At 36.5% G+C, this 72,089-nt stretch overlaps 4 protein-coding genes across 5 annotated transcripts; 1 reads left to right on the plus strand and 3 right to left on the minus strand.

The window, feature by feature from the left end:
- Positions 1-7,077: 7,077 nt before the first annotated feature.
- On the plus strand, positions 7,078-12,920 carry adra1bb (adrenoceptor alpha 1Bb). The gene is made up of 2 exons (XM_067388579.1): positions 7,078-8,032; positions 12,146-12,920. Exons 1-2 carry the CDS (start codon positions 7,078-7,080, stop codon positions 12,643-12,645), a joined length of 1,455 nt encoding a protein of 484 aa, XP_067244680.1. The 3' UTR covers positions 12,646-12,920.
- On the minus strand, positions 12,919-17,062 carry eif4ea (eukaryotic translation initiation factor 4ea). 2 transcript variants are annotated; one of them, XM_067388592.1, is made up of 8 exons: positions 17,010-17,062; positions 15,865-15,968; positions 15,622-15,717; positions 15,435-15,498; positions 15,247-15,360; positions 15,001-15,140; positions 14,123-14,252; positions 12,919-14,029 (listed from the first exon to the last, which is right to left on the minus strand). In XM_067388592.1, the coding sequence occupies exons 1-7, from the start codon at positions 17,025-17,027 to the stop codon at positions 14,138-14,140; spliced, it is 651 nt and encodes a 216-aa protein (XP_067244693.1). In that variant the 5' UTR covers positions 17,028-17,062; the 3' UTR covers positions 12,919-14,029; positions 14,123-14,137. The 2 variants fall into 2 exon arrangements, with proteins under 2 accessions (XP_067244693.1, XP_067244702.1); XM_067388601.1 differs by lacking the exon at positions 17,010-17,062 and adding an exon at positions 16,599-17,003 and having other exon boundaries at positions 12,920-14,029; positions 15,622-15,968.
- A 1,827-nt stretch (positions 17,063-18,889) lies between these two features.
- Positions 18,890-23,912, minus strand: adh5 (alcohol dehydrogenase 5). The gene is made up of 9 exons (XM_067381094.1): positions 23,842-23,912; positions 23,160-23,261; positions 22,250-22,391; positions 22,052-22,139; positions 20,337-20,556; positions 19,974-20,234; positions 19,577-19,712; positions 19,198-19,336; positions 18,890-19,070 (listed from the first exon to the last, which is right to left on the minus strand). The coding sequence occupies exons 1-9, from the start codon at positions 23,857-23,859 to the stop codon at positions 19,046-19,048; spliced, it is 1,131 nt and encodes a 376-aa protein (XP_067237195.1). The 5' UTR covers positions 23,860-23,912; the 3' UTR covers positions 18,890-19,045.
- Positions 23,913-24,640: 728 nt separating this feature from the next.
- On the minus strand, positions 24,641-30,187 carry gar1 (GAR1 homolog, ribonucleoprotein). Its single transcript, XM_067381105.1, has 7 exons — positions 30,093-30,187; positions 29,504-29,727; positions 29,234-29,388; positions 28,492-28,551; positions 26,089-26,200; positions 25,870-25,986; positions 24,641-25,174 (listed from the first exon to the last, which is right to left on the minus strand). The coding sequence occupies exons 2-7, from the start codon at positions 29,715-29,717 to the stop codon at positions 25,164-25,166; spliced, it is 669 nt and encodes a 222-aa protein (XP_067237206.1). The 5' UTR covers positions 29,718-29,727; positions 30,093-30,187; the 3' UTR covers positions 24,641-25,163.
- Positions 30,188-72,089: the final 41,902 nt, after the last annotated feature.

The following is a 72,089-nucleotide window of genomic DNA, read 5'->3' on the forward strand; positions in this document are numbered from 1 at the left end:
AACAGCCTTATTTCAAACACTGCTTCGGAGCTTTACGAATCGGATCAGTGATTCTGAGCGCCAAAGTCACATGATTTGAGCAGTTTAGCCGTTTGATAGGATATCCAAATCACTGATCCGATTTGTAAATCTCCAAAGCAGTGTTTTGAAATCGGACCATCACTATATTGCTGAAAAGTTATAATTTTGGGGTTTTTTTGGCGCACAAAAAGTATTCTCGTCACTTTATAATATTAAGGTAGAACCACTGAACTCAAATGAACTGTTTTAAATATGTTTTTTGTACCTTTATGGATCTTGAGAGTTACAATGGCATTGCTGTCTAGAGGCCACTGAGCCATTGGATTTAATCAAAAATACATGAGGGTGAGTAATAAATGACATTGTTTTTATTTTTGGATGAACTAGCCGTTTAATATATAATAAATTAATTATATTTAATAATATTTTAAGATTATAGTCTGGTTTGGGACAAGAGTAAAACTATACAATTCAAATATACATTAAATGGCATTTGAAAAGAAGCCAAAATAAATGAAATATCTCCATGATAGTTTTAAGGTTGAAATATGTTCGTTTTAATAAAAATCAACCCTCGGGACATAAAAGTGCCTGACATTGATGAAATATTTGAGACTAATTAACCAGAACGGACTGGGTATCTCTACCCAGTCCTATAGTAAATCATTCATCAAGACCAAGACGGTCAGGAAAATATTTTAAACATCATATGTATAGTAAACTGAACATCATGGGAAATGTCAAATCCTCATGCTAATAAGGCATTTAAGCTTAAATCTCAGTCCAGAGGTATAAGGCACATCCTCTTTCTCAGCTCCGGTACTTTCCCCATGGCGTAGAGAAGGTGATGTGTTCTTAGTTCCCACAGTCTGATGATTTGGGTATCAAAAACTCCCTAGCATCAGTAAAAAACTGACTTCTCATCTGTGCTCAAGCCTAACATGCTTGCATATTTCAAAACCAAAGCACGTAGACTATTGAAGTCAAATATAGCTGACTTGCTGTAAACAAGCAATCACATAGTTTACTCTAAGTGATGATGGAAAAGTGGTGCATTTGTTGATATATTCTGTGGAAGAGCACAGAAGGTTGTTTTATATCAAACATAAAACCCTTTTTTGTTGTTGTTTTATTTTGTCCTTTATGTTTTTTATATCCCTTTGTCAGTATGAACTGTCATTAAAGATTAAATGTTTTTTTTTATTATTATTTTTTTTTATTATTGTTTTATTTTTTTGTCCTATGGAAAAGTCACATGGCATAAAAGTGAGTAAATAAGGACAGAAATTCATTTTTGGATAAACTTTCCCATGAAGAGTCCATGAACTACTATGATTTGACCAAAGTTTATTCTGTCCGTGCTGACGTTCTCCTCCGGGCTTTCAAGTCAGTCAGTCTATTTCCATTTAAAGCCACTCAATACCACCTGAACTCTATATAAGACTATGTTATTTGAGCAATGTTTAGAAAAAAGATTATTTTCAGAGTTATCTCAAGGCATCGTAAACTGATTTTAAGTGGATGGATTTGTGTTCTTATTTCGGGGCACCAGAAGATGCCATGGGTTTGATTAATAACCAGGAAGGTCAGGAGGTTGTAACGTTCCCTTGCCAAACAAAACCCCTTCCAGGTGCTTGGACAACCAGAAATATCTCTATCTGAATATGTTCTCTGAAAAAGGACACAGGAGGTACTTCCCTCAAGCCAAGCATCAAATGTACCTGATAGTGTCTGACTACACAGTTTATAGTCAGTAATACTCTTATCAGGACTCAGATGCGTCATGTACATTGAAACCCCCTAATCAAAATAAAAGCTCTCTGACATGAAGAACAACGGGAGATTAATTAACATGTATGGGCAAGTTTCCTGGAAAAAGATTAACCCTCAGCGTGAATTATATAATGCTGTCAAAAGATATTCTAGACCGAAAACACCTCAGACTAGGATTAATCTGTATTAGAGAAACCGCTCTATGTTTTATTCATCTCATTCCCATATGTTGAAAAACAGATTAGAAGAAGCAGATTCTCATCTGTCAAATTAGTCTCAATGGTGAGCTAATATTTTTGTTCTAGAATTTACAACACAGCAGACATAAATGGAGAATTTTTTAACATTTCAAAAGACTGATAAGATTTAGCTAATGCTAAAGAAAGAAACCAGAAATATATACATACACTGTAAAAAGTGAAACGCTCTATTGACTCAATAAAATTGTAGCAACTGATTACAAGCAATACTATTAATTAAATTCAACATATAAGAATTGAGTTAGAATTAATCAAATGAATTCCTTAAAAGTCAACCATTTAACATATGTGTAAAATTAGCAGCATTACAAAAACCACAAATTGACATAAAAAGCAAATAATCAAACTGACCAACTAAACGAAATACTGATAACCATAATGGTGACCAGATATTTTCAATAAAATCAACATCTAATCCTCTGTTAATTCATGTGGTTCTGCTTGTTATCATCAGGTGTCTTCAATGCGGTCTGTTATTCAGATATTTTTGTTTAAATTTTATTTAAATCTTACTCGTTTTAAATGGTTGACATTTAAGGAATTTAATAATTCCAACTCAATTCTATTTGTTGAATTAAATTAATGATATTTCTTGTAATCTGTTGCCAAAATTTTATAGAGAATATATAGCGTATTACTTTTTACAGTGTAAGCTCTGACAAATAAACCTGAAACTTGAAAATGCATAAACAATGTTTATAGGCCTACATTTGTCATGTTATTTCAATGTAGGAAAATCATTATAAAATTTCATACAATCTGACATACTTTTTATATTAACATTACTACGTTTAGCAGCTTGCTTTTCGTTTCTTTCTACCAAAGAAACTCAGCAGCTGTTTTTTGGGACACTGCCAGAAACTCATTACTTTCAAAGAGAAAGACTAAGCCAATATGAATTATGTTAGAGTTGATGTTTTGAATATTTTTATACTGGCTTTTTGGTCATTTTGGTTTGGAAAAATGATTGTGCTTGTACCCTTTATTTAGCTATAAACAAACATGAGTACATTTCGGTCAGCAAGCTTTATGATCATAATTATATATATATATATATATATATATATATATATATATATATATATATATATATAGATGCATGGTGTTATAAAAGGTCATGGGTTTGATTTACAGTGAATTCGTAAAGTTTCTTACAATATATCTGTCAATTAAAAAAAAAAATGTCTCAAATATTTTCAACAAGAAGATAAAGAAAGATTGTGATCTAAACAAGTTCTCTGGTTCCTGGCACACCTTGAGATGGAAACCTCATGTCTCCAACCCAGTGAGCTCATCTTCAGACTCCACAGGAGATATGCAAATGAAATCTTTGCATGAGACAAATTTGTGTAGCAAAAGTGGGATGGTTATGTGGTCTCGTCTGGGTACAAGAGTATAAGCCAGAAATCAACCTATGATGTCACACTACTGCATGCTTCACAAAATGTGCACTTGAATTTTTTAGATAGATAGATAGATAGATAGATAGATAGATAGATAGATAGATAGATAGATAGATAGATAGATAGATAGATAGATAGATAGATAGATAGATAGATAGATAGATAGATAGATAGATAGATAGATAGATAGATAGATAGATAGATAGATAGATGGCTTGAGATAATGGAAAATGGTAGACTATACCCACATGACTGTTAAATATTTCAGATGTACACTCAAACAATTGCCTCTTTTTGAGTGTACATCTGAAACTTTTTGCCTCTTGTTCAGGTTAATTATAATGAGCTAAAGTAACACAATTTTTTAACATTTTGTCACAGCTTAATTTCATTGTGTTTAGTCCACCTAATATTTAAAACTGAAGGTACATAATTAATCTGTTAAAACTAAATTAATCAATTTGTTGATGTAACTAAAGGAGCAGTGGATCTGTAGTTCCCAGCATGCTTTGCCAGGAACTGCATAAGGAGAGTAAGGCTGCGTCCGAAATCGCATACTCTCGAGTAGATACTTATTTTGAATACAACTGCTAAAAAATATGTTCTATATAGTATGAGTGTGTGTAGAATGTAATTCAAACGTACTTGTAATGCAGAGTCAGCGGAGTGAGGATCCATCTGCAGCTTTATTATAACCAGAGTCAAACAGTATAGGGTCGTAACACAGCAAATGGCAATGGTGGAGACAAAACTGAATCGTAAACAGGGGCAGGCTTAGCTCGAGGTAGGCGGCAAACATATACAGTCCAGGAAACAGGCAAAGGGTCAGAGCAGGCAGAGTACAATCACAATCCAAAGAACAGGCAATATTCGGGGCAGGAAGCAGAGAATCAGGCAACAGGAAAACAGTCCTGACACAGTATAACAATCCACAAAGAAACACTCAGAAATGACCACCGTAGCAAATCAAGACTTCACGATGGTGGTGCGTGTGTGTCTTGTTTAAATAGCTTGTGTGTGTGTGTGTGTGTGTGTGTGTGTGTGTGTGTGTGTGTGTGTGTGTGTGTGTGTGTGTGTGTGTGTGTGTGTGTGTGTGTGTGTGTGTGTGTGTGTGTGTGTGTGATGAGCTGCAGGTGTGTGCTCAATCAGTCCCAGGTATGAGGGTTTATGGGAAATGGAGTCCAAAAGCAACAGTCAATATTCTGAAGACCTATAGAAAAAGATAGACCTATAGACCTATAGAATATATATATATATATATATATATATATATATATATATATATATATATATATATATATATATATATATATATATATATATATATTTGACTCTATTTCTTTTCTTATAATGGCTTAACTTACAGTGCTGTAAAAAAAAAAAAATTGGAAAAAAAAATTGGAAAAAAATATTATTTTAAGGTACTTATGTTGCAACATACAATAGTGGAAATAATTTAGAATAAGTGTAAGTGTATATAGTTAATATTTTTCCTCAGAAATGTTGTTTGTATTGAATCAATTGGTGCTAATCAAAAGCTTTAGCAGTAAATATAAACAAAACCTTACACATATTTCCCAACATCTTGTGCTTTTATTTATTCCATTCTCTTTAGCTGAATAATGCTTTAGATTCTTTGAATTTCATTACGTTTTTCATGAATATTATTTAAATTGCAAATTTGGACAGTTAAAAACAAACATAATACTATTCATCATGTATCATAAAACATTGACATAAAACCAAAAACATTGCAGTTCATGAAAATTCAACATTACGCAATCTTATGAGAGAAAGGTTATGAACATGAGTCCCTCATAATCCTTGAAACTTCACCTTTTTTCTGTACGAAACTTCAAAAAGCATTTTTTTTTTCAGAGGTGAGGTCACATTTGGTGTACTTCACACAATATACTTACAGCCACTTGCACCTCCCTTTTTGAGACACCATGGTAGACCAGTGGTTGGTCTGGGCCAGTAGTACTGGCTGTGGTGGCAGTGGGCAGGCAGGTCTCCGATGTGATTTAATGCATAATACAAATGCCATGGCAGTCCTTAACATACGACTAATCAACATTATATCACTAACATTAATGTTGCTATTGTTACAGCTTAACTGACTGCAGCTGACCTTTGCTAGCTAGCTAACCTATTATAATGTCATTCTATTATTGCAGTGTTGCCATATGGCAACACAGACATTTTACTGATTTACCAAAAACGAATTTTATAAAAACTTTTTTGAGTGGTGAATATGTCATCATAACTTACCTGAGACGAGGTTAGGAATGTGACATGGGTGGGTCCTTGTTTGCTACTGACGTTTTAGATTGCGTTCAGCAACAACCGACAAGAGACGGCAGTCTGTCAGAAATCAGGCCACAGAAAAAAAAATGCATGTTATCTGACTTAACCAAAGCACATCACTGGCTAAACTAAGGTCATCCCACTTTATATTAAGTGGCTTTAACTACTATGTACTTACATTTAAATGAATAATTTAATACAATGCACTTATTGTGTACATACCTGTTTTTACATTGTACTTATATTTTAAAAATACCTGCATGTAATTATATCTGTAATTAATTTCTGTAATTTATAATTACACTGTTGACCCATCCATTACAACTTACTTTAAACATACCCATATCACCAAAGCTTTCCCTAACCTTACCTGTATCCCACCTCAATAGCAGCAAAAGTGTTTTGCAATTCAATATGAACCCAATAAGTATACATTATACTTAGTTTTTGATGTAAGTACATAGTAGTTAAGGCCACTTAATATAAAGTGGGACCCTAAGGTCTTCTTTTACCAAAAAAAAAACAAAAAAAACAACGAGAATTCTCTCTTCAAGAGACAGTGGCAAGAAAATGAACACAAAGAGTATGTTGCCATATGGCAACGCCATGCGGCATAGGGTTAAGTGTTATTTTTTTGTGTAAATTTTATGTTATTTAATTCAGGTTGATTGGGACACTTTTCCAAGTCATCTCAATGGCAAAAAGTTTCCCAATCACCCTGAATTCACCCCTATATACATTATGATGAATTAAATTGCTTTAAACCTCAGTAAGTTCATTTTAAAAAATCTAGTTTGGCCATCATAAGAAAATTTAGTTTAACAAATGTAATACATTTAAGTTACACATACTAGAAAATTAATTTGACCTAAACGTATTTATTTTGAATGAGCTAAATTAAATTGTGTGTAAAAACTTTCTTCAAATAATTTGTATTATTATTTTATTTATTTATTTATTTATTTATTTGTAGCTTTAATAATGTAGCTTTAGCTTATGTAATGTAGTGGAAACTCTCCAGTTTCCCCTATGGATAGTGCATTCGCTTTCTCAGCACTCTTCCTCTGTTGAAACGAAAAAAAAAAAGAAAAGAAAAAAAAAAAAATCAACATTCTCTTAGAGTTTGGACTGAAGCAGAGATGGGCGGTGTTAACGTCTTACCACTGAGACAGAGATTCTTATTTTCACATTACATGAGCGCATCAGAATGAAAACATTGCTCATTAGTTACTCACGCAATGTTCTAGTGATGTAAGGAACCTGACTCAAGCGGCCAACCAACGTGTCAGCAATGGAGAACATTTTTCGCCAAAATGAACCAACAAAATGAAGATGAAGTCACACAGTCCTTGGGAATCGGTTCTTTGGACTCGAATGAAAAGTTGCCGGTGTTTTCAAACTCTTCCGATTTAAATGGCACAGGACTCGAGCCTCTCCACCTGTCCCGTGCCGTCCCCCTCGGCTTGGCTTTGGGGACTTTCATCGTGTTCGCGGTGGCTGGAAACATCCTGGTGATACTGTCAGTGGTGTGCAATAAGCACCTGCGAACTCCAACTAATTATTTCATCGTAAATCTCGCTATTGCTGACCTACTCCTGGGCACAACCGTGTTACCCGTATCAGCCACCTTGGAAATATTGGGTTACTGGGTGTTCGGGAGGATTTTCTGTGATGTTTGGGCAGCTGTGGATGTGTTATGTTGCACAGCATCCATCATGAGTCTGTGCGTAATCTCCATTGACCGTTATATCGGAGTGAGCCATCCGTTGCAATACCCCAATATAGTGACGGGACGCAGAGCTTTGCTGGCCATGCTCGGAGTTTGGGTCCTGTCTTTGGTCATCTCCATCGGACCTCTGCTGGGATGGAAGGAGCCTCCGTCACCGGACGACACGGTGTGCGCAATCACAGAGGAACCCTTTTACGCGCTCTTCTCATCGCTCGGCTCCTTTTATATTCCGTTAATTGTTATTCTAGTCATGTACTGTCGTGTTTATGTAGTGGCTAAACGGACAACGAAGAATCTAGAAGCTGGTGTGAAGACGGAAACGATGAATTCGGGTGAAATAACGCTGAGGATTCACAGGGGTTCACAGGTGCACGAGGACACCGGCGCTGCAGCCAGAAGTCGCGCTCATCAGGCGAGGAATTCCCTCACGGTCAAACTCCTGAAGTTTTCCAGGGAAAAGAAAGCAGCTAAGACCTTGGGGGTTGTGGTTGGCATGTTTACGCTGTGCTGGTTGCCATTCTTCTTCACTTTACCAATTGGTAGGTCTTTATTATAAACAGTTGCACAATTTGGCCCCCTCACACATTCATGTTGCCACACTAAGTTGTCACAGAGAAGCTGCAAATAAATAGTAAACAATGGGGCTTTTAAGCTAAATTAAATCCATTAATTGAGCCACAGTGGTCTTTTAAACTGGTCTCCTAGCCTGATCATTTAAAAAACAGCTGGCAGTTGACAGACCAGCAAAACAATTTAAGCTGGTTTAAATTCATTTTTCTTTCTTTCTTTCTTTCTTTCTTTCTTTCTTTCTTTCTTTCTTTCTTTCTTTCTTTCTTTCTTTCTTTCTTTCTTTCTTTCTTTCTTTCTTTCTTTCTTTCTTTCTTTCCATGTAAAAGGTAACATACAAAACATATCTAAGCATTTTTTGGCCAACACATTTTTAATTAATTATTTGCATAAAATATAACATGTAGCAACTTGCCCCAATTAAACTGTCACTACTTGCTACAGTCAGGCCTATAACCTATCCCCTAAACTTACCAATCACAGAAAACTTTCTGCATTTTTACATTTTCAAAAGACATCACTTGGTATGATTAATAAGTAGAAAAGTGGCCAAAACCTTTTTAAATGTGAATTGGAAAAATGTGCAACTTTACTGGTTAAAAAACAAGATGTTTCGGCCGTTCAAGGCCTTCATCAGACATTAAGAGCTACAATCTCACACTCCTACATTTAAAGAAACTTTCCAATTCTAATTTTATTACATTTTGCACAAAATACAGAACAATTACAACTTTTCTACCCTAATATAAAGTTAATATATATATATATATATTATATATATATATATATATACAAAAATAAAAATGCATAAAAAGTAAATTAATAACAATTACAACTTTTCCACCCTAATATATATATATATATATATATATATATATATATATATATATATACACACACATATTAACTTTATATTAGGGTGGAAAAGTTGTAATTGTTATTAATTTACTTTTTATGCATTTTTATTTTTGTATATATATATATATATATATATATATATATATATATATATATATATATATATATATATATATATATATATATATATATATATATATATATATATATAATATAATATATATATATATATACAAAAAAAAATGCATAAAAAGTAAATTAATAATAATAATTTAACAAAATAAATGATTTACTGCGGAAATTAAATTACAGTGAAAGTGTTTCGTTACTCACTTCAGTTATTCAAATAAATAGAGCCACCTTTACACTCACAGGAAATACAAATGATTTATCCCAGAAGCCTTCTGCTGCTGAACATTTGTGGTCAGTGGGAAGACCGGAGAGTACGGGTTAAGACAGAATAAATCTTTTTGCACTTTATTTCCTCGTCTCTCTCATGGGGCCCACAGTGTGGGGTCTGCTGCATCCGTCGTTTGGCTGTCACAGTAGGGAGTATGAGAACGAGGCCCTGGACCGCAGCCATTCAGACTCAAAGGCAGGTTATTATTAATGAATTAGCATAGTAGTCATTCCTGTCCCAGACAGGGTTATCTCAGCAGGGCAGAGTGCTTGGAAGTTCAGCTGGCCTGGTTCTTAATTAAGCAGCTGTGGTTTTCTTTGAATTTAACAACAGTAGCGTGTTTATTGGGTCCTTAAGTGAATTATTGTCAATGCAGAGGTCATATTAACATGAATTCATCATGATATGATGTTTCAAGTTAAAAAAGATTATTTAGACAAGGTCAGTTTGTGTTTAAATGGAAACGTTGAATCTTTAAAATTAATTTCAATTCAAATCTTTATTTATTTAGTTAGTAGCAGTGCGAGTGGGATGATGTAACTATATAGCTATTCAGCTTAAGAAGATCTGCTCATAATGTTGGCTCATTCATTGCTGAGGAAATGAACACATGTGATACACATGCTAACAGGGATTAGGAGTCTTGTTACATAAATCTTTGATAAGTTCCTAAACCTGTCATACCAGACAATAGAAGAAAACCCAGTGAGACACTTGACTGCACAAAAGTTGGAAAAACAGGATGCAAGGATGTGGACAGTATATCTCAAACTTGTTTGCTTCCTCTGAATCCTACTGTTCTTGAACAGTTCAATTCTAGGAGCGTTCTTTGATAAGAGTGGTAATCGGAATAATGAGACTATTTAGTATTTAAGTGAGCTAATGGTGTTGCTAATGCTTAATTAAGGTCTATTTAAAGTCCATTCATGACTTCTTTTAGAAGGATGAAGCCATTTGTCACATCTACTTACTTGGCCTTCATTCATGACTTTGTGTTTTTCAGCCAACTCTCATGGTTCCCATGGTACTTTGAATGCATTGGGTCAATGCACTGAGGTGCATTGCAGCATTGAGGTGCCTCCGGTTTACACAGTCTAAAGCCATTAATGGCACAGATTCACAGCTCTGCCACTGAAATTTAAAGAAAAAACTAATATGGCTAAATATTGGCTTTGTGATAAACAGAAGCATTTCATATTCAGGTTATTAATTCACAACTGCTTCCACTGTAAAAAATAAATCAGTAAGATAACAGAAAAAGTACTGACAGCTTATTATCCAGTAATTTTACGGACATTTTTCCATTAACCATAAAACACAATTCAAAATACAGGTAAACACGTGTAAAAAATAAATAAATAAATAAAATATGGAAAATTCTGTCAAATTAATACAGTACATTGTGCTCTATTTTTACTTTATTTATTTATTTATTTTTTTTAGAGTGCAGAATCAGATATATCTTTCACAAATTAATATTTCAACAAGGGAAAAGGCTAGAATTTGGCCTGTTACGAGATGATGGTGCTAAGATGTTTTTTTTTTTTTTTTTTTCTCTCTGATAATAATTTGGATACTAAACTCAGCAGGTTAGTGCAAAAAAACAAAAACAAAAAAACAACAAGACCAGGATAAATGGAGAAATTCCATCAGTGCTTGGGCCCTAAAAAGGCTAAGGTTGACTTTGGTTATGGAGTTATAATGAATTCATAATATTTAAAGATTAATTTTGCATTTCTGGGCAAATTGCATTTGTTTGCACCATTAAGTTTGTTTTGAGGTTAGAAATAATTTGATTTGATAATCATTTTAGATATAATAATAGACATTTTGCAAGTGACTGCATTTCGTAGTTGTTTTTTTTTTTTTTTTTCTTTCTCAGATTTGGAATAGAATATCCCTAAATCCCTAATTCATCCCCTTATAAGGTTCTATCTGCATTCTGAGCAGTTTTGAGATATTGAGCTTTAATGTTTTTACATTCCATTCAACTTTGTAGATAACTTTCTAAATAAAAGTAGGCCTGTGAATAACTCAATTTTGACAAAAAATTCAGATAGGACCTTGTAATTCCAAGGAGACTAATTGTAAAACATTTAGAAATGTCGAAATGTTACCTAAATCACTATTTGTTTTTATTATTATTATTATTATTATTATTATTAAATTGGTGCTCTTACTGTTTGATGAATTGTAAAATACAATGTGTACATCTACAGTAGCATGTTATCTTTATTGACTTAGTTCTATGCATGCGTCCTAAAAACATAAGCTTGATCATCCAAACAACTCTTGATTGATACCTTTAACTGGTGTCTAATACATAACATGCTCTTTCTTCCAAGTTTCTTATTTGTAAATGTTATGCACATTTGCCATTTAGTTTATTGTCAATGACACATTTTAAGTAACATACCAACTTGCAAGAAGCGGAAAAATGGATAAGAAAGCGTTGCTGCCACCTGCTGGATGCTAAATCAAATAACAGATCTTTAAAACAAATAACAGTTGTACCGGCAGGGGGAACAATCACGAACAGTCACGAATTGTGTCAGCAGGTGGCACACCAGTCATGTAGTGAGAAAAAGCGAATCCCACTCACACAGCATGACAGAAAATGGCTAAGTTTTTAGGAATTATTCACTTCATGGCTTAGGCTTTCTCTGAATATTAGGTCATTTTCAAATTCTTAACATGATGAAAAGTACAGTGTGAATCTAGTTTGTAATCTGAATAACTAATAACTTAGACTAATGACACACTAATGCCACATGGCTAATTTTAATGACAATAATATCTCTCAACCTGGTGTGCTTTCTCTTTTCAGTCGCATTCAACGTCAGCCTGCGGCCCCCTGACACAATCTTCAAAATCATCTTCTGGCTTGGTTACTTCAACAGCTGCCTGAATCCAATCATCTATCCCTGCTACAGCCGGGAGTTCAAGCTAGCTTTCATTCGCATCCTGAAATGCAGATGTCACCGCAGGAGACGGCCAGGTTGGAGAGCGTACAACTACCAGGGCTCGCACATTAACTCCTTCTACTCACGACAGGATTCAAGGGACTCTGTGAATTATGGTAGTTACCTAAATGGGAGCCAGAGAACCCTGTCCTCTGCCAGCCCCAGCCCTAGTTATCATACCAAAGGCCTATCACATTTCCAGGAGGATGGACCCAGACATGCCCGGAGCAGGACCCCTTCGGTGTTATCTGAAAGTATTTTGGATCATCATCTTGAGCCTGTGGAGGAACATCCAACCCAGTCTGTAGGCCATCCAGGTCAGGCTGGTATCAGAAATTGGACTCAAGAGCAATTGAAAGATTAAGGATGTCAAACATTTAGTGGCACTTTTTGTTTTTTTTAAATGCCCTAAGTATTTCTCTGGTCATGAATAAATAGAAAGAAATCATTCATATTTCTTTCTAAACTATTTAAATCTGATATACAACCCCATTTCCAGAAACGTTGCAACATGTTGTAAAATGAAATCAAGAATCTGTTGATTCTCTTTATTTCACAGACAAAAGTACAAAGAAAAGTTTTGCAATGCTACAAAATGTCCCCCATCTGGAAATGGGGTTGTACAACCTGGCGCTTATGTACAGCACATGTGTGAATACTCTGGTATTCTTTAACAAACACAACATTAAAGCAGTTTTGCTTAACTTTTTTCATCAATTTCCAATTATAAATAATTCAATAATTATTTTCAAGTTATACAGTTGACATTAAGATACTATGAAAAGTTAATACTTAAGCAAACTTAAATGATTAGGCTCTTTCATCATAGATTATGTTATTCAGACTGCTTGATCGTACAGACAGAAAAAAAATAATAATTTGAGCAAAGGGAAGATGATAAATTTAGCTAAAATTGTTACAAAATTCTAATCTACTGGAAAGAGAAAATGATTCCCACATCTCAAGAATCTCAGAGAGGATTATTTATTTATCATCAACATATGCATTTCAGTGGCTCTTTACTGGATATAGACAATGCACTGTACAATTTATTTACAGTCATTTTTGATACATTTTCATAAGCACCCATTTTTGAGAAAGGGGTTTCTATGTTTTGTTTTTGACAGGCTACTCAATGAAACCCCTTAGGAAAATGTGAGAACTGGAGATCAGTTTTCTCAATACTCCCTTGAACACTTTACATGAGGAATGTAGAACAAGACTGCAAAAATACTAAATTATACAACAGTCTTTAAACAGAATCAACCTTTGACATTCTCAAGCTGCAATACATGAACTGTTTTAATAGTGTGATTAGAAATATCATGATCAGTCCACATCACTCCAACAGTAAATCCAAAGCAGAAACAAATGGATTTAGTAAAAAAAAATAATAAATTACACTTACGATTTAGTAACTGCAACTCAACATAAAAAGGCAAACAGAATATGAAAGAAAACACTCATAAATTGAATTGAATACACTTCCCATCCCCACCAGCAAAAGATCTATTAATAGTATTTTAACATTTAAAAAAAAGAACGTGGCTCTGTTTTTATACACTGTACAGTTTTGTAAATACAACACTCTTCTGATTAAACCCAAATCTGAAGGCCTTTAATTTCCTAGTGTTTCCCCCACAGCATCCTGTGAAAAGGTCAGATCCCAGGACATTTTTGTTTTCATTCTTCTGTCTCTTTTGACAAAGATTTTAATTTGATAACGATTCAGACTGTTGTTGCAGCATCTGAAATGAAGTTATAGCATGAACAATCTAAAAGAGGTTATATATTGTCAATGTAATATGAAAATTTACAAGGAACTATCAAAAAATACTCACTGTTTAAAAGGCTCCTTAAACAACAAACTTATTCTTGGTGGTGGAACCACTTTTGGTGGCCGTGTCAGCATGTGACTGGTATCCAATGATGACCTTTGGTGGCACACCCAATCTTTCCTTGTACACACGCCTGTGAATAAACAGAAAAAAAATGTAGAAATTTACAGATAAAAGGCAAGACATAATCTGTGTTCCTATAATAACCACAAATGAAAAGATTGTGAAGATTGAAGTCACAATAAAACAGAAGTAGCAGCAGATCTTTTCTTCCAGTGGTGACGTACATCCGAATGCAGCAAATTATTGAAAAAGTGGAAAAAGGACTTGGTTCAATGCATCAGTTATTGCTTGGATTTTGAGATGTTGGCGTGCCACTTAAAGTCACCATATAATCAAAACGGACAATTTTTTTATTATTTTTTTTATGGAATATCGCAATGTTTTTGCAATAGCAAACCACAATGATCCAATCAATTCCCGATGGGCAAAATCAATTCCCGTCCTACATTTTTTTCCTCGTTTGAGATGCCATTTCACTCGGATATACATCACAATATGGAAGAAAAGACTATCACAACTTCCATTTCATGCTGACTTTAAGAATGGAGGCAGATGAATGTGAGTTTGCAGAGGTGGGGCTTAAGTGGACTAAATGATTGGAGAAGTCCTGCATACATCTCCAGACAGAATTCTGCCATTTCACTGGAAGATCAAGTTATGGGACAGTTTGATTAAAATTTACCAAGTTAAAATGATACATATGGATGAATGAATCAGTGAAAAATAAGATAACATACATTTAAAAATAGATATGGTGAATTTTCAATTCTTGCCAACTTTAAACTAGATGGTCATGTTGGTATCATTTCTAATTTTACCCTATGTGTACAACAGCATCTTTGTTCTCATAGTCTGTCGTCCATATCGCTATTTTGTCTCCCTTTGTTCGGACGTTGACAACAGCACCACATACGTCATCGCTGTGGTCATCAAATGCTTCTCCCACAAGGCACAAAAGCTGAAAGAAAAAAAAATTGAGAGAGCATCTAAGCCTTCAGGATCTATAAGCACACAATGAATTTTGCAGCTAATGCAGTTAAACCGATTAGAGAGTGTCGACTTACCGTCTCCAACCAGAAGCGGTCCAGGTCGGCTCTGCGCTGCTGTTTGGACAGGGTGATCAGCCAGCGGCCGCCCCGCTTATTTCTCTCATCTTCCCACATAGGTTCAATGCCATCCTGCTCCGTAAAGTGCAAACGGATCAATTTAGATAGATTCAAGCATATCATTAGAATGCTATGCTGTGTCTTACCTTGAAGAGGGAGTAGTCACATCCTGACATTAAGTTACTTGATAACTGAATGTGATTGTATAACCTGGGAACAGAACATCAAAACCTGTGTTAGTGCTGCTTATAACAATACTGGTTTATTCAATCAAAGGTTTTTTGTGAATCATTCATGCTGTCCGTGTTGTTTCGATTCCCTGTTAATACTCACGCCCAGAAGTCTTCCACTGTGTCAAACTTTGAGATGAGACGGAGATTAGCTTGCCATGTTTTGCTTTTGTCATTTTTAAAGAACCAAAGAGCCCATCTGTCCCCCGCCCAAAAAAACAAAAAAAAACAAAAAAAACAAAAAAAAAAACAGATCACTCTTCTAGATTTTTTTTTTTTTTTTTGCCATTGTTTTGCTTTACAATGCACAAAAACCATGAAATGTGTGTGGCCTAGGCGGCTTCACCTGTTTTGCAGAGGATGTTTAATGTAATCTTCAAGAATCACAATCTCTTGCGTATTTTCGTCGTTTTTTTCTTCTTCTGAATTCGGTGGATTTGTTGAATTTTCCTATAGAGAACATTTAAACTACATTTCATTTACATTACATTTCCACTATTTTCTTCTAAAAGATTTGCAAGCCAAATGTGACATTTCGAACAAAATGCCAATTTTGTTGAGCAGTCAAAATATGAAATATTATACAAAACTCTAAAATGGGTTAAGGTAATTATTTGACACTATAAAAATAAATAGACTGAAGGCACAGTTTTGGTTCTTCAGGCTGTGGATCTGGCAGATCCCCCTTAAGAACCTCTAGGCACCCTTTCAATATCCTGCTGCATACTCAAGGAACTTAAATATACAATTCAAGCGTCTCAAAGTTTTTCCTTCATGACAGTGTTACTGGAGGAATAATGGAAATTCTTGCAGGAACTTCTTCAGAAAACTACCCTTTTTTGAAAATTTACATACAAGTTCTCCAAAAAGCTGTCTATGGATATGGTGCCTCAAGTATCTTTTCATTTTTACTATGACAGATATGTATGTTTATGTAGAAAAATACAGACAGACCGATAATCTTGTAACTAAACAAGTAACTAAAATTTGGCATTGACTAAAAGTCCTATCACAACATCAAAACAACATTCTAAATATTACAAACGTCCAATAACATAAGCATTTAATAATTCTACTTACTTATGTTTTATTAAACGATCAGATCACTGATTTTGAGCTACATGAAGCTCTGTCCATAGAGACTAAAAACAAACAACCACACTATATTTTTAGTGACATATCAGCAAACCACTAGACTACAGAAACAGAGATGGTTTTTACCCAGAGAAAACATCATATATGCTTACAGCCCTCCTTTCCAGACAAAAACATGAAATATTTAACACTTTTGCACAATATCCTTCAAACGCATATGTGCGACAGACACATCAGCTCAGTTGAGTGTGTGTTTTCAGAGATAATCTATCACTTCATAGCAACATAGTTATCCTTCTACACAAGCACTGACCAAACGAAAACACGTATTTAACATTGATAACTACTACTGAAGTCATCACAATGATGTTTGTCGGAGGACTTGTATTGACTCACCGGTTCAGCAGTCGCCATCTTCTACAAATGTGAAAGGTCTTTCCGTGTGTGAAAACACCATTTGATTGGCTAAACTCAACCGAACACATGCGAGTGAATGAGGAGCACGCGTATGGACAGCGACTCCTAGTGGACACAAACAGAAGGGGCCTCCCACCGTAAAGGTATGGCTGTTTGATTCCTTAAAGGATTAGTTCACTTTCAAATTAATTTCCTGAAAATATACTCACCCCCATGTCATCCAAGATGTTCATGTCTTTCTTTCTTCAGTCGAAAATAAATAATGGTTTCTCTAGATAAACCTTAATTTTCTAAAAAATAATAATAATAATAAATAATAAAATAAAAATGTTATACGTTTTAACCATAAATGCTCATCTTGAACTAGCTCTTCTTCTTCTCTATTTGAATTCCAGCAGTGTAGACACTGCTAAGTGTATTACTGCCCTCCTCAGGTCAAATTTTGAACTAAATTGTCATATACAATATGCTAGTGCACGTATATAACAATTACTTCAAACTTTGACCTGTGGAGGGCAGTAATACACTTAGCAGTGTCTACACTGCTGGAATTCTAATAGAGAAGAAGACGAATAGAGTTGGGCTGCGTTCCAGTTCGGTTTTTAAATGCCCTTCCCTCGCTAACTTCCCTCTGTCTCGTTGACTCGGATGTACGTCAGTGCTTACGTTGCACGAGTGCCCACTTCTGGCGGAAACTTGCAATGGGCTGAACTGGAACGTCCTAAGCCCTTGATCACTTGGAATCCGCAATGGAGCGGATTTATTTATTTTTCCCCCTTACAAATTTGTTTAATACAGCATGTGTGTTTTAAATGATTAAAAAAAGAATTAATTTATCATAGAGTGGTGGGGTAAATTAAACGCGATATGCGGTGACGTCATAATCGTGTTGCATTGTGGGTTATGGAGCTGCCTGAAGTGTACATGAAGTAGACATGAAGTAGACTTGCTCCCTCGGTTAAAATCGAGGGAGCAAGGGTCTGTCCATGTAAACTTCCCTCTTCACGAAGTGGAATGCACTTCAAAATGGCGGCAGGGATTCCCCCGAGGGGAAGTGTTTAGGGAAGTTCGCGAGTGCGTGTCTAAAACTGGAGTGGAAAGCAGCCCTAGTTCAGATGAGCATTTATTGTTAAAACTTAAAGAATTTTTTTTTTTTTTTTTATAAAATGAGCGATGGTTTCTCTTGATAAGACCCTTATTCCTCGTCTGGCATCATGTAGAACGTTTTAAAGCTGCAATGAAACTAATTTTGACCTTCAACCGTTTGGGCTCCATTGAAGTCCACTATATAGAGAAAAATCCTGGAATGTTTTCATCAAAAACATTAATTTCTTTTCAACTGAAGAAAGAAAGACTTGAACATCTTGGATGACATGGGGGTGAGTAAATTATCAGGAAATTTTAAGTAATTTTTAATTTTAATTTTTAGTATTTCAGTTCGATAAGTAAAAATGTATTGTGTATTTTTATATAACTAAAAGTAGTCAAATTTATTAGGGAAATTTGTATTTAGTCACATTGAAATCAAAATGGACAATTCTTTTTATTTTTTTCACTCAGATGTCACAATAGGAATCAAGACTATTTCAACTTGTTTTTTTGTTTTTTTTTATATGCCTGTTCAAACCAAGAACAATAACTATTAAGATAGTCAGTTATTTGACCATAATTTAACCAATATTTGGCAAATTTAAGTCTTTTTGATAAGTTGATTTATATTATTTTATTTATTCATTTTATATGGTTTTTACAACAAAGAACAGATTTATACAGAATAGAATTTGATTTGATGCAAAGCCATTATATTGCAACATTTTACCTAGAAATTAAATAAAGGAAGCACAGAACGTTTTGTGTTTGGTAATCACATTTATTCTGTGTGCAACTGGAACTCTACACACAAATAACCATTAATCAGAACAACCTCTAACACAACAGTCAACACTGTAACTACTGAGACAAGGGTGTTAATGATTATTATGTCTCATGGCAGGACTCATGTTTGAACTCAAGGCTCAAAGCTGCAGGACGGTCCGGATACTGTGGAAGACACACAAGAGATTAAGATTTCAGAATTATTTCAGCATTCAGTTTGTTTCCCATATTGCATTAATATGATATTACCAAACAGCATCAGATAAAAACAGGCATTTTATAAGGCATTTACCTCTTCCCAGCATGCATCAGGTCAAAGGCCTCATTGATCTGGGTAAAGGGCAATGTGTGAGTAACAAACTCATCCACCATCAGCTTCTTACTCATGTAGTCATTCACCAGCTTAGGAACACTCTCTACACTTTTCCAACCTTAAACACAAAGAGAAAATCCTGTTATGTAGTTAAATACCCAATGTGTTATATTTATATGCTACAGGCTTTGAAAATGTAAACGGTAACATACTAATATATTATATATATATAAAAGATATAATACACTAAAATATAATAATATTATACAAAGTAATATCAAATAATATCCCAATTATTTAAATAAAAAATAATAAAAATAATAAAATTATAAATTAATAAATAAACAAATACACCCACCACCAAAAGCTGTGCCTTTCCATGTACGCCCCGTGACCAATTGGAAAGGGCGGGTGGAGATTTCTTGGCCTGCCCCTGCCACTCCAATGATGACACTGGTCCCCCAGCCTTTGTGACAAGCCTCAAGAGCAGCTCTCTGAATTCAAAAGAAAAATGACAATAATAATGGTCATCCTAAGCTGTATACAACAACTGGGCAATTAAGCACTTCTCATAAGTGCAAACAGCGGTAATTGTACGGTCTCTAATCATGAGTTACCATGGAAGCAAATATTTTGAGGAACAATGACGACTTCAACTAAGCTGAGATCTACAGTTCTGCCATAGACATCTTGATGGCTGTATTAGTCAGCTTTCATTCATCCCTATCTAAACAGCTGATGTTTTTGCAGTTTACCATAATGCCAACATTGCCGATGCATTCAAAGGAATAGTCAACTCCTCCATCTGTCAGCTCCACCAGCACTTCCTGAATGGGCTTGCTGTGGTCCTTGGGGTTCACAAACTCAGTGGCTCCGAACTTCTTGGCAATTTCAAACTTGTCTGGGTTGATGTCAATGCCAATGATCCTGGAGGCACCGACTGACTTGCAGCCCATTATGACTGCAAGCCCCACTGCTCCCAAACCGAACACAGCACAAGTAGAGCCGGCTTCAACCTACCAGGGTGAATAGGATTCTATTGACCATGTGATATTCTGAGGCAGAAGGAAATATTCGAATAATTATAAACTCATGCACATTAATTAAACAAAGCAGACTTTAGCAGTATTGATGGCAGCTCCATATCCAGTAGAGATGCCACAGCCCAGCAGACACACTTTGTCCAGGGGGGCATGTTCATCCACTTTGGCCAAAGAGATTTCAGCCACCACAGTGTATTCGGAGAAGGTGCTGGTACCCATGAAGTGGAAGAGCTGCTTTCCTTTACAGCTGAACCTGGAGGTGTTATCGGGCATCAGACCCTGACCTTGGGTCACCCTAAAAGAATTACATCACAACTGAGCATCTGTAAACCAAATGACAGTTAGAATGAATATCAAGATCCGTTCAAAAGTCTGGGGTCGAATTCTAATGATTAATGAGGCTGCATTTATTTGATTAAAAAAAAAAAAAAAAATGTGATGGCAAAGCTGAATTTTCAGCATCATTACTCCCATCTTCAGTGTCACGTGATCTTTCAGAAATCATTTTAATATGCTGATTGGCTGCTCAAGAAACATTTTATCAATGTTAAAAACAGTTGTGCTGCTTAATTTTTTTGTGGAAACCATTATACATTTTTTTAGGATTCTTTGATGAAAAAAAGAATTTCAAAAGAACAGATTTTTTTTTTTTTTTAAATAATATATTTTTAATGTCACTTTTGATCAATTTAAAGTGTTAGTTCATCCAAAAATGAAAATTTTATTTTTTATTCACCCTCATGTCATTCCACAACCATAAGAGCTTTGTTCATCTTCGGAAAACACAAATTAAGATCTTTTTGATGACATCTGAGAGGTTTCTTTCTCTCCATAGAGATCCAATGCAACTACAACTCCAAGGTCCAGAAAGGTAGGAAAAAAGACATCATTAAAGTACTCCATGTGACTCCAGTGGCTTAAACTCAGTTTTTTTGAGCAACATGAGTGCTTTGTTTGTGAAAAAAAAAACTAAAAAAAACCCACATAATTTACCACTTTATTTACAAAATAATATTATCCAAAGCATGTTCACAGAACAATGTCAGCTCTCGCGTGAACACAAAACACGTTTCATGATGCTCTCATGGTAAATTATGTTTTTTTTTGCGTAAACAAAGCACTCGCATCGCTTCATAAAATTGAGTTTAAGCCACTGAAGTTACATGGAGTACTTTATTGGTGCGTCCCAATTCGCGTACTTGTGCACTATGACGTTTTTAAGTATAAATAGTGCGAGTAGTGCATTCACACTGAAAGTTCCAAAAAGAAAAAGTACACTTTAAATACCTGGATGATGCACTAAATTAACGGAAAAAACGAAGTGTGGAATGTTGGACACTTTGTGCACTCAACTGTCGCAGCTTTAATTACGTAGCAGAGGGGAAGGGAGGATCGGACTCCGTTGTTAAATGAAAAAAAATAACCTCATACAATTCACGCACTACATGGATGAGTGCATAGTGCACAAGTACATAGTGTATAAGTGCATAGTGTATAGTGTGTCATTTGGGACACAACTTATGTCTTTTTCCTACCTTTCTGGACCTTGGAGTGGTAGTTGTGTTGGATCTCAATAGAGGGAAACCTCTCAGATTGCATCAAAATGATCTTAATTTGTGTTCTGAAGATGAACGAAGGTCTTACGGATGTGGAAAATTTTTTGGTGATCTAATACTTACATTCTTGTTGAATAAATGTATTAATTTCTTTAAAAAAAACCCTGAACTTTTGAATGATAGTGTATTTTTTATAAAGAATAAAAAGTTTAGTTAAAATATATTCATAATTACCTGATTTTCTGACACAGGTTGGTTTTAGGATTTTTACAAAACTTGCACTCTCCACATTGGGGTACGTACAGCGGAATAACAGTATCACCTTCACAAAAAGTGAAAGAGCCTCAGGATTTCTGCATAACTCCCAAAACTACTCACATTTTACACATTAAATGCCATTGAAGTGAGGGTAAATAGTCCATTTTGACATGCCTGGTTTGAATTTGGTGACCCCTTCGCCAACACTCTCAACAGTGCCTGCCCCCTCATGGCCCAGGATGACAGGAAACAAGCCCTCAGGGTCACTTCCACTCAGGGTGTAGGCATCAGTGTGACACACACCTGTAGCATGAATCTGAAAAACACAACAACACAAGACTTCTAACCATTATATTTTGAATATATATTATTATTCAAACCACAGTACATTTTTCTCTATAAATGACTTGATTGCTTAATTATTTGTAAAAAAAGAATACAATGATAAACACAACACTCCTTCATAATAATACACAAGACAAGACACTGAAGACAGCAGGGTCAAAACTGAACCGTGGTGCACCTGCTCGGTGTAAATCTGTCACAAAACATGTTGCTTTGACAGGGTGCAGCTGCAAGCCGGTTTGTTACAGCTTAAGCAGAGCCGGAGCAATTAAAAAGTGAAATTTTGTCTATATCAATTATGAAAGGATCTCATAATCTTCTAATATGTCAGTTTAAAATGTTAAAGGCAGCATTAAACGGAAGCTGCGATAGTCTTTTCCTCCCTATTTTGACAAACAATGATTGGATGGTTGTGGTTTGCTATTGCTATGATCTCATGTGAGTGACAGGTTGTCCCGCCCTCACACCAGTAAACATGTCATCAGAAAACAGATGTTGTTGCAAGAGAGAGGGGAAGTTTGATTAAAGATTAAAAGAGCACATTGATTTTAAAAAATAATGTTGTTCGAGGATAAATCATTTATAATAAACACTGCAATACTGCATTAAAAAAAAAATTTAAAAGATTTGTCAATTTTGATTTAATGGTACCAAAGTACTCTGTGTCATTTACAATCTACGCAGATCATATAACCTATTGCTTTTGTCAAGAGGTACAATGTTCAGATTAATGGTTTACCTTCACTCGAACTTCATGGGCTTTAGGTGGAGCTACCTCCACCTCCTCAATGGAAAGAGGCTTACCAGCCTCCCAGGCCACTGCTGCCTTGCATTTGATTACCTGAGGGTGAATCAAGAAGCTGTTAGTTCATAAATACTGTTAGAAGAGATGCTTTGGTAACTATTTTTCACCTAAAATGAAGGTTATGTAAGTCACTGCTTTGGAAGACTTCATGCAGTGCAGTTCGAGATGCAGTTAACCACAAAACCAAGTGATGTTTAATAGTTTATGTATAGCAAATTCTGCACAACATATGGTGAATCTCCATTTACATGCTGTAAGAAATTTGTGGTGAAGGTGAAAGGCTGCTGAATGCAACAACATAGAGATTAGACTAACATGTTTCTGATCTTTTATGCATGCATTGTTGTCACCTAGATGAATACAGAAAACAAGGGCAACGGAAAGCAGGTCAAAGCAGCACAATGGATCTTTGTAAACCTAACGTTAGATCAGTACTCCAGTCATGCTCAAGTGCTGCTACATATTTGAAAGCGTTTTTGATAGAACTGCACCGAGTCCTGACACTCGAGGTTTTTCACAAATATTGCAAAATAATGTACATTAAACGCGCACAAATGTACACTATTAATACTTTACGTTGTTCAAAGGGTGAGGGCAAATTTCGCTACCAACTTACTTTCCCAGTTGTGTCCATGCTTTTCTTCCACCACGAGAGGAAGGGAAGGAGAGGTGTGGCAAACTGAAGAACATTTTCTTTAGCCAATGAGAGACCAGGATGTGGTTAAGCTTGAGCAAAGTACGTTGTTTTTCTCAGCGCATGCAGAGCTTTTGTATCTCATAGGTCTGTTGCTAAACGATTGATCTGTGGAACTGATAAATGATGAATCAAAGAGCAGTTTTCGCTCGAACTAGAAATAGCCTGTCAAAGCATTTCTGATACCTTATACACTGAAAATATAGCTGTATATAAAGATTACCTTACGTTTACGAAGAAAAATAATTAAACGAGGAACTATACATTTAAGCTAAAATGCTTTTTCTTGAGTAAAGTTTCATTTATGCAAGGAAACGTGGATTTTCAAAACAAAATGGCCTTCAACTGTCCACTTGCATAATTTCTGTAAACTATAAAATTTGTTCAAATTAACACAGTGTATTAACATATGTGGCAATCCTTTCTATTTATTAGCATCTTTACATTGTTTTAATAGTTAATGTGTAGTCAGCACTGTAGTATTGTTTTTTTCCAAGAGAAGTCCAGAAACATGTCTCACTGCTGTCTGGTTCTACACAGCACATCTGGAAAATCCCTGACTAAACACTCAGTCCAACTGTTGATAATACAAATTGCTTTTTATAAACAGTTTAGGTTTGCAGACTCAACTATCTCCCCTATTCAGAAGAGGATGTCAAAACCCAATATCTACACTTCAGCAATATCAAACATGTTGGTACATCACAAAAGAATAAATAAAAACAAAGGACAGTTGTACATATTCCATAGATTTTATTTTGCTAGTCCATGGTGGCATTGGGAGTTCAACTGAAAAAAAAAGTTGCAATTCTGAAAATGTAGACATCCATTATAATCCAACAATGAAAGTTTTTACATTATCATTATCTGTGGAGATGGCTTCACCCTTTTGTCACCTTAACCTGTTAGGTTACGTTGTTACAAGTTAATACTGGACCAACATCTGGCAAATGTAAAAACGCAAGTTGATGCAAACCAACCGTGCAAGGTTGTTGAGAGTCCTATCCTCTTGTACACAGACATGTGGCAACTTCAAACATTAGCCCTATCAGCAGACCAAATAAAATAATCCACTGCTGAGAAAATACATATACGATACAAAACAAAGTAAAAAGTTCAGCTGTACAAGAGAGGCATCAATTAAAGGTCAAAACATTCTGGCAGGCCCCAAATGCTGCTTCTGGCTTCTCACTGGAAGTTTCCACAGCAGATAAAAGGACAGATCCCATCCTGTGAGTCCTTCATCATCTTCCACCTTCAAAGCAAGTATGAAAAATGTGCATTACTCCTACTACAATGAATATGCTTTAATTATAAATGGAAAATAGCAGCTCAGATATACTCATCAATTTAATGTGTCCTTGCTAATTTATAATGTATAAGTAACAGCAAAGACATTTAATTACAAAAGATTTATATTTCAAATAAATTGTTATTTTGAACTTTGTATTCATCAAAGAATCCTTTGTTAATAAAATAAATAAAGTTTCCACAAAAAAAGGAGAACAACTTAACCTAACTTGATAATAATAAGACGAAATCAGCATATTAGAATGATTTCTAAAAGATCATATGACACTGAAGACTGGAGTAATAACTGATGAAGCCATCACAGGAATGAATTTTAAAATATTACATTAAATATAAAATAAAAAAAAAGTTATATATAAAAATGGTTTTTTATATTTCACAATATTACTGTATTGTTTTGATCAAATAAATGCAGTCTTGGTGAGCAAAACAAACTTTCAAAATTAAAAAAAAAAAAAAAAAAAAAAAAATCTTACCAACCCCAAGCTTTCAAGAGTAATGAAGGAATGGGTTTGAAAATACATGAAGAGGAGTAAATGATGAAGTTTCCATTTTTGGATAATCTATTCCATTAAACTGAATTATCTGCCATCATTCGATTTCATTATTAATTTCTAAGGATCAGCATTGCTAACTTACCTCTGAATCCACGTCCACCGCCTCCACCTCTACCTCCTCTGAACCCTCCGCCACCACGTCCACCAAATCCTCCTCCACGACCACCACCATTGCCACCACGCCCTCCACGGAAGCCACCTGCAAATACGTCACTCGCTGTTAATACTACACAATTCTGTGCTAACTAAATAAATTTTATTACCAGAACCAGCATATGTATATTTTCTTGTGTGGTCTTACCTCCTCTTCCACCTCTTCCTCCTCCTCTACCTCCACGGGGCGGCCCCTTCTCACCTGGAGGCCTGGGGAGAAATCTCTGGAGGGGCAGCAGCTTCATGGGATCAATGTAGAACTGATGCAAGAGGAGAGAAAGAGAAAAGCTAATTAAAATATTCTTCATCATAACACTGTTAGTCATATCCTAGTGTGTTGATAAGAGGCAGAACAGCCAAAGGAATCTGCTAAAATTGCTTGAAGGCTCATAAGAATCCCTTTGATATTCTGGAGCAATATCTGCTTCTAAATTATAGATATGAAAGAACATTCACTGATTATTGTCTAATATTGGAAATAACACTGATAAGCAGTAGTGTGTTCTTAAAAAAAAAAAAAAAAAAAAAAAAAAAAAAAAAAAATTATATATTTTTTTATAAAATTTATATATATATATATTTAATTTTATTAAAAAAATATATATATATATAATATAATATAATATTATACACACACACACAGCTCAGCGTAATTGAGTACACCCTTTGAAAAGTAACATTTTAAACAATATCTCCATAAACAAAAACAATTTCCGAATTGTTGACAAGACTAAGTTTAATATAACATGTTTAACTTATAACATGAAAGCAAGGTTAATAATGTAACTTAGATTACACATTTTTCAATTTTACTCAAATTAGGGTGATGAAAAAATGAGTACACACCACAGCAAAAACTACTACATCTAGTAGTTTGTATGGCCTCAATGATTTTTAAATGACAGCACCAAGTCTTCTAGGCATGGAATGAACAAGTTGGTGACATTTTGCAACATCTATCTTTTTCCATTGTTCAAGAATGACCTCTTTCAGAGACTGGATGCTGGATGGAGAGTGATGCTCAACTTGTCTCTTCAGAATTCCCCATAGGTGTTCAATTGGGTTCAGATCAGGAGCCACTGAATCACTTTCACCCTGTTCTTCTTCAGAAATCCACCAGTGGCCTTAGATGTGTGTTTAGGATCATTCTCATGTTGGAAAAGTACACAATGACCAAGGGCACGGAGTGATGGTAGCATCTTCTGTGTCATTATAGAGCAGTACATCTGGGAATTCATGATGCCACCAATGAAATGCAGCTCCCCGACACCAGCAGCACTCATGCAGCCCCACATAAGGACACTGCTACCACCATGTTTTACTTTAGGCACCATGCATTTTTCTTTGTATTCCTCACCTTTGCGACGCCATACAGTTTTGAAGCCATCAGTTCTAAAAACATTTATCTTGGCCTCATTACTCTAGAGTATAGAGTCCCAGTAGTCTTCATCTTTGATAGGATGGGCCCTGGCAAACTCTAGGCGGGCTTTTTGTGCCTGGGCTTTAGGAGAGGCTTCTTCCGTGGACAGCACCCATGCATGCCATTCCTCTGCAGTGTACGCCGTATTGTGTCACAGGATATAGTCACCCCAGTTTGACTTTCTACTTCTTTAGATAACCGCAGTGAACTTGCATGCCGTTTTTCTTCAACCCATCTCATCAGAAGATGCTCCTGTAGAGGTGTTACGTGGACGTCTCTGTGAGATGGTTGAAGTTCCACTTTTTTTAAATTTTGTACCACTTTTGCTACAGTATTCTGACTGATAAGTAAAGCTTTGCTGATCTTCTTGTAGCCCTCACCTTTCTGGTGTAAAGAAATTATTTTCTTTCTCAGGTCTTGTGACATTTCTCTTCCATGTGGTGCCATTGCTGACAGCATGAAATGGGAAGGGGTTTTAACACCCTTTTATAGTCAACTGTCTGCTGGACACCTGTGAAATGAATAATTAGACTCCCCTGTGGTTGAATTCTTGTTAAATTAGACATTTGTACTCTAAAATTTAGCTTTGCTCCAGAGACTTTCAGTGGGGTGTACTGATTTTTGCGTCACCGTAATTTGAGTAAAACTGAAAATTTGCTTCTCCGAGTTATATTATTAACCTTACTTTTTTTTTATTTTATTTTTTTTTAAGTTAAAAACAGATTTTATACTTTTCAAAGGGGGTTTTCTCATTTACGTTGAGCACTGATAAATATATATATATATATATATATTTATTTATTTTTTTAAACAGAGTAGCCAGCATAAAAAAACTATTTAAAAAGAAAAAAGTTATGTGGTGTTACATGTTTCATATATAGAATGCAATCTCTTACGATCAAAGAAAATGAATATTTTTTTAAAAATTATTATAAAAGTTTATATTAATATTAAAGACTACAAGGAATATTCGCTTTCCATTATACATTCATATAAATTTGACAAAGAAAAAAAATGCTACAGATATGTAGACATGTTATGCTTCAGCTACCTACCTTCTGCTGAAAAAAAGTAGTACCATAAAAATAGGGTTCAAAGCATCATTACACATCCAGGAAAATAAAAGCTTACCTTCTGTAACTTTTTGAAGGAGGATGCCTTCATATTTTCAGAAAGTTTGACTGAAAAATACTGAGGAATTTGTTAAGGAAACAATTTAGCTCATTAATCCTGTAAAACCTGACATATGAAATATTCAGAAAAAAAAAAAAAAAAAAATTATGTATATATATATATATATATATATATATATATATATATATATATATATATATATATATATTTTTTTTTTTTGGAAGTTTATTGAACGTTTAGATAAAGCAATAAATTCTAAAAAAAGTTTGCATACGTTTTGAAATATTAATAACACGCAACTATAAAAGCTATTTGTACATTTACTTTATAAAAATTATTAAAGATTTGACAGCAAAAAGACAAGTGTACCACAACCTGAAGGTGGACATTTTATATATAATATATATATATATATATATATATATATATATATATATATATATATATATATAAAATATATATATATATATAATATAATATATATTACACATATATACACATTTTTTTGCATGCTTAAAAAAAAAAATCTAATCAATTGTGTACAACAATTTATCAGCAAGGTTTTGATCACGTTGATGATTTAGAGGCCTTATAAATTAATTTATCATATATATGATGCAGTGGGGTTAATAGGTTTATTTACACAAGATCACTTCACTTAACTATCACTATTAAGTTTTGAAGTCGTTGTAAAATTTGACAGCACTGCCAACATCACTTGCAACAAGATGAAGGATACAAAATCACGAAGCTGTCCAAAGATCTCGTCCACTTTTCCAATCTGTTCTTTGTTTTCCAGATATACCGGAGCGTTGAAGTAGGGGACTTTGTTTTCTTCCGTCACACATTTACAGACAATATCATCCTCACAAGGGTGCATGAACTCTCCTACAGCTGAGACACGAGGAGCATGAATACCATTATAGCATGAGACATGCAGTCTTGCAGTGCAATTCGCAAGCGAATGTAAATACAAACAGAAGCATGAAAGATAGCAAATATACCTTACCAACAACATATTCTGGTGGACCAAAGTCTTGATTTCTGTTAAATCCACCTCTGCCACCTCGACCCCCTCCAAATCCACCTCCACGACCCCCTCCAAATCCACCTCCACGACCCCCTCCAAATCCACCTCCACGACCACCTCCGAATCCTCCTCCACGACCTCCACCACCTCTGTTAAAACCACCGCCACGACCACCACCCCCGCGGAATGACATGATAAAGATCCTGTAAAACACATAAAACGAATATTTGGCTAAACTAGGCAACGTGGTAAACTACGAGAAGTCAAAGTGAAGTTTGATCATCGTGAACCAAACAAACCCTGAAGGAAAAGACTACATATCCAGGTATGGTGCAAATCGTTTTGGGGATTTAAAGACGTTCCTTATCATAATTCCATAACTTTCAGGAAATAAATAACAGTTGTAACGTTACTGGAGTACTGTCGAGTATGGTGAACTAGAGAGGTTAGCCTTTTAGCATATCTAATACTTTCGAGTGCAAAAAAATAGACAAATAACACAAACAGTTATTCAACATAAACATATGTTATTCTGAAACTCGCACTGAAAAGTGAAAACACAATTTACCTTTAAAGGTGGTCGGTTAGACTCTCAATGAGCACGCTGTTGACTCTGGAAACACATGTGCCTACACTGCCTGCCGTAAATGAACACCGGCTCACAGACTGTCGTAAATGCGGAAGTCATGACCATGTTTGGACAATAGGGGAGTACGTGTCAAGTAAAAGCAAAACTTGCGGTTTATTCTTCATAGAAAAAAACAACAACATTTTTTTTCTGTTTCTATATACTCATTCATTCATTTTAATATGTATTAATATGTAAATTGAATATTTTTATCTAAAGCTGATGTTTTGGCACATTTTTACTGTTTTTTAATATCTATTTATTTTAATAATGTGTATCATTTAAGCTATTTTTATGCTTTCTTTAAGAGTGCTTGTAGATACATTTTGCATTTAAAAAAAAAAAAAAAAAGTTTTCACTTTTCATTAACAGAAATTCTTTCCACTATCTTATTGAAAACATTCGATTTTAATAATCCAGTGCTTGCCAAACACCTTACTTTTTTTTTTTTTTTACTTTTATTTATTTGTTACTTTTAACAAAAACAAAAAAAACAACAAAAAAAAATCTTTATAGTATTGTTTGTCAACTCTGTTTCTGTCAATGCAGTTACATATTGTCAACATTGTTACTCTACCTTGGTAACAGAGTTTGACGGTAACAGAATTGACCATTTTAAACTTTTTTGACAAAAACTCCACTTGCTAGCATAAATATTAGGGCACATGGTGGCACTAATGAAATCATGATTAAACGACTGTTTAAACAACCCACTGCTTGATTAGTGATACAATTTGATTTTCCCAAAATGGTGTAAGAACTTTTTAGATTAAAATATTTTCTCAGAGCACAAATAGAGCAAAAGTGACATCTTTTCCTGTATTTCCTTACAAAGTTGGTAAAGGCAAAGTATGGTAACAGAATTGACACAATATATTTGGACACACATCTTTATAAGATAAAAGATTTTTTTTTAACAATATAATGTTGTAGAATTAGGAAAATGACTATTTAGGGCTTTTAAAAATAAAATAAATGAAATAAAGAAAAGTGAAATAAACTATTTGATTACACAATGATACATGATGGAAAAAAAATACACTGACTAATTCGGACAACAAGAAATTATGATTTTCAGACTTAAAAAGACACCTTTTTACAGAAAATATTATATTGTTATGGCCTGTAACATGTGATCCATGAAAATGAGTAACAATTTTTTAAAATAATAAAAAAAAATTAAAAAAATGTGGAAAAAATGTACCTCCAACACTAGTCAACATTTGAAATGGATCAAAACCTTTCATCAAAGTTGTCCTAAAACCAAAATGCAATACCGGTTCTTGTCTTAGTGAGCACTAACCCCCTCTGGCACGTCTACCCCAGAATCCAGCACTTGCAAGTTAAGCTTCGCCGACCCGACACAATCTCGCCTCATGTTCACGTTCACGCGAGAGTGACAAAATGCTTTATGGTAATTCAAAAACAATGTATATATTATGACTTTATAAGACAATTTCGAAAATTACCCACCTCCATCGAGATTTCTTGTACTGTATTTGCAAAACTTCTGCGCTGGTGAGTGTTGTAGTCGTTGTAGTCCAGAGCTGCGCTTGGAGTATTTACGACAGTGTGATTCACTGAAGGAACCTGTAGGGGGAGCTTTACAAATCTTACTGAGTTCTGATTTAATCTATAAAGCAGTTCTACAGAAAACAGTGTTTCATCATCCAGCTCAGTTCAGTTCTCATCCAATAGTGTCAGTGTAGTCAAATCAATAATATTGTAGAATATTAAGTGTCCCCAACTAAGCAAGCTAAAGGCGACAGCAAGGAACCCAAACTCCATCAGGTGACAGAATGGAGGAAAAAAAACTTGGGAGAAACCAGGCTCAGTCGGGGGGGCAGTTCTTCTCATAAACATGGTGTGATTATGATTCAGGCTACATCACAAATCAGAAATCAGATTGTGGATCAGTAGCATTCAAATATTTCATACAGCTCTTTTTGCTTGAAGACCGGATGGCCATAGGGTCTGTGCGGAGGACCTGTATGGTTCTTGTGGTCTTTGCTGAGGATCTGTGTGGATCACGGGGGATTGTCCAGTAGACACGGTCTCTGCTGACATTGAGGGCTGCCTTTTGTCCGTGTCTAGGTGCAGGTCCACCATTTGATCTGAATATGGACAGGACACGAATGACTACAGTAACCTCAGGATAAACAGAGAAACTATGACTGCATCCAAAATCACATACTTCCATAATATATAGGAGAAAAACATTATGTGACAAAAGAAGTATGTCTGAATTCACAGTACTTATAAACTTATAAACTACTGCACACGTTCACAATATAGAATATACTTTTTTAGAAGCTGTTAAATATTTACTTATTCAAAATAAGTACCTACTCAACAGAGTATGTGATTTCAGACACATCCTATAATATTAGTGTAGATTCAATTCTTCTTACGGTGTAACAAGTAAATCGGTGTTATGGGAAGTTTTCCGGTTGACCGAATTTATGCAGCCTAACAATCCTTTAATGGATGTGAATTTTAGAATTGTGTTATGTGTATGCCATTGTTTTTATTCTAGATTTAAACTGACAGAGAGTGTCTGCTTCCCGAACAAGGCTAAGAAGACTGTTCCAAAGTTTGGGTGCTAAATATGGAAAAGAAAATATATATATATACTGTATGTATGTGTGTGAATGTATGCGCTGAGGTAACAGCAGAGGTCACTCTTGACATATGGTAAGCTGAGAGGTAGATTACAGTATCTCTGGAGGGGCTGTGATGATTGTGAGGGACCAGAACATTTGGATTCTGATCAGGGAGCTGCTGGCTCTCTTGGGTCTACACACTAGAAGGCGATATCTGTAAATAGAAGTCAGTTTCCCCCGAATTTCTCTACCTCATTTTTTTTTTTTTTTTTTTCTTGAATGCCGCAGGCAACTGTCAGCATCCAGCATGGGAACTTGAGTAGTGTACCGAAGAAGAGGGAGAGAGCGCTAGACAGCCAGAGAGAGAGAGAGTACCCTACATCAAGAGGAGTGTCGCACTTTATGTGGAGCTTATTATAACCTAGTGTTGTATATCTTGTAACACAAATACCTTTACACCTTCCCTTAAACCTTTTAGAGAATAAATCCTGCCTTTATACCTGCACGTCCTCGAACTTGACAGTGACTGGAATTTTGACTTTATCTCTTCTTGGCTGACTGAGAGACACAACAGCATCTGAATGTCAATATTTGATGTTAGGCTATAGCACACACATGCTCAGAAGTTGTGCTACTTTTCATTGAGGAGATAGAAGACATATCTAGACAATGGTTTGGATGTGCAAAAATATGATGGATGATATTCTAAATAAAACTGAAAAAAAATATTTGTTCCTAATAGATTTTGTGTTCAACGTACATTTATGCACTTGATGAAACCTTGAATTTCTGAATAATATTTTTGAAAAGCTACAATTTCAGTTTGTCAAGGACAACAGCATTCAAAACCAAGGTGTCTAAAATTCTTGGCAGTTCAAATTCCCCATTCTTACTCTTGCAAGACCCACAAGTTCTTTACCTGGGAAAACTTACAGTAAATGAGCACTATTTTGGCCACTCCACAAATTCCTTTTGCACAGTTCAGGACAAATAGTGGTTCCTATCCTAACATATCGATTTCATGGTTGGGTAATCTGTGATTGTCACAATTGTCAGTCAGATTACAAGGTAGAGAATTAGACTGTAATGGGGGTAAAAGTCTGTTAATTGCCCCTGAATGCCGAAAGTAAATTAATTATTGATCGCTTACACCACTCGTTTTCTGTACTTACATAGCTTTACAAATACTTTTATCTCCCCTAAGTGTAAGTACATTTCCGCTCCGGCATAATTACATACGGACGGAAGCCCATGGACCACTAAGCACTTCATTAGACCCAAAAAGTTGTTTATTCTGGATTTGTTTGTGATGTGTATGTATCTAAAGATGTCTCTCGCACTTTCTGCACATTTTTTTAATGGGTCACATTAGGTAACTAAGAAATCGCACATTTTTGTGCAAAAAAAACAAACAAACATGTTTTTACATAGAAACCATGATTCATCAATGAGTTTGGACTTAAATATATTCCAAGAATAGTATAACATTTAGACCTAACCACACACACACACACACACACACACACACACACACACACACACACACACACACACACACACACACACACACACACACACACACACACACACACTATGGGAAAGTATTCAGACCCCCTTAAATTTTTCACTCTTTGTTATATTGCAGCCATTTGCTAAAATCATTTAAGTTAATTTTTTTCCACATTAATGTACACACAGCATCCCATATTGACACAAAAAAAAATTGTTGACATTTTTGCAGATTTATTAAAAAAGAAAAACTGAAATATCACATGGTCCTAAGTATTCAGACCCTTTGCTGTGACACTCATATATTTAACTCAGGTGCTGTCCATTTCTTCTGATCATCCTTGAGATGGTTCTACACTTTAATTTGAGTTCAGGTGTGTTTGATTATACTGATTGGACTTGATTAGGAAAGCCACACACCTGTCTATATAAAACCTTACAGCTCACAGTGCATGTCAGAGCAAATGAGAATCATGAGGTCAAAGGAACTGCCTGAAGAGCTCAGAGACAGAATTGTGGCAAGGCACAGAACTGGCCAAGGTTAAAAAAAAAATTCTGCTGCACTTAAGGTTCCTAAGAGCACAGTGGCCTCCATAATCCATAAATGGAAGACGTTTGGGATGACCAGAACCCTTCCTAGAGCTGGCCGTCTGGCCAAACTGAGCTATCGGGGGAGAAGAGCCTTGGTGAGAGAGGTAAAGAAGAACCCAAAGATCACTGTGGCTGAGCTCCAGAGATGCAGTCGAGAGATAGTAGAAAGTTGTAGAAAGTCAACCATCACTGCAGCCCTCCACCAGTCAGGGCTTTATGGCAGAGTGGCCCGACTGAAGCCTCTCTTCAGTGCAAGATACACGAAAGCCCGCATGGAGTTTGCTAAAAAAACACCTGAAGGACTCCAAGATGGTGAGAAATAAGATTCTCTGGTCTGATGAGACCAAGATAGAACTTTTTGGCCTTAATTCTAAGCAGTATGTGTGGAGAAAACCAGGCACTGCTCATCACCTGTCCAATACAGTCCCAACAGTGAAGCATGGTGGTGGCAGCATCATGCTGTGGGGGTGTTTTTCAGCTGCAGGGACAGGACGACTGGTTGCAATCGAGGGAAAGATGAATGCAGCCAAGTACAGGGATATCCTGGATGAAAACCTTCTGCAGAGTGCTCAGGACCAACAAGACAATGAACTAAAGCACACAGCTAAAATAACGAAGGAGTGGCTTCACAACAACTCCGTCACTGTTCTTAAATGGCCCAGCCAGAGCCCTGACTTAAACCCAATTGAGCATCTCTGGAGAGACCTAAAAATGGCTGTCCACCAACATTTACCATCCAACCTGACAGAACTGGAGAGGATCTGCAAGGAGGAATGGCAGAGGATCCCCAAATCCAGGTGTGAAAAACTTGTTGCATCTTTCTCAAAAAGACTCATGGCTGTATTAGATCAAAAGGGTGCTTCTACTAAATACTGAGCAAAGGGTCTGAATACTTAGTACCATGTGATATTTCAGTTTTTCTTTTTTAATAAATCTGCAAAAATGTCAACAATTCTGTTTTTCTGTCAATATGGGGTGCTGTGTGTACATTAATGAGGAAAAAAATTAACTTAAATGATTTTAGCAAATATAACAAAGAGTGAGAAATTTAAGGGGCCCTGTAGTATATATATACTACAGGGCTGTCTGTTGAATGCTCGAATCTGATTGGTTGATCAATGTTCTAAGGCGTGCAATTATTTTCAGGGAAACGCAGTGCTAAAGTAGTTCTAGCAGGTCTTGACCGCATTATAGTTCCATATACTTCGCCAAATGATTTCAGTTATTTCAACAGGTCCTACAGCCTACAACCGCAAAACAAACAAAACCCACAACGACACAGACCAGGCAAATAAATATAGTAAACGATAGGATGAAAAGGACAAATTATTGTCATGGTTTTTGCCACAAAATACATTTTATTGTGTCCTGAAAGTGCATACTCTCTCCTGCTCTCTCTCTCTCTCTCTTTCAAATGTACACACAGTACGGACACACAGATGTGTGTATTATGAACAAAAACAAGTTGAGAAAACACAAAAATCTGCTGAAGTTTGTTGCCTTAAACTTTAAAGTTTTCTCAACTTTTGATTTTTTACAGTGTACATACTCATGAACAAAACCCAATGTCATTGGCCCTTTCTTTCCCCTCCCTATCGCTTACGTGCACAAATTAGCCAACTAATGTCATTACCTGCTGATATACGTGGATAGACAGAAAAAAGACAGAAGGAAAAACAAAATGTAACTGAATGAAATTACTGAATGAATTACTGTGTTCAGGATGAAATTAGCCAACTAGCCAACTGAATGCAAAGCACAGATCCAAGCCAACCCAAGTCTGCATCATTATTCTGACCATTGATTTTCCACTGGTCCAAAGGGCCTTGCACTCTTTGAAATGAAGTATAAACAAAGTACCAACATGATATAACAGCATTTTTATTCTGCTTCGGGAGGCAGAGAGCCCTGTGGATTAGAGGTTTTGCTCAAAGAAACGCAAGTGGTGTGCATGTGTGTGTCCATTTCAAATGGCACACTGTTCTCTCAGCCCATGCATGACACTCGTTCTCTGATCAGGTTGAGTCAGTGCATTCTGAGTGGGTGAGGAGAACTGAGCGTTCAGGGACATCTGAAGACAGGTCATCTGATGCTTAGAGCCAGCCTATGATGCATTCTGAGTTGGCATTTCACCTCTTGAGATGAGAGACGATAAGAGTTGGCATTATGTTTGGTTTCCTTTAATGCTTTGACAGGCTAGGTCTGATTTTTTTTTACCAAACAGTGATGTGTTAGGACCAAGGGTGGGAAGAACAGCAGTGATAAAGGTCATATCTGTTAAGATCCCAGAGTTATTTCTTGGTTTTGTGTCAGCAGCCGAGAATAATGTAGGTTTCTTCTGTGTGTTTCTTCAAATTCAATCTCTATATCCACTCCATAGTCAAGAATTTCAAGAATGTCTGTAACTATTTCATGTTTTCTCAGGCGGCAGATGGACTCTTTGATTACATTAAGAGAATATCACCATAATGGTACAGCTACAAATAGGAAAAAAAAATAAAAAATCCATGCGACTAGTTCAGATAATTGTTAGCTACAAGCAGAAAAATCTCTTTTTTGGTACTTTGATGTTAGTAAATCAAATACTTTAATGTAATGTAATTGGTTCCCTTTGATATCGGCCAGTTTTACACATTCCATCTCACTTTGCCTTCTCCATTCCATTCAGTGCAGCATCGATGACCAAGATTATACCCTGAAAGCACCTATACATACAAATAGCAGTGTCATTAGAGCTGAGAGGTTTTCCATGCTCTCCCTGCCCCTACTGTTCATCCACACTATCCTTTCAACAAAATCAGAGATGATAATGCGTATTATTAGGTTTCCCATTCTCTTTAATAAGTGATGGGTGAGTGCATTTCTTTTCTATGCATCAAACTGGTCTGCAGGGCGTTCTCGTGTGCCATCATTGGATGAAATAAGGGACTTTTGAAGTCTTACATGTGCCCTGACAGAGTAGTAGTTATAGGAATCATTCAACCATAAATGATAATTCTGTCTTTTACTCACCTCTATCATTCCAAACTTGTATGATTTTGTTTCTTTCAAAACAAAAAAGGTGAATTGACTGAGGCTTCTATCCTCAAAATGGACACAAAGAAGTATAAACAGGGGTGCACATAACTTCTTTGGTCTGGTTCTCAAGGGAGCACCTGGAGATGTTGCTTGGTACTCACGCTTTCCGCGACACTATCCTAAAAGCTGTCCTTATCACTTTCCTCCTGATTGCTCTCCTCACTGTCTTCTTTTCTCTCAAACATGGTAGATGATTTTTTTTTTTTCTAACATTCATGACAGACAACAGCAAAGGCTGCTGTCACTTTAAAAAGGATAGTTGAATTTAGCAGTCAATCCGCAAATCACATGCGTGCCGAACCATTAACTGCGATCCGTTGCACACCCAATAATTAAAGAACACACTTATCATCATGATTGCTATCTTACCAGAGATGGAGAAAAATCCTACTCCAGTAAGAAAACATGTCCCTGTGAACCAGTCCTCAAAAATGTTGGGACTCAAAAGCATTTCCCTCCATGTGCACATCTTTTTAATTTTTTGCGTACCACTTATGTGCATCACTGATCAAAAAAGGGATTCATATGACTTCTAAAGACATACGATGGATTTGTGTGATGAAAAAGACTGAAATTTAAATAATTTAGATAATGAAATTTGTCAACTAAATCTCTCCGTTTTGTGGACGAATCATTCAGATGGCTTTGTTCGAACTGGATCAACCAGTTCATTGAAAAGTCAGTTTTTATGAATAATTAATTAATTGTTCATCAAACAAAGCTAATACATAGTTTCACAAGTATAGTGGAGGATTTATATTGACCATTTTTTAAACTTATCTTGCATTTATTTATTTATTTATTGCAATTTTGGAGCTTGTGCCCCCTTATTCACTTGCATTATACTTTCATCATAAAGAAGAAGAAGAAATAAAGTCATACAAGTTGTGGCATGAGGGTAGTAAATAATGGCATAATTTTCAGTGTAGGGTGCACCATCTATTTAAGAATCATAAAGGTTGTCGGATTAATCACAGATATAGGTGAACCATAACATGCCGCTGAGGTCATTTACTGTAGCTCTATCACGGTTGAGGCCTCAAGCAAGGCACTTTACATGTAATTAGTGTAGTGTGAGCCACTTGAGAAGAGGCATCTGCTAAATGTCAAGGAACTGTGTGCCATGATTAGATATATGTTTGCAACGAGAAGATCACTAACATTTAGAGAGACAGTTAAGTACCAGGTTTGATTGCTTTAATTTTTTATTGAGGTTTTCAGCAGGGGGTACACAAACCTACTTTTGGAGGCCCACCTCCCTACGGAGTTTAATTCCAACCTTGATCCAAAACACCTGCATGTAACTTCCAAGTAAACCCAAAGGCCTTAATTAGTTGGTTTAGGTTTTGTTTAAAGATGGAAGTAATGGCAATCATTAAAGGTCCCGTTTTTCGTGTTTTTTTGAAGCTTTGATTGTGTTTATAGTGTGCAATATAACATGTGTTCATGTTTTGCGTGTAAAAAAAACAGTATTTTTTACATAATTTACTTATCTGTATACCGCTGTTTCCACTGTCATAAAAACGGGCTGATGACTTCCTTGTTCTATGAAGTCCCTCCTTCAGAAATACGTAACGAGTTCTGATTGTGCCAGCGGTTCCTGTGTTGTGATTCGACAGCAGCTTAGCGCTCCTTGCCCGGAAAGGTCACGCCTCTTACCATAACGTGTGCTGCACATAGTTTTACATGTGGATTATTGTGGTGTTGTGCCAAATGAACACAAAAGACAATAATTCCCGAGAATTATTACTGAACTTTTTAATCTCCACAAGCAACGACAGAAAATGTACAACGTTAGCACTCACTCAGAAGAGTACCTCATACGGAAAACGGCCATATACATAAACATAGTCCCCTCTTGTGGCCATTATGTGCACTGCAGTCCAACATTAACTATTGCAGTAAGGATACCACAATTATAATTTTCGGGAACCGAGTTAAACATAAATTGTAACCATTGATCTCTAAGTACAGCGTCCCTGGGAAGGCCAAACAAAGGTGATTGGACTGCGGGATGGAAATAACAGCGTTTCGACGACATGGCGACAAACACACTCTACAAACGCAACTCTTGCTCTTCTCCATGGGAGCGCAACAAGACCACGCCCCCTTTTTTGTGTATTCCTGTGGGCGGAGGTTAGTCAAAAAACGTGACGTCATTAAAGAAGGAAGTAGAGGGATGTAGTCCAAACTGGCCGTTCGATGTAGGCGACTTCTGTTAAATAACTTTGAGCTTTAAAATTTTACAGATTTTATTTATACTCTAACAACAACATTACACACTAACTAAAGTTTGAAACATGGGATCACGAAGATACCCATGTATGGCATATGCTACATACATGTTAAACACATGCCCAATAAACATGTCTTTTTAAAATATTTATTTCTTGAATCATAGCTCTTAAATTGTGTATTGCGGCTGTTCCTCTCAGGCCATTTTGGGAAAAAATATCCTATTTCCCCTCGCACACAAATCCACCTCACTTTTCCGTTATATGTCACATCAATGTTTCAATAGCCACTGTGTTTGTGTCCAATATGGTTCCATTTATATTTAATATCTGCTTTATCCAAAATATTCTGCCGACCATAGCAGTGCTGATTCATTCAGTGTCAAGAGCAGCAGCAAGACTAGAGATGTCCGTATACCTGCTGATGGGGTGTAGATTTTTTAACATTGAATTGTCTAGTTGTCAACAAAGAAGAATCCAAGCTGTGTATTTAAAAGTCATGCCACCAATGACACATTAAAGAATTGCTAACAGTGTTACAAGACAAGGTCTTCATTCGGCATGACATGTGTGACAGATGCAGGGAGAAAATGGAAAGCATTTTACAAGCATTATATTTCACAAGTTACTGCAGTAACCTTGTGGCCCTTGCAGTAATGCAATTCATTTTTTTTTTTCAATAATTAAATAAATCAATTTAATTTTTGTATTAATTTTTTTTAGAAAAAAAGATTAGCTTTATAATTAACTTATATGAACTTCTCATGTTACTCAACTTAGGATGATTCACTTCATTTTGTAAGTCACCTTGGATAATAGTATCTATATAAATAAATATAAGTAATTAATGGCTAAAATGCTATTAATATTAGCATAATTTTATAAATGCTACCCTCCAACACCAACCCACTAATATAGGAATAGTTTAACCAAAAAATATGTATTTCACCAGCATGTTGTTGTTATTATTATCTATACAAAGGGATACCTATTCAAATATGCAGAATGGAGAACAGGCTCCAAGATCCGCAGCAGGGGGAAGGATTTTCAGAGAATAACAAACAAAATCTTAGTTTGTTCCTCACACAACGCTCTGGAAGATTCGGCATATACTGTTACGTACAAGTCAAATGGAACTTTATGGATCTTTTATGGTGCTTTTTGTTCTTTTTGACAGCCGTAGTCACTATGAACTGTTGAAAGCGTCTGAAAGATTCTTCAGAAATTCTCCTTTGTGTTTTACAGGAAAAATAACAGCATATAGGTTTGGATCAGCACAGAGTAAACTATGAAAAAATATGTATTTTTGTCTGATGCATGCACAATGGTCTCTCATGTCATGTAGCATAAGCTGAATGGACCTGGATTGGGAAGCATGCTTCAAGGGTCGAGAAGCTGAGCTAAAGAAGTACCCCAGACGAGACCTGAAAAAATCTTGGGTGCAGAACTGAGCACCTGAGAAAAGATTTCAAATAAATTGAGATGAATGGAAATATATAATTTTCTGCAGGTATTATTTCTGGGCTGGGTAAATTTGTCTAAGAGAGAGAGAAAGAGAGAGAGAGAGAGAGAAAAAAGGTGGGGGTGAAAAGAGAAGGAGAAGACGGGAGTCATTTAAGCACCGACACTTCCACCCACACTGATACTGCAGCAGCTCCTCATCTGCAGATGCATGTTAAACACCATCATCCTTCCCCTCTCACCCCACCCCTCTCTCTCTCTCTGCATCTCTGAATTCTGCCTGTTGTGTCCACAGCTTTTATTGCAGTACCCCTCAAGTGTCTTAACAGTCTCTGCCTCTGCCTTTGTTTGTTTTGAAAAGTGGTGAGAATTTATCCTTTGAAATGGGCATTTATGTTACTGTGCTCATCTTGTTCCTTTTTGTCTTTTGAAATAATAAAAGGATGAATAATGCAGTACAAACAAACACACACATACAATACAAACATATTTTTGTTGTTATCAAATACAAAGAAAAGATGGACATTTCATAGAAATCAGTGTTCTTTGTGTCAAGTTTTCCCATTGCATATTATCTGGAAATGCATTACTGTTACATGTGTATTTTCCTTAAAAGGGTACTTCACCACTGGCAAAATGGGCTTGCAATAAAACTTGGCTGCAGTAGAAAGATTATTAGTATTTTTTTTTTTTTTAAATTGGGCATCATACCTGACTAGAGAAAACTAGAGAAGGCTGTTGTCTTCCCTTTTGCCAAATAGGTAGGAAAACTTCACCCATTATGCTGTTGCTTTCCAAGGCCACTCCTACCAGTCTAGTATGGATACGCTTAGCAGGAATAGGAAATACTCCTAGCAAACTTTTAGTCATAATCGTGTCGACTTGTATTGTTCCCGGTGCAAGAATTCAAAAAGTAAATGTTTAGCATATTTTTTTTATAATTTTGACATGTTTTTGAACACAGTTTTGCTCAATAATTCAAATAAAGTACTGCAATTAACCTTTAAACATTTCAACATTTTATTGTCTGCTCACATGCACGCTCACATGCACATATGTTCTTCTCCTTCCACATCTGCATACTATTTTTAAAGCTGCAGTCCATAAGTTTTGCCTCTTTGTCGCCATCTCTGTTTGAAACCTGCAATTGCAGGTATTTGCGGAATTATCATCTTTTTGTGCATCGGCACGGCTATCCAGCGTGGATTAATCTAATGTTTGTTGTCAGTCACCACATCGGTGTAGATACTGTACTTCGGAATCACAGATTCTACATCTCCACCTATTTTTGGGATAGCCTATCGCTTAAAAAATGCTGGATGGAAACACCAAGATGCGCATAAATACAAAAAATACACATAAAAAAAACCTTATGCGCTCAACTAAGTCGGACACATTTTTATGCAACACGAAAACGTGCATAAACTATGATGGAAAGGTCTTGGAAGTATGACCAAAATAAGAATTTTCACCAGAAAATGTCATCTGAACAAGTAAGTAACATGTCTGCCACTTTTGTTCTGACCAACTAAGAGAAAAGCATTCCAACAAATCGTGCTACCAATGGTGATTAAATCTAATGATCACTTATAGCTCGGATCATGTCAAACCATGCAAATTATTATTATTGTCATACTTTTTTCTCAAATTGTTAATATTAACAACATCATCATTGCGTGACTATTTAGTGTGTATTAGTGTTACCTGTAGATTTCAATTTCTGTAGCCACTCTGCAGTCCGAAGTCTTTTGCTTTTGACGACGGGTGAATATCCGCAGTTTAATTATTGCAGCTGCTGTGAGAAAAGGCTATAAATGATCTGCCACATGCAGCATCCTCCACATGCCATATAGCCTACTAGCTGGGACTCCTTCTTTATGTAAACCAGGGGTCTCAAACTCAAATTGGCGGGGGGCCGTTTCTGTGATTGACACCTCATAGGAGGGCCATATTAAAATTCAAGCGCAAGAAAGCACAACATTTCAGACAATATACTTGCATTATTTCTCATTTACAACAAATTTGCCTACTAAAATGTTTTTATAGCCTACCTATACTATACATATTCTATTTACCGTACTAAATGTAAACAGCAGTGTCTCTCATTGTTACAGAGTGTAATATAATTATATAATACTATTATAATACTACTAGGCCTAATATGCTATTAATTGTCTGGTAATAGTCTGGTGCAACTTCTCACATCCAACAAGGTGCATGGAATAAAAAAATATAGTAATTTAGGAACAAAACCATCAACACTTGTGGTGTGGAGGGGTCAGAAATAAACAAAAAAAGTGGAGCTATATATATATATATATATATATATATATATATATATATATATATATATATATATATATATATATATATCAACTGTATTTTGCCAAAAAATAAAAATCTCTCATTGTTACATACATTATTAGTTTTTAATATTTAGTGGAATTATTTTCCCTTACTTTATGTTAGCTTAAATAACATTAAAATCTTGCACTGACCACAGTACTGAACAAATACAATCCCTGAATACATTTGTACACTCTTCTGATCCTTGACAGACACCTGGCAGCGCATTTGTCCCAGATGCCGTTTGAGCATCGGTAATATTTAATGGCTGCATCGGACGCGTTTCGGTGGTTTTAAATCGACGCTCGTTACTTAAGGTCGAGTGCTTTTACTGTAATTTGGGCAAGAGCGTTCATAATAGAAGCGACGCGGTTGAGAGCGCGGCTCATGGTTGCATAGCAACGACAGACGCCACTGGAGCGAAAGCGCTTTGGAAAGAAGGAGAATGTGGTATGTGAATGCCCCCATAGAACGGCGACTTTTTCTTTGCATATCAGACAAGTAGCAACTAGAGAATAATAATAATAATAATTTAGCAGGCCGGATTATGTTTTATTTTTGAGATCAGTTGCGGGCTGGGTAGAGGGGGAGGGCGGGCCGTAAATGGCCCGCGGGCCGGCAGTTTGAGACCACTGATGTAAACAGACGTGATGTAATGACCTACAACTACTGCTCATATTAGAAAACATTATTACAAGCTTACCGTTGTGAATAGGGCTAAGGTAACAAGATAGTTTTGTACACTGGCTGGTTATGTACTTGCCTGATCATTTTTAGTTACAGACTACAGCTTTAACATAGAACCACTGGCTGTCTATAAACAAAACGTTTAACTACTACATATGAGTTTTTTTATGGCTCTTTCCCCATTCAAGTACAGATATGCGTTGGAGCTTGAATGCCGATTTCACATTGATAACATCTGCTCAGGCTGTTTCCAAAATGGCCGCTGAGTGCTATTAATGTTGGATGTACACATACAACATACATGTATAAACACACAGCTCCTCAAACACACACACTCTCCAACACATATGCGGTGCACTAACATCTTCCACTCCTTTTACCCTGCCTCATATTTCTCCTCTGTGCAATACCTTTGCATAATTCATCTGTTTTATCGCCACGCAAGGGTCTCGTCAACACCGGCTAATTTTAGTGAGGGACAAGAGGAGGCTTTGTGATAAAGCTGCAAAGTGTCTCTTTCTGCTCAGACTTCAAGTACATGTGGATATGTGTGTGTATGTTTGTGACTAAGCACTGTTCCTCTCAACATCCTATCACTTCAGTGAGCCGCTTTTATTCAACACGTTTTTATCTCTGCCTCACTCTTTTTTTTCATTATTTTCCCCCTTTTTACCACTTTCAATTTCTATTTACATTTTACTTCCTCTTTTGGTTTCAAAGGATATTTCAGTCATTTTAGCTATGCATGTACTGCTATACCGGGTTGTTTTTACAGTGACAGGCATGACAGTGCAAAACAGTAGGGGTCCTTGTTTCTTTGTCTTGCCAATTATGCCCTGCCTAGCTGTCTGCCTTTCTACTGATGATAGAGGTAGCTTCATATCATATGGTAGGCCTATGTTTTATTAATTGGAATGTCTGCAAAATATTGACCCCAGTATTTGTCCAACCTAATCGTGTTTACTGTGCTTCCCAGCGGCATGTAAATAATCCCAAATCAGCTTTAATGAGTTAGGAGAGAGTTTGAACTGCCTGCGAGCATGAAGCGTAGATGATTTGAGCTTTTGGAAAGGGGAGCGGTTGGTTTCTATCGCTTTAGCACCAGTGCTATATAGTGCGTGTTTATAAAAGAAGGGGCAGTGTTTGAGAAAAATGAAAGGGTTGAAATGAACATGTAACTACTTTGCATGTGTGTGTGTGTGTGTGTTTGTGTGGGGGTGTGCTGGGACAATGCAGATAAAAGAGTTTGATGACGAACTCGTTTGTTCTATGATGTGATCATTAGCATTGATGTTCTAATTGATTTGGTCAGCAGAAAGAGAGAGAGATGAAAGAAAGAAAGGCAGAAAGAGAATATGGATGTGTGGGTGTGCGCATAGATGCAATTTGTGTGCATATCTGTTCATATATGCTAATTAGCTTGTGGGTCATAAGATGTGTGATTCAACATCTTGAATAATATTTAAAGGTTAACCAAGCAGATTCTTAGAAAATTGATGGAGGTACTTTTCTGCGAACATGTTGGAAAATGTTATTTCTGCGAGTTCACAGAAAGCAGAACGTTTACTTATGATTCTTAATTCAATGCATTCATGAACTTTTTTTCTGCTTTTTTGAAAAATGATCTCCCTATACATGTCAATGACATATTAACATTATAATGCGGCTAATGATCTAGGTGATCATATTTATATATGGGTTTATCGTTCATCTTTCTCACTGACAGCTTCTTAAAATTGCATTCTAAACACAGACTCAGCAAATCTATGAATACCCGGGCACATAAGATTCATGACCACATTAGGGCAATCACTAATGTGTGGGATGAGAAAAGGAAGAGAGAGGAAATGCATTGGCAGTTGAAATGTAATTTGAAAAATATAATGCATCCTTTAACACAAGCTTGGTTTGAGGGGAAAAAAATGAAAAAGAACAGTATTTATTTGAAATATACATTTTGTAACAATATAAAAGTCTTTACAATAACTTTTGATCAATTTAATACAGACACACACACACACACACACACACACACACACACACACACACACACACACACACGCACTAAATGCCAAACTAAATTCAAAGTCTTACCTCTCAAGGTGTCGTGGAGGGGTGAGGTGTGTCTAATTCGCAACATCTAGCTACTGGGGTGCCTCAGGGCTTAGTGCTTAGACTACTGCTCTTCTCTGTCTACTTGTCATTACTAGGATCTGTCATTCAGATACATGTTTTTCCTATCACTGCTTTGCTTATTACACACAACTCTATACCTCTCATTTCAGCCAGATGATTTGACGGTAGGTGCTCGCATCTCAGCCTGCCTGACAGACATTTCTAACTCAACCTTGCAATGTCAGAACTGCTTGTGGTTTCAGCCGACCCAACATTTCATCACAACTTCTCCATTCAGCTAGGTTTGTTAACCACAACTCCATCCAGGACAGCCTGGAACCTTGGAATTGTGACAGATTATCAGTTAAACTTCACAGACCGCATTGCTAGAATGGCCTGGTCCTGCAGATTTGCCTTATACAACATTAGGTAGATCAGACTCTTCCTATCAGAGCATGCTACACAACTCCTTGTCCAAGCTCTTGTTCTATCCAAACTAGACTACAGTAATGCTCTCTTGGCAGGCCTTTCAGCATGCATTGTCAAATCTCTGCAACTGATCCAGAATGCTGCAGCAAGAGTGGTCTATAATGAGCTGAAAAGAGCACATGTCACATCTCTCTTCATAAACTTGCCAATTGCCGCTCGCATCAAATTCAAGGCACTGATGTTTGCCTACACAGCAAAATCACCAAAGTTAAATCAACTCTGCTCTGAGTAACACTCTCTAAATAGTCTTAAAATAACACTGAAGCAGAGTTAAATGAGATAATTAAAGGGTGCCCTAGAACTTTTTTTAAAAGATGTAATATAAGTCTAAGGTGTCCCCTGAATGTGTCTGTGAAGTTTCAGCTCAAAATACCCCATAGATTTTTTTTAAATTAATTTTTTTAACTGACTATTTTGGGGCATATTTAGAAACGAGCCGATTTCAGGTTGCGGCCCCTTTAAATCGCGCGCTCTCCGCCCCCTCCCGAGCTCTCGACTCTATCACAGCATAAACAAAGTTCACACAGCTAATATAACCCTCAACATGGATCTTTACAAAGTGTTCGTCATGCATACTGAATGCATGTGTCGGATTGTGTGAGTATTGTATTTATTTGGGTGTTTACATTTGATATTGAATGAGTTTGAGGCTATGCTCTGTGGCTAACTGGCTAACACTACACTGTTGGAGAGATTTATAAAGAATGAAGTTGTGTTTATGCATTATACCGACTGCAAGTGTTTAATAATGAAAATAATGACGGCTCTTGTTTCCGTGAATACAATAAGAAATGATGGTAACTTTAACCACATTTAACAGTACATTAGCAACATGCTAACGAAACATTTAGAAAGACAGTTTACAAATATCAGTTATTATTGCTCCATCTGCCATTTTTCGCTGTTTTCCTTGTTTGCTTACCTAGTCTGATTATTCAGCAGTGCACATCCAGACGTTCTGCCCTTGTGCAATGCCTCAATCATGGGCTGGCATATGCAAATATTTGGGGGCGTACACCCCGACTGTTACGTAACAGTCGGTGTTATGTTGAGATTCGCCTGTTCTTCTGAGGTCTTTTAAACAAATGAGATTTATATAAGAAGGAGGAAACAATGGAGTTTGAAACTCACTGTATGTCTTTTCCATGTACTGAACTCTTGTTATTTAACTATGCCAATATAAATTAAATTTTTCACCTTTAAGCGATTAATTAAGTGATGAATGAGCATTAGTGATGAACACCTGCTGTCAAAATAATGTCTTTTATCTTCAGGTGATTTCATCTGAGACTGTGGCTGAAGTCAGTTGTAGTTCTTGTGTTTCTCTTTTCTACATTGAATCTGCTTGTTAACAGCAGGTGTTCATCACTAACGCTCAATCACCACTTAATTATCTCATTAACTTTAGCTCTGCTTCAGTGTTACTTTAACACTATTTAGAGAGGGACTATATGTACTCCGAGCTGAGTTGATTTAACACTGATGATTTTGCTGTATACAGAACAATCATTGGCTCTGCACCACTACTTCAGACCTATGTGCCCTTCAGAAGTTTGTGATTTGCAAGTGAACTGCGCCTTGTGGTGCCATCCCAAACAGGCACAAAATCACTTTCACAGACCTTTACCTTGACTGTTCCATGCTGGTAGAATGACCAAAAAAAAATAAATAAATAAATAAAGACTTTATTCAACAATTTCTTCTCTTCATTGTCATTCTCCTATGCTGTTTACATTGTAGACACAGTGCAGCGCTTCCAGGACCTACGTCACAACGCTGACTCATTATTGGCCAGCTCCTGCGTCAACATCACACACATGCGTCGTGCTGCTCACGTGTACAGCATCAGCCAATACTGAGTCGGTGTTCTGGCGTAGAACCTGGAAGTGCTGCACTGTGTCTACAATTTAAACATTGTAGGAGAATGACAGGGAAGAGAAGAAATTGTTGAATAAAGTTTTTTGTTTTGTTTTGTTTTGTTTTGTTTTGGGTTTTTTTGCACGCAAAAAAGTATTCTCGTTGCTTCATTAAATTAATTATTTATCAATATGTAAAGATGTCTTTACTAGCTTTCTGGGCCTTGAAAATGGTCATTAAATTTCTGTCTATGGAGGGGTCAGAGAGCTCTTGGATTTCATCAAAAATATCTTAATTTCTGTGGTCTTGTGGTCTTACGGGTTTGGAACAACATGAGGGTGATCAATTAATGACAGAATTTTCATTTTTGAGTGAACTAACCCTTTATTGACACAAAAGAAATTAAATACATAATCATAAACAATATCTAAATTTTAACATTTGTGAATCAAGTGGATAATGTTAACTGCACTATCAGCAGCCACATTTCATCTCAGTGAATTCCCCTCACACATCAAAACCAGTGCGGTATTAGAAACCGCCTTTTTTCCAATGTGCCATGAAGTGAACTGTGACCTTTCATTTCCCTTTTTCATCTCTGAATAAAGACTTGACCCCATCTGCAGCCACTGCTGACACTTATTACAGTCCTCCGCAAGGGAAACGGCCTCTCAGCTGCCTCTCTGAGGAACGTGGACCCGAGGTGGCAAGGCCTCACTTCAGTCTGTCATTGCGGCGACCCGCACGAGTGTGTTTATAAGTGGCGGGTGTGTTAGCGGGTAGGTGGATTTGAGCAATGACTGTATTTTAAACAGCCCTGTGGACGAGTACGCATGTGGGCTGAGAGGTTACATGGTACAATTCAGGTGAGATGGAGCTACATTGTGTGCGAGTGCATGTTTTGTGTGTATCAGCAGTACTGAAGAGCACCTGGAGTGTAATGGAAAGCGGTAAGCAGTGTAGTGATGGACTACACTGGAGCAGCCGGTGGCGTTCACCTTCAGACAGGGGTCACACTCAGCCTCCGTAAAAAGAGCCTGTAATAACTGTTCTCCCAGCCTGAGTTTACTGGTACAAAACATAGCTAGAAAACAAACCACGTGGGTGCTTACACATAAAAACACCGAACCACACGAATCTCTTTGTGTATGTGAAGAAAGCGCTCATTGATCAGATTTTAATTGGTTTTTCGCTTCTTCCCTTCCAGCTTTTGTGAAGAGAAATTCAGGCAGATGTCAATTACACTGCAGTAAGCTGGCACAAAGTGGGCAAGTGTGATGGTTTTGGAGATGATACCCTCTTCACCTCTCCAGGAACAGCTGGCCGTTGTCAAAAACCTCATTAGGCGAGTGGCGTGATGCAGAGCTGTTCCGGCTAGGTCATTGTGACACATCAACACTCACAGTACTCACACTACTTTCTTTCTCATTGTGCTGACTGATCCCTTTTGATCTCTGGGAAACACATTGCACATTTACACATTTAAAACACATTTAATGCCTGTTCATATGCAAGGATTGAAAGCAGGATATGTGCCTGCAGCGTTAAATGGTTCGTTCACCCATTAACTTAAAATCCTTTCATTAATTACTCACCCTCATGTCGTACCAAACCTGTAAGACTTTCGTTCATCTGCGGGAACACAAATGAAGATCTTTTTGATGAAATCTGAGTGCTTTCGGTCCCTCCATATACAGCTACATAAAAAGATGTAAAACTAATCGGTATGAATTGAGCAGTTTAGTCCATATTTTCTGAAGAGACACAATAGCTTTATATAATGAACAGTTTGAATTTAGGCTTTTATTGACATATAAACTGTAGTGAACAGCACATTCTAGGGCCCAGTTTATGGCCGGGCCCCTCTCTGTCTGTAACAGCGGACAAACGTTTGCTACATTTTGATTGGATCTTGGTGGCCTAACACAAACAAACTGTCCAACACCATCAGATAAAGATGGAAGGAAAACATCCAGACCTCTCTTAGAGGGTAAGAAGAAGACCTCTTGTACCAAGCCTGGGAAGGACAAGGCTTCTCATTGGTCCACAGGCAGTTACTGCCCTTCACCCATCTAGACATTATTTCCTAAAGTTGGCCAGAGACTGCCATAAAAATTCCTTGGGACCTTAGCAGAAATGGGTGAAACAAAGAGAGATCACAAAGATCCATCCGAATCCATTCAAAACTATGTTTGAAAACCTTAGAACTGATGCAAACTACATATCCATTTGATACTTATTCACCAAAATAAGTATTCTCAGTGACAGCCATTTGTAGTGCAACATCTGATACAAATACAGCTGTTAATGTACAATTGAATGACAGTTCAATCTTTTTCCATCATGTTTAGTCTCTATTTGTTTAGAATATTGCCAAAGGTATTCTGGTGGTGGTTTGGAAAGTGAGAAATGCATTGGTAAACTTTAAAGACACTGTAAAGACTTCCAACTTTGTGCTTTATGCAAATGAGTTCCACAGGGGAGAGAAGGGTGGGCCACACTGTGTGTGTCCCCTCTGATGCCAACAGCCAATCACAGCACTCAAATGGAGAAGCGCCAAAATGCAATCTCCTCCTCATCGGAAAGGGATAAAGGTACCCATTCTACCGACACTCCTCGTTCTGAGTCTGCCCTTGAAAGGGGGAAGAAGTAACAGATATAGCGTTCTGAGTCTGTCCGTCAAAGGGGATAGACATTAACAGATAGACCGTTCTGAGTCCCGGCTTGTGAAGCTGAGACACAAAAGATACATCGTTCTGAGTCTGCCCTGCAAAAGGGAGAAGACATAACAGATATACCGTTCTGAGCCTCTGGTCCATCCAGAGAGACAACATGATCCCATGATCTGAGTCTACAGCTTGTGAGGCAGCAACAGAGAGGACCACGTTCTAAGCCTCCAGCTTGTGATGAAAGAGACATCAACAAACACTACGTTCAGAGTTTCCGTCCAGCAAGACATTGACGACATCTGCAACAAGGTTAAGCTCAGGAGAGCAAACCTTCAATCCAAGGTACCTTCGTCTGCGTGTTCCAGATTGTTAAGGACCTACTGCACCTACACCAGGGCCTCGTATGCGTGTTCCAGATTTTAGGACCCTTTGGTGCTCTAGGAGATCAGCATCCCACAGAGCTTCATGTTCAAGTCTGTTGAAACAGATTATGGCTCCTCTCCCCACTGCATTGTCACCCGGCACAACCAGTGGAAGACGTCACCATCATTGGACTCGACCAAGTGGAACGTAAATATCACTTAACCAAACCTCTTTCCAGAGACCTTGGCATTGTTGTATTTTATCAGTATATAATTTCCTAATTTCCATTAGATGTAATATAGCTGATGTTAGTTAATAACAAATAATCCTTCGTTTATTTGTTTGGTGCATAATAAGGTTCTCCACCTTATTATTTTCAGAGAAACAGTTTATCTTTCCCTAAGATAACGTAACTCTTCCATGGCCACACTCAACTTAATCACTTGTATTCTATGTATCTTATGCACCTTTATCATTCATGGTATTCATTTAGTAGTTGTGTTAGTTATTCTTGTTTATCTTTTTGTTAATAAAATTTATTTTATTACACTTATGTCTTCCTTGTGCTGATAATACAGAAAAGGCTCTACAAGTTAGCAATTTCACCAATCTTTCAGATAAATCAGCTTACCACTTTACATTAATTCTAAATGAATGAAAGCCCCTGTAGGGAGTGAAAGACCCTGACTGGTGCCCTGAACTAGGTAAAGGGGGGGAAAGTGGTTATCTGATGTACTCATAACCACACCTTAAGAGACGTGTGATCCAAAATCCAAAAACGTCAGCGGTGACGTGAGTACCAATCCCTATTTTACTTCGCGTCCTTGGATGGACAAAGTAAAAATAACTACAAAACATTCATCAGCTCACACATCAATTGTGGTAAACGGAAACTCAAGCGACGCGAGAACCAATGAGGTTCATTCTTGTGTGTTTTGCTGTACGTTTGAGCTTCTGGAAGAGGTTTGTTCTCGCTCGTGATGAGAGTCTTAACCTGGATAGTCTGCATTCTCTCTCACTCCAAATCTAAATCACGAGTGTAACACATTAACCCATAATGCAATTACATGTCAGCTAGAATTATTTTCCATGTGATAAACACCCTTCTAACAGACTATAACAGACATAATGAAAGGAATTTGTGTGTTAGAAAGAACAACAACAAAAATCAATTGTTATTTTTATCGAGTTATTATTATCCAGTATAATGAAATATAAATAATAATTATATTATTAGCATGTATATCCATATACAGACATACAGTCAAACCAAAAAATTATTCAGACATTTTTTTTTTGTTATTTTTGATATATTTTTACTAGGGTGCAGGACACTAGTTCATTTATGTTAAGTGAGGATAGCAAAATAAAGTAAACTGTGACATATTATACAAAAAATCATACAGTGAACTACCAGTAAAATTTATAAAAATTTTGAACCAAAAATGATTCAGATCCTTTGACCTGACCATGTTTTGCTTAAGTGCTAGCTGACTTAATTATATTATTTAATATTTTATTACCATTTTTTAAACTATAGTGAATAAACTGTATTAATGAAAAAAAATTTCAAGGTGGCTTAATAAATTTTGGTTTGACTGTATATATACAATATATATACACACACACACAATATATATATATATATATATATATATATATATATATATATATATATATATATATATATATATATATATATATATATATATAATCATCACATTTCAAAGCACAAGCACAATTATATGTATATTCTTTAAATAGGCTATTCCAGAACTCACATAAAATCGCTACAAGTATCTTACTTTGTTCAAACGTACACACAATAACATGATGCAGAAATCGACAGCATGAATTACAAATTCCGTAAACAATTCATTGCATTTTAATTATCAGAGTAATACATCAATGCATTTCACACATTGTTGTGTAGTCCTTTTTAACACAAGCATTTATATCATCATACTTATCGTTTGCTATTTAATAATAACTATGGTGGAGCAGTAACTGGGAGCAAATTATCAGTTTATCTCACTAATGAGCATGAAATGGAAAACTGGGATTGGAGTTGGAGTGGAGTGATTACAAAACTCTGACTGAAAGTGTACATAATCAGAAAGAATGAAAGGCTTAAAGTTAATCTCAACGCTGAACTTCCCTCTAGCCTCTTCCCTATCTGTCCGACACAATGAACCCTCAATCCCATTGAGCATACTAACCCAAACAACATTTTATTTAATCATCCACACCCCCGCCTCATCTTTCGCTCTACTTTGTCTTCTTGAAGAATAGACACTTGGCTTGTGCAGACAAGGAAGGAGTTTGCAATTCCCAAAATGTAATCCAATCAGTTGTGCTGGACTAGGAGACCAAGGATGCCCCTCCGTTGGCATCCGCTTCATCAAATGCTTAACGCGTCTGGCTCCCTACCTTTGTAGTAAAAGTGCCCGTCAAGAACAAAGCCACTGTAATGGCGTATTCAGCTGTGTAGAAGGGGAAAATGGCCAGAATGACATCTCAATGTCACTATGCAGGAAAAACATTCAAAAAGGCCTTTTGTCTCATGTCCAGACTTCTTTTATGTCATTGTGGGTTCATGCATTGTCCATCCATATAAAATCATTGAGTTTTTTGGTATGCACCAGCCATCTATGCGATTGCAATGTTCAATCTTTTTTTTTTCCCCACACATCCTCAGTGTCAGTGAAATAACTTAATATGATAGGTTCAATCCAGAGAGGCTTGCTATAACACTAGCTGAGTATTACTTTCACATCTCAGCTTGAGAGCCATGAAATGGCTTCCTTCTTGCCTTCCAGCTTTACAATCTAACATTACACCAGGTCCTGGAACACAGTCCCATGGGGCGGTGCACCTTATGGTGGATACATCTCAGGGAAAAACAGACAAAATCAACAAGACCACGGGCCCCTCAGGGGCAAATGCAGGCCTGATTGCATCGTAGAAAGAGTCCACTGTCACCTCACTGCTCTTCTCCGCCGCAGAAGTGCGTGAAGTGTATCCACTTGGCCTCTATTAAATCCTTCTGCCTCAGACAGAGGTAGGCTAGTTGTCGTTATATATGACACTACACCCGATGGGTGAACTGCACGGTAGCTTGGAGATCTGCCTCGATACAGCTGTCGTAAAGGACAATGATTACAGAAACCTGCTTTCAATTGGTATTTCAAGTGTGGGCACTGTATTTTATGCAGTAAATGTGTACAATAAAATCAAATGTTAATATGTAAATATCAACATTTTACTTTATGTTATGGTTATACTTTATTTTACAGTGCCGTAGTTACATTGTAATTACTCAGATAAGTACTGATTACTATTAATTAACTACATGTACTTACTATAGAGTTACATTTAGGGTTAGGGTTTGGATTAGGGTTAGTTACTTGTAATTATGCATAATTTATTGTTATTACTATAGTAAGTACATGTAGTAACGTGTAACTACGGCACTGTAAAATAAAGTGTTACCTAAGTTACCTAAGTTGTTTATTTAATTGTATAGTGTTTAGGCATTCATAGCTGGTTGTCTTAACTCTGGACCAGAGTATCTATCAAACTTTATGGAATTTATCTATAACCATTCATCAAATTCTAACATAAAGGAGTGATTCTAAAAAGAAAGAAATTATGTTAAATATTGAAACCGCCAGTAGGTGGCAGTGATTCAATGTTTTAATGAGTGAGCTACTTAAATCGTTCATTCAAGCCAATTCGTTCAAATGTCAGATTAATTAAGGAAGAAAACAAACACCGATGTCAATACTTTTGTCATTGATAAGACACTATTGAAAAATGAAGTAACAAAACAGACGGCTGTTTTGGTAACTGGTTACAGTTACACTGATAGTTATGGCTAAAATAGCTAGCTAAAATATATGTGGATTCTACCTAGCTTTTACAATACTACCTTTTCATACCTCCTTCTCAGTACATGCTTAACATCCCTCTTTGAACAGAAGTTTAATATAGTCGGCTGGGCAACCGTTCTCTTCATTTTTTGGTGCTACCCGTGCTCTCCATTCAAACATTAGAGCTCCACTCGCGTTGTTTTGGTGAAAGTGCGACGTGAATTTGTTGGGCGTTACCAATCGGTCCAATGGAAAGGGGGGTGGGGGGGTACTTTTTTGACTAATTTATTATGACAAACTCATATTCGATTACAAACAAAATTATTGTTACAAAATAAATGAATTATACATATGTTAGTATAGATCTACTGTGATTTTCATGTTGAAATATTGGGGGAGTTGTAACTGATGGATTTGAATATGGGGGGGGGGGGGGGTAACATAATTTTATAAATATATACATTCCTGCTTTTTAATTTGAACAGAAATGAGTGTTTATAGAAAGGGTGTTCAGTTTCAAAATTCATAAATGTATTTTTTTTAAATATGAAACAATGTAAATCAATACATTTATCATTAGAGGGAAACAAGGAAGATTCATTGTCAGATTCATTGCTCCTCCCCCAGGAATTCAAAACCACCTCAACAATATAATGCAATAGGATTTGGCCAGAAAGAGGATTCTCCAGCACTCCTGACAGCATCTACAGAATTTGATGTAGAAAACAGCGGGTGAGAAATCAGGACATCTAAATGGGGAGGGAGAACATAAAAGGACAGTAAATGGGATAGAAATCGCTTGGCAGCACAGGACGGCACTTCTTAGGTAGAGTCTCCTGGAATATAATGGCTACCTGAGAGAAATAAAAGATTGAAATTGTTTTGTGTTAACACCATAAAAAGCTTTTTCATTTTTTTTATTTTTTTTTATTTTGAGAGGAACCTCTCTTGGTGTGACATCAGCTGTAGCAGAGGTAATGCTGAGTGTCAAAAAGAGCTTTTACAGCTTTGAAGGAGCCATCTTGCTCCTGACAATATTTACATAACCCCCTGCAGTTCCCTAAACCGAATGATGTTACAACGCTGTTCATTTTTCAGGGTAATTAATTTCACCACCTGGCAGACGCAAATAATAAAAGTGAAATTTATTGACCCGTTATATTTTCTTGATGCAGGAGAAGAGGCACTGCGGTTTGTAAATAATCAAGGATTCGTTATTATAAGTAGAACAGACAGATAATGGGCTTCTCATCACATCTGGTGTTCATGTATATGAATCTGTTGAAGACAAAATCTATTCAGCAATGGCAGCTCATGGCCACCTTGAAAATCCTGTGACCCTTAATTTCTGCTGTTGATTAACAATGTGAAAATTCAAGTTGTCTTGGCTCAGTGTGATTTACACAAGTAGAACAATCTCCTGGATCAACATCTTTGTTTCTTCCTGAAACAACAATTTTGATCAATCATAAACACTACTCCTACGATTAGAGGGCAAGGACTGGTTGATACAAATTTTGTACCAGGACAAACAAAGGCAGTTGTTCAAGTAACATGTTCTACTGATGTATTTCATGTTAAGCCTGAAGCTAGCTATAGTAACTTTGGAAGATCTTTTTAACATCTATTAAGCTATCGGACAGATAATGAATACAGGTATATGAGCTATAATAGAGCAAAAGTGAGATCATATTTAGATTCTGAGCCAACATAACTGCAATAAAACCACCTAACCAAACAATTGGCAGCTATAAGAATATATAGAACACACACAATCACCAGAGATGCACTCAATTACATTTGGAAATAGGCAAGCTTTGTGTCCAAATGTCCCAAGTAAAGATCACATGTGATCTAGTTAACTATAGTATGCTATTTTGAAACGTTAATCCAAAAGAGTTTGAATTAATACATGATGAGATGGGAAAACTGGATACATTTCTAAAGTGGTTATATAGAATTAAAAGTGTTTCAACAAGAATTAAGTGAGAGTTAAAACTCTCTGTAAATTCCTTTAGGTTGTAAAACAGTCTTATCAGTCTTAATGTGTCCTGTAACCAGACATCTGGTTCTGCCTGTGTGTTAGTTGCAGTTTGGGGTTCGTTCAGATAATTCTAGCCCTTGGTTTGCTTGTTGGGTGAGGGATATTGTGGATTATTTGTTAAATAGAACAATATGTCTATCACAACTAATCGGTTTCACACAAGATTTTTGACTTCAGGCATCACAAGCAGCCTATATACAGTGGGTACGGAAAGTATTCAGAACCCCTTAAATTTTTCACTCTTTGTTATATTGCAGCCATTTGCTAAAATCATTTAAGTTCATTTTTTTATCCTCATTAATATACACACAGCACCCCATATTGAGAGAAAAACACAGAATTGTTGACATTTTTGCAGATTTATTAAAAAAGAAAAACAAATATCACATGGTCCTAAGCATTCAGACCCTTTGCTCAGTATTTAGTAGAAGCACCCTTTTGATCTAATACAGCCATGAGTCTTTTTGGGAAAGATGCAACAAGTTTTTCACACCTGGATTTGGGGATCCTCTGCCATTCCTCCTTGCAGATCCTCTCCAGTTTCTGTCAGGTTGGATGGTAAACGTTGGTGGACAGCCATTTTTAGGTCTCTCCAGAGATGTTCAACTGGGTTTAAGTCAGGGCTCTGGCTGGGCCATTCAAGAACAGTCACGGAGTTGTTGTGAAGCCACTCCTTCGTTATTTTAGCCGTGTGATTAGGGTCATTGTCTTTTTGGAAGGTAAACCTTCTGCCCAGTCTGAGGTCCTGAGTACACTGGAGAAGGTTTTCATCCAGGATATCCCTGTACTTGGCTGCATTCATCTTTCCCTCCATTGCAACCAGTTGTCCTGTCCCTGCAGCTGAAAAACACCCCCACAGCATGATGCTGCCACCACCATGATTCACTGTTGGGACTGGATTGGACAGGTGATGAGCAGTGCCTGGTTTTCTCCACACATACCGCTTAGAATTTAAGCCCAAAAGTTCTATCTTGGTCTCATCAGACCAGAGAATCTTATTTCTCACCATCTTGGAGTCCTTCAGGTGGGCTTTCATGTGTCTTGCACTGAGGAGAGGCTTCCTCAAGCCCTGACTGGTGGAGGGCTGCAGTGATGGTTGACTTTCTACAACTTTCTCTCATCTCCCGACTGCATCTCTGGAGCTCAGCCACAGTGATCTTTGGGTTCTTCTTTACCTCTCTCACCAAGGCTCTTCTCCCTGATAGCTCAGTTTGGCCGGACGGCCAGCTCTAGGAAGGGTTCTGGTCGTCCCAAACGTCTTCTATTTAAGGATTATGGAGGCCACTGTTGTCTTAGGAACCTTAAGTGCAGCAGAATTTTTTTTTTGTAACCTTGGCCAGATCTGTGCCTTGCCATAATTCTGTCTCTGAGCTCTTCAGGCAGTTCATTTGACCTCATGATTCTCATTTGCTCTGACATGCACTGTGAGCTGTAAGGTCTTATATAGACAGGTGTGTGGCTTTCCTAATCAAGTCTAAATCAGTATAATCAAACACAGCTGAACTCAAATGACTCAAGTGTAGAACCATCTCAAGAATGATCAGAAGACATGGACAGCACCTGAGTTAAATATATGAGTGTCACAGCAAAGGGTCTGAATACTTAGGACCATGTGATATTTCAGTATTTCTTTTTTAATAAATCTGAAAAAATGTTTTTCTGTCAATGTGGGGTGCTGTGTGTACATTAATGAGGGGAAAAAAATAACAAATAATTTTAGCAAATGGCTGCAATATAACAAAGAGTGAAACATTTAAGGGGGTCTGAATACTTTCCGTACCCATTGTATATACAGTGGTGTGAAAAAGTGCTTGCCCCCTTTCTGATTTTTTTTTTTTTTTTTTTTTGCATGTTTGTCACACTTTCATGTTTCAGATCATCAAACAAATTTAAATAGTAAACACAACATGCAGTTTTTAAATGAAGGTTTTTATTATTAAGGGAAAACAAAACCCAAACGCACATGGCCCTGTGCAAAAAAGTGCTTGCCAACCAAAATTACCCCAAGAGGGTACTCCAAGAGGACCCCACAACAACATCCAAAGAACTGCAGGCCTCACTTGCCTCAGTTAAGGTCGGTGTTCATGATTCCACCATAAGAAAAAGACTGGGCAAAAATGGCCTGCATGGCAGAGTTCCAAGACAAAAAATGCTGCTGAGCAAAAAGAACATAAAGGCTCGTCTCAGTTTTGCCAGAAAACATCTTGATGATCCCCAAGACTTTTGGGAAAATACTCTGTGGACTTACGAGACAAAAGTTGAACTTTTTGGAAGGTGTGTGTCCCATTACGTCTGGTGTAAAAGTATTTCAGAAAAAGAACATCATACCAACAGTAAAATATGGTAGTGTAATGGTTTGGGGCTGTTTTGCTGCTTCAGGACCTAGAAGACTTGCTGTGATAAATGGAACCATGAATTCTGATGTCTACCAAAAAATCCTGAAGGACAATGTACAGCCATCTGTTCTTGACCTCAAGCTGAAGTGAAATTGGGTTCTGCAGCAGGAAAATGATCAAAAACACACCAGCAATTCCACCCCTGAATGGCTAAAGAAAAACAAAATGAAAACTTTGGAGTGGCCTAGTCAAAATCCTGACCTCAGTCCTATTGAGATACTGTGGCATGACCTTAAAAAGGCGGTTCACACTTGAAAACCCTTCAATGTGGCTGAATTACAACAATTCTGCAAAGATGAGTGGGCCAAAATTCCTCCACAGCGCTGTAACAGACTCATTGCAAGTTATCGCAAACACTTGATTGTGATTGCAGTTGTTGCTGCTAAGGGTGGCCCAACCAGTTATTAGGTTTAGGGGGCAAGCACTTTTTCACTCAGGGTCATGTGGGTTTGGATTTTGTTTTCCCTTCATAATAAAAACCTTCATTTAAAAACTGCATGTTGTGTTTACTTGTGTTATCTTTGATTAATATTTAAATTTGTTTGATGATCTGAAACATTAAAGTGTGACAAACATGCCAAAAAAAAAAAAATCAGGAAAGGGGGCAAGCACTTTTTCACACCACTGTGTATATATATATATATATATATATATATATATATATATATATATATATATATATATATATATATATATATATATATATATATATATATATGTGTGTGTGTACAGAAATAGAACAGAAATAAGAAATAAAGATTTGACTATTTATCTCTCCTAAAAAATAAGTTTTTTTAAAGTGCACTTTTGCACTTTAGAATTAAGTAAACATTGCTGAGGTTGCTAAAATGATCCTTCATACAGCTTTCATTCTCTCTATACCCTGGTCCACCTATCACTTATCTTTTGCATTGTCATCATTTTTGCTCGACATTGACACAGCCCTCCTCTAGGCTGTGAAAACAATTACAAACAGTACTTCAAACTTGTCAGGCCAAAGTATCTCTCTTCCCCTTCACTTCCTCCCTCTTTCTCTGTCCCAGAAGTCCATGCCTCTTCCTCCTACATGGGCCTACTAGTTGTAGATAATGAGCTGGGATTGAGGCAGAACAACTGTGGTTAGAGTTTGAATTCTTATGCCTGTAAGCGGCTGTGTCCCTATCTGCCTCTCCTATTACTCCATGTTGCCTTGACTACTGCTTTAGAATTATTGTCAGTGTGGGGGAATTAAAAAGAAAAAGTTCTTTGTTCAAAATCAACCGTTTCCAATGCGGGTGACTTACAGTGAGATCAAACGTCAGCATGCAGATGTACAGCTGAGGCAACTGAAGGGAGAAACATTTCCCTCGCAGACTGCAGGCAAATTTGCTGCTGAACAAAAGAAAGAGGACACAGAACACAATTCAGAAATACAATGCATCATTACAAGAGCTAATCAATGGGTATTTGTGTTCATGCCAAAATTTCACACAAGTAAAAATGATCACTGAGCTTTAAACATAACAAGCTGGTTTTAATTGATAATTTAAATCTGACAACATCTTCACTAAAGACTATAGGCTTCTAGTTTATTGAGCTTCATTTTATGAGCCTATAATTGTATTACTAACAACGTTACGAGGCCATTATCACTGCTACATTAATTTGCAATGTGTGAACGGTGCTAGCTTTGAGCGAATGTGGATCAATTCTGAATGTTATCTGCTCTGTTTTACGTCACTACGCAGTAACCTTTAAGGCATACACGCTTTTAACCCCAGGCAAAATAACAGTGCCCCATCTAATGGCTCCTAGTTCCCTTGTATTATTCATTGTGCTCATCATACCTGAATTGAACATTTTTGTTCTTCAGAGGGATACAAGAGGGAACATGACATTTGGAACACGTCCCTTAAGTGAGAAACATGGGAATCGTTCAGCCCACTGAGCAGCACCTTAGTTTCTGAAGAGCTGTTTCAAACCATCAGAACATTTACTCTTTCACAAAATAGACGATACAAAAATCTGTATTTCTAATGGAACGACTGATGAAAAACAAAACCTCAGGTGATTTTTAAAATACCTTTAAAAACAGGATTACTGGCTGAAATGGTAGATTAAACATAAACACACAAAAGAGCAAAGTAACAAAGCATCAGATTCAGCAACAGGAAGCAGCAGGCGGTCTTCCTCCCCTAGGGTTACGGTTCTGAAGACAGAGGCTCCAGATGCGTTGTCATAAACTAAATCCTTTTGGGAGATAGATGGGAAGAGAAGAAAGGATTATGTTCTCACTGAGATAGATAGATCATGCTGGATTTTAGCAGGGTACAGTAGGTATTGCATGTTTTGAGAGAATCATTCTCCTCTATTAAGGTGCCATCCCAACAGCTGAATTGTAACAACTCAATTTTGGTAAGGAATGTCACACCTTCAGTACACAACTGTACTAAAACCCGTATTTCCTACTGCAACATAAAGTTTTGCATTACATATTGAAGGGCTCATCCCTTTAAATGACTAATCACAGCTGTGCTAACATTCAAAACAGCATGATTGTTACTTTATCAATTTCTGCTCCGCCAACATATTTCCAAACAAAGCCAAAACAGAACTGTTGCAGGTCTCCGAGCAACACACAATAGTGTTGCTTCATTCCTAAATGATTTTTTTTTTGTCATCCATTATGAAGACAAAGCGTAGATAGTCTACAACCAAAATTAATAAACAATGACAAATAATAATAACAATGTAGAAAACTGTTTACATACTCTCACTACCAATTCTACAAGAGTTATCAAGATTTTCTAAAAAGTCATTTAGACTTTATATGTTTTTCAAAATATACAAAGTTCATACTATTTTAATTAATCAGTTGAGTAAATGATTCAATGACTTATAGACACTTAAATAAAGACACTTGTTTTGTTTCGCTAATGAACGAGCAATGTTTTGAATGAACCATTTGAACTAATGATTTATTGACTTACTAATAAAAACATTGTATATAAAAAAACAAAACAAAACAACAACAACAACAACAAAAAAAACATAATTTGAGTGGCAAAGAATATTCCTTATGTTTAACCACATGTTATTCTGGATGGAGGAATGTTGTCAGATGAACAAGTCATAAGTCATGACAGATGTTTGCTTTATTAGATGGCTATCTTTATCTTTTTATTTTATTCACTCATGTCAGTTACATCACTGAGGATCAGACAATCAGGCAGTTTTTTTTGCCTGATTGTGAAATGTGAATAGATGAATAAAGTTAGGAACAGTAAACCTTGATTTCTTCCACATGAAACAACACTAAGCTCTTTTCATTTTATTTTGACCTAGAGAAATCACACTCTAAAAGATAGCAAAAGCAATTTTCCACATCCATCACTGGCATTCATATCTTATCTGTCTACTTTGCTTTATCTTCTGCTCAGTTACTCTGAGTAAAAGACTTTCTTTAGTTCAATGACCTCTCATTTATGCTATCAGAGTTACTGGTTCAATAAGACATAAGCTCTTCATAAAATTTGTTTCACAGAATATTATACCCAGTGTTAGTAGAAAGCAGAGAGGGTGAATTCATAGCACTTTCAAAGATGTCACTGAATCAAATACAAGCGTGACTGAGGCCCTTTCAAAATATTTGGAAACATATTAAAGTACTGCATTTTTCATTAAAATGTTTCATAAGGTCTCATAAAATACATTTAGCTCGATAATTTCTTGCAAAAGCCAAGATAAAGATGTCTGTCTTCTTATAAAAAATAGTTTCATTACCAGTTACGCACTCATCCGTGAGGCAGAAATGCATGTCAAAATAATGTCTGACTAAGTTAAACAACCAAATGTCATTCATTGCTGCCTTACTCTTTATCTCCCAAGAAGAGATGAATGCCTTATATATGGAGAAAGAACACATGAAAGGAGCCAAATGCTCTAGTTAGAATAGAAAGACTCGGTCCACATCATCGATTTGTCTGAATTATTTGAGAGCATACAGTTGCTATGCCTGACAACCTCAAGACTAATGAGAGAAATATTGATTTTTCTCTTTTTATTAAAGGGCAGCTTTTGTTTTCATATGCTGAATTTGGTAACATTCTACTAACTCTTCTGTAATGATGGTCTATGTGTGAGTGACTGAAATTTTGGGAACACTTTACAATAAGATATAATTCATTAACATTGTTAGTTGGTGATACCTGCATTAACTAAAGAAAGATTTTTATAACATATATTCTTATAATATATTATAATATAATACAAAAAAAAATATATATATATATATATATTGTGGAAAAAAACTGAACCACACCACATAATTCTTTAAAAAGTTCAAAGTGGAAACTACATAGGAATATTTATTGTTGCTCCAGGCACATTTTGGTAGACACAGTGAATGACACTTTCCAAATACTAATTGCATTGTTCTCTACTTTACATAAGAATTAATTGCGAAAAACCATATTAAAGGATTAGTTCACTTCAGAATTAAAATTTCCTGATAATTTATTCATCCCTTTGTCACCCAAGATGTTTATGTCTTTCTTTCTTCAGTCGAAAAGAAATTAAGATTTTTGAGGAAAACATTCCATATAGTGGACTTAAATGGCTACCAATGGGTTGAAGGTCCAAATAGCAGTTTAAATGCAGCTTCAAATGGCTCTACATGATCCCAGCTGAGGAATAATGGTCTTAACTAATGAAATGATTGGTCATTTTAAAAAAAAAAAAAAAAAAAAAATACTGGAAAGGTCATGCCGTACGATTTTGAAGTTGGAGAAGAAAATGCTTACATCATGTGTGACCTTTTTCAGCGTGATTACATAATGCGTGTTTTTTTTTTTTTTTTTTTTTTTTTTTATAAAATGACTGACTGTTTCACTAGATAAGACCATTATTCCTCGTCTGGGATCGTGTAGAGCCATTTGAAGCTGCATTGAAACTGCAACTTGGACCTTTAAACCATTGGTAGCTGTTGAAGTCCACTATATGGAGAAGAATCCTGGAATGTTTTCATCAAAAAACTTAATTTCTTTTCAACTGAAGAGAGAAGGACATAAACATCTTGGATGACATAGGGATGAGTAAATTATCAGGAAATTTTAATTCTTAAGTGAACTAATCCTTTAACCTTTACAGAATATAAGGTAATGCACCAGATGAAAATTTTCATACCATGTGTCAATTTCTTGGATAGAGATATTGTGCTGTTGAGATGTGTGTTAAACCTTACATTTTCATGTCAAATTGTTTCAAAATAATGCAACTATTCCAATTTTGTGAAACAGCTTTTCCTAACAGCAGGCGAGTGATTAAATGTGATGTCACTGTTAAATGCAAACAGCAAATGAAGCAAGTGTTGTTTTTATGAAAAAAAAAAAAAAATGCATTTTTTCCCCCATTAAAGTCATGCAAATACAGTGCAGCCTTGCTAAAACTGTTCTGGTACCTCAGCGCGATCAGACCTCACTAACCGAGTGCTGAACATGACATAGTGGTGTATTAGAGTTAAAAAAAAATGATATAAATAATGTTCAGTTTCTCGCACAAACCAATCGTTTCGTGTCTTAGGACATCAATGTGTCGTCACGAGCCGCAGGGTTTAATTTGGATTTGTCTATGCAAGGTTTTTCGACTCTTATTGATCCAAGTTCCCATTCACTCCCATTATTCAGCTGACAGACGGCAACGGTTGGCGTTAAAAATCATCATTTGTGTTCTACTGAAGAATAAAAGTAATCTACATCTTGGATGCACTGGGGGTAAGCAGATAAACATCAAATTTTCATTTTTGGGTGAACTATCCCTTTAAATGTGTCACAACTGTGACATACTCCTCATCTTGTTTAATCATTTGAAAAAAAAAAAAATATTAGAGCAGCAAATATTATATTGTCTACATCTACAATGGTGAAATATGCACAAAAACAAAAATACAATCAAATGGTGAAATAGGTCTACTAATGTCAATATACTGCAACTAGACTAATCAATTGCCATAAACAAATGTTGACAAGGCATGCATGTTTATGCATGGGCCAGCATGTTTCTATGCTGCACAACCTCTCCACTATCTCGTTTGAAAGCAAACCTAGTAAACAAATTATGAGATAAAAGTTTTCCTCTCATTACAACCGAATGACTCAGCAAAAAACCCACAATCCCTCTCAAAAGTGCTCCTCTTGAATTCATCTCTGCTACAGTTTAATAACAAATATTTGAAAGTCTTTTGATGTGCGCTGATTTGATTGCATTAAGTTTACTATTTTTGTAATGCTCCATTTTCTGTCATTCTGTATTACCTATTCTGCTGATGTTTACCCAATTCACAGCTTCAAATATTAATGTTTGTTTTTATCACAAGTGCCCTTTGATTGCTTTGCCACTCTTGTTTTCATACACATACACCTACTCTACACAACTTAATTTTGACCTGTGACACTCACAGAGAAAGAACATTCACAACACGTTTAATGGTATTGCTTTTTTTTTTTCTAAATTTATTTAAAATAGAAATCTTTGCAACAATGCAAATGTCTTTACTAGCACTTTTGATCAATTTGATTGTATCCTTGCTGAGTAAAAGTATTAGTTTCTATAAATAAAATCTGACACCAAAATTTTTTTTTTTACATACATTTATATAAATATATTTTTTTTATATATAAAAACTATACCAATAGACCAACACATCCTATACTGATGTCATTTTTATTATTATTTGTTTTTTGTTTTTTTTCCCTCTTCGGTGATGTCTTTTCACCTATAGCACCGAGTGAGTCAGAACTACTTCATCATAATCACCACAATTTAAACTAGGGAGAGAGGAAGTGATTCTTTGCTTCAGCCTCCACTCCACCTTTCTGTCTTGATCTTCTGTCTCCAGAGCCTAGAGCCTCTGTTCTTCAGCTTTATCTCAGACTGTGTCTTTCACTAGCTTCCCCTCAGCCACGCTGGGGCTTGCACTAAACACATCTCAGTGATACCAGTGCTCATCAGCCACAGAATTAAAGCAGGGTGGGAGGAGGAGGAGGAGGAGGAGGAGTGCATCTCCAGAGGAACTACCAGGAATAATAGTCAGTTTGCTCTTCTGCAGTCTCCAGTCCAAGGGCAGCTCACCACGGACTGATAGATTAATTTCTGCAAGAAATAATTGGAAACGTTTCCAATCCCTTGTTCTTCTTTTCCCTCTTTGAGATAGTCAGAAACTTTGATGTGCATTCACACGTTGAATGAAACAATGAAGCAATATTCCTCTGAGCCACTGAGTGTATTGTTTTGAACCATCATCAAAGTACAACAATGTTTCTGCAATAACTTCATGCCATAATTTACAAATACAGGTTTTATGCCATAAAATATGTTTTGACACTTTCTGAAGTCTTGGAATAGTGGTTTAACAACATAAATTGCTTTAAAGGTGCCCTAGAATTTAAAATTTAAATTTAAATTTAAAGTTCTGTACATGGAAATGACATACAGTGAGTCTCAAACACCATTGTTTCCCCCTTTTATGTAAATTTGATTTGTGCAAAAGACTGAAAAACAGGCGAATCTCAACATAACACCGACTGTGATGCAACAGTCAGGATCATTAATATGCACGGCCCCAACATTTGCATATGCCAGCCCATGCATTAGACAAGCCAGTATTAAAGTCTGGAACTGCACAGCCGAATCGTCAGACGTTTTGCAGGTATTGTAAAGCAAGCAAGGACAATGGCGAAAATGGCAGATGGATCAATAGTAACTGTTCATGATCCATGATATATTTATAAATTGTCTTTTTAAATGTTTTGTTAGCATGTTGCTAATGTTCTGTTAAATGTGGTTAAAGTTACCATTGTTTCTTACTGTATTCACGGAGACAAGAGCCGTAGCTATTTTCATTTTTAAACACTTGCAGTCTGTATAATTCATAAACACAACTTCATTCTTTATAAATCTCTCCAACAGTGTAGCTTTAGCCCCGCTAGCTACAGCATACTGTTAAACTCATTCAGAATCAAATGTAAACATCCACAAAATAAATACCATACATACATGATCTGATATGCTGCATCACGAACACTTTGTAAAGATCCATTTTTAGGGTTATATTAGCTGTTTTAACTTTGTTTATGCAATGTATTATAGAGTTGCGAGCCTGGGGTTGGGGATCACAAGCATTTAAAGGGGACACACACAGAATCGGCGCATTTTTAATTACGCCCCAAAATAGGCAGTTAAAACGTATAATAAAAATCTATGGGGTATTTTGAGCTGAAACTTCACAGACACATTCTGGGGACACCTTAGACTTATATTACACCTTGTGAAATAGGGTTCTAGGGCACCTTTAAAGAAAATTACTGTTAGAGTCTCATGTTCCAATCAGATGTTAAAATTCTTACTTATAACCATGTTTGATGTTTTTAAAGTACATTCAATTTCTGTCTGTCAAATCTAAGACCTAACAGACCACACTATTCGATAGAAACTGGCACCAAGAAGAGCTATAATCCCTGGAGAAAGTGATCTGTTAGCATTCCTATTCACCTAATTGGCAGTTAAAATAAGGACTAGTCAAACTAGTACACTAGTTTACTTAGTCCGTGTCCAAAGTATAATATTTTTTCAAAATAGTGCAGCAGTTTTAGTTATAATAGCAGTGCTGACAGAGTTTGTGGTGTCTTGAGGGGCGTCTTTTTTTATTTAATTTTTTTTTTTACTGTAAAGTTGAGCACTTTAACATGGGGGTCATTGAGATTCTGCTCTCCTTTAGAGCCTGTCCCTAGCGGCCAGTCGATGAATTGCAGTTTAAGTCACCACTGTAAAACTGCGCTGTAAATTTACAGCTAATTTCTCATAGTATTATACTGTATTTTCAATAAACAGTAACATTCTTAATATTTGTTTTTAGCCCGTTTCACTCGTAATACAGTATAATACTGTAGAAGCATTGCATTATGGGATAGATTTTTTTTTTTTTCACGCTCATTTCAAATTTCTAGGCCAGGCATACATTTTAGCTTCTCTCCCAGCGCTTTTAGTGTTTCACGTCGACTCTTCATGGTTTAATGTTATCATTAAAGGTGCCCTCGAATCAGAATTTAAATTTACCTCGGCATAGTTGAATAACAAGAGTTCAGTACATGGAAAAGACATACATTGAGTTTCAAACCCCATTGTTTCCTCCTTCTTATGTAAATCTCATTTGTTTAAAAGACTTCTGGAAAACACTCGGATCTCAACATAACACCGACTGTTACGTAACAGTCGGGATCATTAATATGTATGACCCCAATATTTGCATAATGCCAGCCCATTCGACGCATTAGGCAAGGAAAGGCAGTATTAACAGCTGGATCTGTGCACAGACAAGGTAAGCAAGCAAGAACAACAGCGAAAAATGGCAGATGGAGCAATAATAACTGACATGATCCATGATAGCATGATATTTTTAGTGATATTTGTAAATTGTCTTTCTAAATGTTTCATTAGCATGTTGCTAATGTACTGTTAAATGTGGTTAAAGTTACCATCGTTTCTTACTGTATTTAAGTAGACAAGAGCTGTCGCTATTTTCATTTTTAAACACTTGTAGTCTGTAAAATGCATAAACACAACTTCATTCTTTATAAATCTCTCCAACAGTGTGTAATGTTAGCTTTAGCCACAGAGCATATAGCCTCAAACTCACACAGAATCAAACGTAACCATCTAAATAAATACTTTACTCACATAATTCGAAGCATGCATACAGCATGCATGACGAACATCTTGTAAAGATCCATTTGAGGGTTATATTAGCTGTGTGAACTTTGTAAATGCGCTGTAATATAGTCGACAGCTCGTGTGGCAGAGGAAGCGCATCTCTTAAAGGGGCCGTGCTGAAAAAAATCAGTGCATAGTTAATGATGCGCCAAAATAGGCAGTTAAAAAAATTAATTAAAAAAAATCTATGGGGTATTTTGAGCTGAAACTTCACAGACACATTCAGGGGACACCTAGGACTTATATTACATCTTGTAAAAAAACAATCTAGGGCACCTTTAAACGATGTTTGAGTGGATATAGTGTGCAGTTTTAATCTTTTGAAGCGTCAGTTTGCCTGAGACGCAGGATGACTGGACACCGCTGCTGACAAGACGGAGATGTCATTTTCCGCCTGATTAATCAAAACGTTTGTGCCTGTGTCGAGAAGACGGATAAACGATTGTTTGGCTGAGAATACGGTAAGTCACTCTTTTCTGGAGCTTTTCGTTCGCGTTTCTACTTTGTCATGAATGGTTTGATCTTGAAATGTTAAACTTCTCATGAGCAAACGGTTAACGTTACTCTGTTCTCAGCGCTTCACGCAGTAACACTGATGTTTCATCTTACAGACAAATCTATGTTATTCTTACAACCTGATTTTTTTTTTCTCGTTTCAGTCTGAATCATCTGACGCAGCTCCATTGTTTACGTAAGTGTTGTGCTTATTTTCACGTGTATCCTTCAAGAGAAACTGGGGGAGGTTGCCGCTTGGTTCCATCATATGTATGACACTGGCCAATGGAGGAAATGTTTGTGGAGCTATGGCAACAATACTCCTGCATAATGTTTCCTCGAGGAACTAAGTTGCCATGACAGAGTGAAAAAGGGTAAATAAAACATATGTTACCTCAGTTCTCTTTGGAGAAAATCCAAATATCCATGCAATCCAGATATGTGTCCACTTTTGGGCTTTTCTGATGACAAGACAGAGCAAAACACACTGCTATCCATTGTTTGTTTATACTCACGGCACCTTCTGTCAGTCCATAGTCTCGCCTTCTCGATGATAGCACGCATACGGTCAAAGACGGCACGCGATGAATGGTCGGGTAGCAAGGAATGTGTACATGTTTTTTATCAAGACTTTAGGAGTCAAAATCGTATATAATCTAACACAGTGACCATCGTGACCGACAAAAAAATCGGGTAGTTTAAACCCGGCATAACACAACCCTAATTCACAGTTGAATCCCAACAACACCTTGCTCTTTCAATTGAGTAACACTAAAGGTATTCAGTGAGTGATTGCAAGGGATTTTGATGTATTATGTGAATAAACATAATCCCTCTGATGTAACTGCATTATTCTCGAGCTGCAGTCTTTGTGACAGTTTATTAGGTTTGTTATTGAGTCCATGTGTCATTGTCGGTGGGTGTTCTTCAGGCCCAGCGTTACATCTGTCACTTGCGATTGCTGATGTAAGCTATGCTGAAAATGAATGCCTGAGCGCTCTAGCATTTGTCTGTCATTTTCTGTATACAGAGTGCAGGAGCTTGTCTTTCTTCAGAATAAAGAACATGAATTCAGAACAGTTAAAAAGGGAAGATTGAAGTTCTGTCCTGAAATGATGAGCTGAATGCCATTTCAATGCAAAGTTTCCAAGGTTTACTCATCAAGGGTTTTCTTAACTCAATGGGTTTAATGCAGCTGGGATCATTGCGGCAGTACATAAAAAAGAGACACTGAACTGAAGAACTGAAGGCATTGATGCTGTCAGGTCTGTTGGAAATATATTATAAATGTGACATTGACCCCATTTACACCTAATGTCTCAAACCACATTTAGATGTAGTCAGAAATGCATGGAACCACAGAAAAAACACTGATCAGTCCTGA

This window comes from Chanodichthys erythropterus, chromosome 1, assembly GCF_024489055.1.
Source record: "Chanodichthys erythropterus isolate Z2021 chromosome 1, ASM2448905v1, whole genome shotgun sequence".
Taxonomy (NCBI): domain Eukaryota; kingdom Metazoa; phylum Chordata; class Actinopteri; order Cypriniformes; family Xenocyprididae; genus Chanodichthys; species Chanodichthys erythropterus.

Bases quoted from the DNA above. Each gene is read 5' to 3' on its own strand.
- adh5 (XM_067381094.1), bottom strand. The intron at 20,557-22,051 runs GTAATTATGAAT...TAATTCTTTTAG, and splicing joins AACCTGTGTCAGAAAATCAG to GGTGACCCAAGGTCAGGGTC. The intron at 19,337-19,576 runs GTGGGTGTATTT...TTTGTGTTTAAG, and splicing joins GAAAGGCACAGCTTTTGGTG to GTTGGAAAAGTGTAGAGAGT.
- eif4ea (XM_067388592.1), bottom strand. The intron at 15,361-15,434 runs GTAAGACACAGC...TTTACGGAGCAG, and splicing joins GTGACTACTCCCTCTTCAAG to GATGGCATTGAACCTATGTG. The intron at 14,253-15,000 runs GTAAAATTAGAA...GTTTATTCACAG, and splicing joins GATGCTGTTGTACACATAGG to GCGTGTGTACAAGGAAAGAT.
- adra1bb (XM_067388579.1), top strand. From the start codon at position 7,078: ATGAACCAACAAAATGAAGATGAAGTCACACAGTCCTTGGGAATCGGT. The intron at 8,033-12,145 runs GTAGGTCTTTAT...TTCTCTTTTCAG, and splicing joins CTTCTTCACTTTACCAATTG to TCGCATTCAACGTCAGCCTG.
- gar1 (XM_067381105.1), bottom strand. From the start codon at position 29,717: ATGTCATTCCGCGGGGGTGGTGGTCGTGGCGGTGGTTTTAACAGAGGT. The intron at 29,389-29,503 runs GTAAGGTATATT...CTCGTGTCTCAG, and splicing joins TCCACCAGAATATGTTGTTG to CTGTAGGAGAGTTCATGCAC. The intron at 28,552-29,233 runs GTATCCTTCATC...CAAATTCCTCAG, and splicing joins TTGGACAGCTTCGTGATTTT to TATTTTTCAGTCAAACTTTC.